This window comes from Mesocricetus auratus, unplaced genomic scaffold (assembly GCF_017639785.1).
Source record: "Mesocricetus auratus isolate SY011 unplaced genomic scaffold, BCM_Maur_2.0 Super-Scaffold_15014, whole genome shotgun sequence".
NCBI lineage: Eukaryota > Metazoa > Chordata > Mammalia > Rodentia > Cricetidae > Mesocricetus > Mesocricetus auratus.
This window is the reverse complement of record NW_024429186.1, coordinates 78,291,029-78,363,117: the sequence shown is the minus strand read 5'-3', so window position 1 is coordinate 78,363,117 and position 72,089 is coordinate 78,291,029.

The following is a 72,089-nucleotide window of genomic DNA, read 5'->3' as shown; positions in this document are numbered from 1 at the left end:
GAAGAATTGCATAATGGAAAGTTTAATGTATTTTAGTTTAAACATAATCTTGAAGGTTTCAGACAAAAATAATAGCATGGCCTTGGCACTACGTTTTGTGTCTTAGTGGAGAAATGACTAGTGCATCAATCAGTAAGAGATACTTTTGTTCTACTTAATAGGAGAAAGGCTAGATCTTCTTATTTACTATTTACATGGCATTTCCTAGGTGATGCCTATTTCTAGGCAGCGAAACAATATGAATGAATAAATCCAGATCATAATCTCCAGATATTAATCTTCTCAACACACAAGGAAAGTAATTTGTTTAAAACATACCTCAACATTTTGGCAACACATCACAATCCCTTTTCCATTGTTACTGACCATAAATATTTTATGCATGTTACCTCCTGTGGTCTGGAGTTGAAGAATGGAAGACTCAGAAAGTAAAAAGAAATGCATATTTTGAGTTTGTGTATTAAAAGAAAATTATCACAGTGTGCTATTTCTATTCATAATTTATTTAGAAATACTCTCTAGGATACTGGATTATAATCACGAAGAACTCTCAAGTAAGATCTATCTATCTATTTTATTATTTGTCTACCTATGTATCTATCCCCCCTCTCTTGGTCATCAGTTATCTGCCGACCTATCATATATCAATATTTAGAACAAGTTCATCTTAATGTTACAACTAACCCACAAAATATCCTTCCCACTCTCACATAACAGAGGAGTGCTCTTGAGTTGAGGCCTGCCATCAGTACAAGGCATGATTGTATTGACCTATTTCTCCATGTGCCATTTGTTTAAACAGTTCTATAGGGTTCAACTAAATAGTAATTTGAGGCAATTTTGACATTTAAATAGCAGCAATGCAAATGTTCAATGTTTCTACGCATAGGTACTTATTTTTTTAGTGTAATCAAAGAACAATGTGATAGCTAGTTCTTGAGACTAATTGTCGCGTTTATTTGTGATCATGTTTCCACCGTTTAGTGTAATGCCCAAAGCCACACTCATCAAATCTCAGTTCAGTCCCAATGAGCTATGTGACTTCAGGCAAGCCTTTCACTTATCAGAGTTTCAGATGGGATACATAATCTGACAGCCATTGTTTGGTTGGAATAATTCAATAATTTAAGTATCTATTTTAACAAGCCATGAAAGTTAGATACTTAATATTGATTTCTCTCCTTCTTTCTCTTTGTATGTTTGAAATGCTTATGTCACCTCTGCAAAATGAGTTCTACTATTCAGAAGACAGTGTGTGGGCTAGGACATTAGTAGATTAGTTCCCGCTTAGCATGTGTCAGGCCACAAATTCGATTCTCATCAGAAAACACACACCACACACAAAGGCATTATATTGTAAGAGAACAGAATGGGAAGTCTAATCTTAAAGACTTGGGTATTTGGGGTAAATTAATTTTATTAATTCAACTATCTCACAAATTGCATGATGTGCCCATACCGAGTAGTTTATAGCTGCTAAACAATCACTGATGCATTGTACATGGAGTAAGAATGCTAGAGATTATACATTTAATGAAGTATCCACTTTCATGTGACTATATTTACAGCAATAAATTGCATATTGTGAAGTATTAAAGTGATTATATAATTTAATATCATGGCCAGCAGTGTCACAAAAGGCTTAATATTGTGATTTCACTATAGTTGCTGACATATATAACTTACAATTCAATCACGAATACTTTTCAAATTTTTATGGTTATCCTGAGGATATCAATACATGTGAGATGGCGCATTAGCCAAGGATAAACTGGAGACAGAAAGAAGACAATAAAACACATACTAATTTACTAATTGCATGTTTGTAATTTCTTTAGAATATAATTCAGTGAAACTCATTTTCTGACTTCATAAAGTCAAGAGCTTCTCCTAAGGGACAGAGTGGTTTTCTTCAACACTTGCTTTGACCACTCAATAGTCCACACACATTGCTGACTCAGAGACAAGTGCTTAATGTGTGTGCAACAGACTTTTGTTGTAATGAGTTCTCTGGCCTCTTTACTACACTGACAGCTCCCATTCCCTCCAAGGAAGCTTTACTCCTCAGAGGCAGCCCTTGATGTGAATCCTGAGGAGAAAGGACTTCCCACTCCCTTGCTTCTTACCCTGTTTTATTCCCATCCCCCCTCTTCACTAGAGGAAGCAGAGCAGAAGGAAAGAAGTAAACAATGGATGGGTCAATGATATATGAAGTGCCACAAGAAGAAAAATATTCTGTGCAGCTGTGGATACAATCAGGGAAGCCCTCAGTAGAGGGATCTCGGACCGGGGAACGAGGACAGGAGGAAGGGAAATGGAGGGATGGAGATAGAAAATGAGGTAAGAATTAAATCATAATGTCCCTCTCAGTATAAGACCATATCCAAATGCTTCCGAGTTTTTCCTTCAATGAATGTGCAACAGCAGCCAACCATCTCTCTCCAAAATAACACACCATGCAAGATCAGCCCCATCCTGGCTCTCCCTTCTTTCCATGTCATTTTAGTCTCTTCATTGTGACACTGGGACACTGGCTTTGAGTCCCTATGTCTGCTATGCTTGGTTCCACCTTGAAAATTCAGCCCTTGCTATAGCCCCTGGAATATACATGGTGGAATGTTTTAGTATGTTTTCTGTGGTGAAAACTTGGAGTGTTTTGTTTGGATTAATTGACACATGGAAAGATGTTGAAGAAAAGACATCAAAACTGCACTTAAACTCAACACACTTTACTTAAAGTGTACCTCAATAAAGGTGACCAGTGAAAAGAAATATCTTTACCTCATTAACTGAGCTCAAAACTAAGATACAGTCACTTTATTGTATATATTTTTAAAAATTTATTAGTAAATTTTCCTTTCCCTGGTGCTTGTTTTTATAATATTTTAAACATAGATGAATAGATAAATTTAGTCTAGAGAAGGAGAATACGGTGAAAAATAAATGACATGAATTGAGAATGGGTGATGTACTAAGAATTCAGTAGGGGCATATCATAGACTTCATCTGTGATTCCTTCTAGGAACACATCCAGGCAGCTGGAGTCTATGTAGGGGGCCTTTAAAATACAGTTGCAAAGCCCTATCATATTATTTTATTTTTCGTACTTACTTGAAGCTAAAATTTTATGTCACATGCCAATTCATCGCAGCTCATAAAGCCTGTAGTCTCCTGCCCTTCTGATTGGGAAGGGACCCTGGAGGCTGACTCAAGAACACTAGTGAAGTAAACCTCTTTGCAACTCATTTTATATGCAAGTGAAGAATGCCCTAAAAGAAACAAGCCAAGACATCCAAAGAAACCATTTGCTACTGAAAAGAAATTAAAGTATATGAAAATGAAATTACTAATACTTACTGCTGTTTTCATATCCCTTGGTCCTTGTTTGCTATGGCCTTGATTAAAAGGAACAGGAAGGATTCCTGAAGTTGTGTCACCCCTCCCATCAGGGTTTTAGCATTATGTAAGGATAATAGCATCTCCCCACCCTTTCCCAGAGGAGCTTTTAAGACCAGCATCTGTGAGGTGCATTTCCTAGATAAATGCAAAGTGCCCTTTGACTCTCTTCAAGATAAGAAAACACTGCCCCTTCCCACCAAGTTATTTATGACACTCACGTAATGTGAAACAGAGCTTGGACCTGATGGAACACTCAGGACACACACTGAAGGCCCTAGAGGTCTCTCTCTGCTACTATTTAGGAGAGGCCCCCACACAAGTCGACAATGCCAAGGCACTCATTAAAGAGTCTGATGAATTTATACAATTCAAATTAAACAGGGTCTTAGGAGAATATATTTAGGCAGAAAAACTAGATAGGTGTCCAATGTGAGGCACACAGGGAGCAGGAGTGGGAAGCCCAATAATCCAAGGGGATTTTGGAAACATGAGAAAATGCAAGCTAATCTCCTTGGCAAATTAACATGCAAAATGGGTTGTGGCATAATATTGAGTTTCAAATTTTATAATGCATTTTTAGAGTTTGAAAAAAAAAGGAATACTGGATATTGGAAAGAGTCACTTCCTGTTACTATGATACTTGCCAAAGTCAGGAGGAACACTAGAGGGGGAAAATTATATTCACTACACCAATGTTCTTTATCAAGAGAAACTGTCAAATTCAAATACCACCAAGAACAGTGGCAATGCACAGACACAGGGGACAGCTCAGCCAGTGCCAATCTTTGTCGCTATCTGAGTGACATCTTAGCTAACACCATCCTCTGTTGTCTCTTGGGGACAGCTCATCCAGTGCTATCTTTGGTTGTCTTCTGGGTTACAGCCCAGCCAGTGCCATCCACTATCATCACTGGGTGACATCTCAGCCAATGCCATCCTCTGGTGACAGCTCAGTCAGTGTGAAAATCATATTTCTGTGTGGTGCCTTGTTCATGGACTGTAGACTAGAGGAGGTAGGGAGTGTAGTAAAAGGGAAAAAAGAGTCCATTTGTTATTTTAGATATAGATGCAACTTAGAAACGAACACGTGAGCTAGGAAGTCGGAACAATTTACTGAGTAAAGCAGTCACAATGGTCAAAGTCTCTGGCCTTATTCACTTGATTTATTCACTGTTTATGAAAAACTTCCTGGCTAACTCTCAGGTAGAGAAGAGGCCAAATATAGGTTTGTCAAACCAGGGCTGCCAACACAGAGAAAATGGTGGAAGGTTTTTTGTTTCTTATGTTTCCTTTTACAATATTTCATGAAAATATCCTTGAAATACTGTTTGTGGTTTATGATTAACATCTCGTTCTGAATGTTTTTGCAAAGTTCAAAAATAACACAAGTATTCTCAAAAAAAAAGAAGGAGTATTCTGAATTTCTAATATTCTTTGATAGAAATCACAACACAACATAGAAGGCCATTGAAATGTGTAAATAGTCATACAAAATAAACAAGTTGCAAAATAAATTAACAATCATATGTAATTGCATAATTAATTTTTCTTTATGTCATGTAATATAGAGATTTTCATATCACAATAGAATGACAGGGTTTTTTTTTAAGTTTAAATTTAGATTAGAAACAAGGTTGCTTCACAAGTCAGATCCAGGTCCCTCTCCCTTTCCCTCCCCTCCTCCCGTACCCTCCCCCCAACCTCCCCTTTATTCCCTCATTTCCCCAGGGAGGGTAAGGCCCTCCATGGGGGTGTCCATAATCTGTCATTTCATCCAGGGCAGGGCCTAGACCCTCCCCCAAGAGTTCAGGGTGGGAGTGCATCTTACATTGTTGGATGGGAGTCCAAAATCCATGTGTATACTCGGGACGAGTACTGATCTACTGCCCAAGGCTCAATAGATTACCTAGCCCTCCTCACTGGCACCCACATTCAGGGGATCTTGATCATTTTTTTTTTTGGTTTCTCTGTATTGTTTTGGAGGCTGTCGGTCCAGCCTGGCCTCGAACTCACAAAGATCTGCCTGCCTCTGCCTCCCGAGTGCTGGGATTAAAGGCGTGCGCCACCACTGCCCGGCCTTGATGACAGGGTATTTTTAATGGCTGTCTAATGCCTTATCTATTTATGTAATGATTGAGTCAACAAGGATCTTAAGACACTGACATTTTATTTGTTTTCAATACTTAAGAGTATTCTGGGATAAAGATAGAGAATCAAGGAACAAGTGCTATGTCAATGTACCCTAACTCTATTCTGATATTTTAAGAAATCCAAAATGAATGCAATAAAGGTGGATTTCACAGTTTTGATTTTATGATATCACATTGTGTCATGGTTTGGAATTCCATTTTCTCTCATAACCCATTATCCTTACATATGGTCATTAACTGTTAAAGGAAACAGGGACCATTTAGAGGATAATTAGAGCACAGGAAGCCTGCAGTCTCTGACAATAACATTATCAGAAGCCGAAGGGAAAATGTGTGCCATGTTAAGCAAAGAAAAAGAAAAGACAAACTCCACTGGAACCCATGCTGGAAAATGGGCATGGCCAACAAGAGTTAGCCATAGACTGTTAAGGGGCACAATGCCATTACTCTTAGCAGGAAGCAAAGGGTGCACAGAATGCTGGCTTTGTACCCTAACACTAAGAGGGATTGGGCAAATAAAGAGTATGTTCCACATTGAATTGGAAACTAGATATGAATATATCGTGAGAGATCCTAGTAAAACCTTTGGCTTGAATGTGTGTGCTGTCATGCTGAGCCCACTTGTGGTAGCAAAGATGGATGTTTTCCAGTACACAATGTCCACTGGGAGGAAACTGGAGGCAAACCTGGGAACATCAGAGTGTGGCTGGTATTCCCATACCTGTCAGGGTGGCAGTGGCTGGAAAGAATGATGGGATAGTGGATTCCTAAAAAAATAAAACTCGGGGAGAAATATGTAACATGAGTTCCACAAGGGGAAGCCAGTGCCCGACTCACTCAATCAGAATTTTGAGAGCCATTGATTAAACCTGGTGGACAATTTGTCTTGTCCTTTTCACACCTATTGTTGCTGCTCTAATAGCTCGGAAGCCTGACCTAAAGTTTTGTGTGATTAGCAAACACGTTTGCCTTCCCGAGGCATCACTGTCCATGGTGTCAGTGGAATCATTAACACACGTTTCGATTTTTCGGCTTCCTTACACGCAATTACTTGCTTATCCATCCTCCAGGATAAATAGGAAATCTCCATGACAGCTTAGAAGACCTCTGCCCGGGTGCCTTTTGTACATTTCTCAGTGATGCCACACCTGAAGTCCCTGAGATGTTTCTGCACACTTACGTGCTGGTATGTACCTGCCAGCCTCAGCATCAGCTGCTCCTGTTTTTCTCCACACCGACTGACTGCCTGTTGCTTTATCACAGAGTGGGTGTCTTCAGACATCTCATTCAATGGTTCCCTCTAGGTACAGCTCCACGAAGACCACGGCTAAGCACTCTGCTGTTTTCTTGCTTTTCTATGAAGTCTTTCATGACACAATTGCTTTGCACACAGGCAGTCCTCAGAAAAGACTACTTGAGTAAATAATTCTGGATTCCTTAATGGCGATATGGGCAAATGGAGGAGGGCATTTTACTTCTCCTTTCAAAGTGCTTTGAAAGTGTGCAGTTGAACAACAACTTGAAAATTAAACTTGGCTTCCTTGTTTTTCCGGAAACTGTTTTATTTCAAGTACGGAAATACCTTAATGACAGGAAGCAATGTGGAGGAATAAATGGTGATTTCTCTGTGTAGAACAGTGTTGGTGGCACTGTTCCTCCCTAACTAGTGTTAGAACACACTCAAATAGCCTATGAGATATACTTTTGATAGAAAAGGTAGACAGGGTTTGGAGCTTTATTTCTTCTCTTTAATCCCAAGGTAGTCTACCAACATTAAATAAAAACCGTGTCCTCCAAAGAGTTGTTGGTGTGTGGATGTGATTTTTATGAATCATAATTTCTTTGTTGATTCTTTGGGAATTTCTTATCATGTACCCTAATTCCACTCACCTCCCAGTTCCTCCATATCTCTCCATACCCCTATATCAACCCCCCAGAAAATTAGAAAACAAACAGAACAAGCAAACAATAATAACAACAACAGCAACAACAACAGCAGCAACAATAATAATAATAATAATAATAATAATAAAACCTCTTTAACCCTCCTTCCCATCCTCTTCAAAACTTCTTCATCCTCCGGGTGACTTTGGGAACCTTGCTGTACCACACAGTATACCCTTTTGCCCAATCAGCTTCACTAGCAAATGTTCATTGCAGTGAGTCACTGGTCAGATTTCTGACACACCATCATAACCAGATCCTTGCTAGAACTCCTCTGGGATATCTGGGAGCCAGTTATGGAGGTCCTGCAGGTGTTGTTACAGAGGACTTCTCCCTTCATGAGCTCTAGCAGGTCCCAGATGGGGCAGATGTTTGAGTGGCTCAGCTCAAGGCCCTGCTGTGGGCCTGTGTGGTAGCTGAGCTGGTCAGTCCTGGCTACTGGAGCCACTGGTTTCAGGCAAGGGGGCAGACCCAGCTCCCCTGGCCCTTGCCATCAGAGTCTGTTCTCCCTTGCCTGTGGTAAGGCATGGGACCACTTTTCCTGAATGCAGGGGTAAGCACTCCTAAGAGGGTTGTGGCCAGCTTCTTGCTGTAGTATCCAATAAGAGGCAGGGCTAGCTTTCCCTGGGCCAGGGAAGAGCAGGGCTGACTCAGCATGGCATGCTGAATCATCAGGCATACTTTCTATAGTCCCCTGAGGTGACAAGGGCCACAGGCAGCAATAAGGACTCCATCTGCCACTGGACCGCAGACCCAGAAATGGATCTCAGCAGCAGCAGCAACCAGGTGACATCTTGACCCTAGGTGGAAGCATAGTCCACTCAGATCAGGATGGCTCTGGTGGTGGCATGACCCTTGGCCACCACCATTTGATAACAATACAGGACTCAGACTTCAGCACAGACTCCAGACATAGTTGGATCATGAGCCCAGACAAGGCCCTCAACTCAGATCAGGATGGTTCTGTTGGTGGCATGACCCTTGGCCACAACCATTTGATAACAATACAGCACTCAGACTTCAGCACAGACTCCAGACATAGTTGGATCATGAGCCCAGACAAGGCCCTCAGCAGCAGCTGGGTCTGGTTGTCGCCATTGCCCCAGGTGACAGTAAAGGCCACTCAGATTGGCACAATCCCCATGGTAGTGCATCCCTCAGACACCAAGACAGGCCTAAACCTTGGGTGTCTGCATAACCTTCAATGATAACAAGAACCTCAGCCATCAACACAGAGCTTGACTGCAGTAGGGCCATAGACCCAGACGTGAGCCCCAAGCAGTCTGGCTTGGACATCATCCTGGCATTGGGTAGCAGTGCAGGCCACTCAGACATGCATGGCCTCAGTTACAGCTTGGCCCCCAGATATCCAGCATGGACTCAGGTAGCCTACCTGACTGTGAACCGTGGAGGTGATTTTTAAAGGTAGCGTCAAGCCAGATGGTAATTTGACATTGATAATAAACAAAGAGAAAGTATCAAATATGTCAAGTCTATTAATTTCTGTCAGCAGCTGGATGGTGGATCCTAACCTGGGAAAAAGTGTGTTATGTTTTTAAAGCACTCAGAAAATTGCTGCATGGCAGCGGTATACTTACCCTCATGCATGTTCAGTGATACTGGGAAGAAGGATTTTTCATGGCCATGACCCATTTTCTTAGAAAGAGAGCGTTCAATGGGGCCCGATTGTTGCAGAAAGGCATGCTGCTGCTACAGCAGAAGCAATTTATTATCTTCAATTTCTTTCCTGCATATCATCTAACAGGCGATATAAACAGAGACTGTCATGTTCATCATGAGAAGTGTTGAGAGTCAGATAGTTTATATACTTTTCTTCAAGCTTGCATGAATAACTGGAAGTAGATAATTCACAAGAAGAATCTGTGTTTTCTACATAAAATCTAGTGGGGTTTTTTCCCTTGTAAGATTACTGTGAACTCAAGAAACGTATTGGCAGGAAGCACTCTTAGATGTCCTAGAAAGCGCCATTAAAATAATTAAGAAAATAAGAGGAACACTGGATGGAACATATATGTGCATATGTTAGAAATACAATTTGGAAAGAATGGATATTCTTTATAACTTTCTAAGGATTGTAAATAAATTAAAGTAGGCTTAAATTGTGTAATTTCAGCATTTGAAACTGGAAGCTAGACTAGGAGTTTAGAAGGCCTGTCAGTCACATTTTCCCTCTGGCTGTGTCTTCTGGGTCTTTGGAGTGTATTCTAAGACAACAGTTTCAGGCCACTGTCACAATTTTCAAATTGGGGATTTTATAGAAAGATCCATATTTTTGCCTGTATTTAGATATGAGGTCTGGAACATATGCACCTTGTCTTAACAGATTTCTCACCCATACTGAGTAGAAGTTGTGAACTTTTTAAGTTTTTAAATGGAAAATAGATTCTGCTCTCATGAATACATCTCAACCATAGTTTCCCCTCCCTCTACTTCTCCCAGCTCTGCTCTCCAACCTCTCCTCTCCCCCAGAGCCTATCCCCCTCCATTTCCCTTCAAAAGAAAAAGAGCAGTTCTCTAAGAGACAACAGCCAAACACAACAAAACAAGAAACAATAAGAAAGGACAAAAGTCCTCATATCCAGGCTGGACAAGGTAACCCGATAGGAGGAAAAAAGTTACTAGAGCAGGCAAAAGATCCTGAGCCTCTCGTACCCACTGCTAGGAGCCACACACACACACACACACACACACACACACACACACACACACACAAAAGCTAGCAACTATAGATACATGCAGAGTACCTGGTGCAGACGTGTGTTTGCCTCTTCAGAACTAACACATCAGGCAGATAAGTGAATAAATAAAATCAATGAAAAAATTCCTGATGATATTCTGCTATATGTATAGATCAGTGTATGGTCCAGTCATTATCAAATGGGTTCCTCTGGCAGCAGACAGGAGTGGGGGCAGAGACTCACAGCCAGACATTATGCAGAGAGAGTTTAAATTGGAGGTCTCTGTCTGGTCTCTCCCTTTGGAGCTCCTGGAACCCTGTGGAGGGAAGGGTTATAAGAGTCACGGGGGACAGAAAACACCAGGGTCAGAAGAGCATGGCCCACTGGATCAAGTAAGCAGGCCACACATGGGCTCACGGAGACTACAGCAGGAGCTATGCACTTTAAAGGGGACTTGCAGGACATGATCCCTTATTGTACTCATTGGGGCTCCTTACTTCCCAGGGGATTTCTTCTGGCTCACTCCAAACTCAGAGCACATTGTAAGTGGCCATTGATGTAGTAGTCACCACTAAAGGCCTGAGCAGGGACGCATGAGCTTTGGGTGCTGATGACCTGGTCACTTTTCTCCCATAAGCTAAGATTTGAGTTTTCACCATCCACGAATGGTAACTGAGGCCTTAGAAAAATTAAATTGTATGTTAATGGTAGATGAACTACAGACAAAACTTAACACTCCTGCTTCAGAAGATCCTGATTCCTGGCTCACTGTGAATCCAAGCTCAAGATTTATTCCTCTGAAATCATGTCCATTCACTTATGACTGAAACACTTAAAACACATGTTTTAATGCTTCTCGTGGGCCTTATGTTTTGCTGGTAGCCGCAGCCCAGGCAACTGGTCTAAATCTAAACTAAAATTGTCTAAAGGCTCGATCCTCATGGATGCTGCATTTGATGAGAGAAATAAGTAGTGTAAGTAAGTAGCTATAAAACAAGTGGGAGAATTGGCAGTGGGCAGACATTGAAAAGGATGGTTGCAGGAGGTCTCAGTGAAAAAGGAGTCACAATAATGACTTCCAAAGGAGAATGAGGAATTTAAAGGAGGCAAATTCCAAGTAAAGATGCTCTCAAACCAAACTTTTTAATTACCTTGCGTTTGTTACTTAGGACTGCTTATTGACAAATGGTGGCAAAGAAGAGAAATAAGTGTTCACCTCCCAAGTGCGGCATGAAAGATGGTTCCAGGGATCTCTAAATTCATTGTTCTAATTTATGAATGGACAGTGCATTAGAATGTTGAAGGATTTACTAAGTTCAGTATCTATAGCTACTTTAATTGGCTTTTCCAATTCTACATTGATTTGATAGTTCTCTTGTCTCTTCTTTAAAAAAAAATTCACGAAACTATATACTCGAAAGTAAACCATTATGACCAGATGTATATACATACATATATATATACATATACATGTGAATATATTTATAAAATCTATATAAAATTTGGGTAGTTTCTAAAAGTCAGACAGGGTACATAAAATGATTATGGAATTCTTCTAAGGTTCCTAGATTAATTATCATTTTTAAAGTAAGAAAAGAAACTATTAATCATTGCCAAGTATTTTAACATTTATTTTGCCTTATTAAAATCATTGCATAAACGAGTAAGTTGGTAATCAACTACATAACTTACACAAGTTTATACAGCTAAAAAGGAAAAAGCTAGGGTCCTACTTCATCTAATTTTGAAGTGAGATTAGAATATAAAGTCAGCAGTTTCCTGTGACCTTCGTGTGACCATTACAATGGGAGGACTCCCCAAGAACGACGATGCCCTTAGGGGAGCACTCTGAAAAAGCTGTTAGCCTGCCAGCAGGGGAAGCACTCTGTGCGGCTAAGGGGAATCAAAACAGGGAGATTTATGAATAAATTATTAGAGATATTAGAGAAAAGGGAGTCTTTTGCTAGCTGATGATTTTTCTGAAGATCTATGTGTCACCATAAACACCGCCCTCTTCTTTTGGGAGACTTCAGGGGGAAGGCCACGGAGCAGGAGCTGCTGTGAGGAAATCTTTAGCAATTAAGAAAAATAATACAAGGAAAAGCAATAGGAAACAAGGAAAGCACGATAGAAATGAGAGGAAGGACACACATATGCAGAGAGAGAGAGAGAGATGGGGCGGGAGAGACAGAGGGATAGAGAGAGAGAGACAGAGTACTGAGAGACAGAGGATGCCTGTGTGCTGGGTTCCAAGAGAGGTCTCCCTTGTACTCGGTACCAAACCCTGCTCTTTGGGAAGGAACCACGAAGCCCGCGGCGCTGGGAGGACCATGCAGCACTCTGCATGCTTGCTCACGTAATGGTTCTGATGAGGTGTCACCTATTTCCATCCAAAAGCTGTTGTAACATGATAACACCTTTGGGAAAGGCGCTTTTCTGTCTATGAAATTATTGAATGCAGGCCTTATATTCCTTGCTCTAGGCTGGGCTGGACGGTCACGATCTGACTTCAGGGCCTGGAGAACGAAAGGAGACATCCAGCATCTGAAAAGTTTCCATATGGAAAACACTTTAATGGGAAGTAGATGAACTGGATGATCCAATGAGGGCTTCCGCAGCTTTAATTTCCATGATTCTGCGGGGGAAGTATTTGAGAACTTTCCTAACCCCAGGCAGATTCTGCTGCGTTTTAGGGGGTGGAGGGATAGTCACTGAAACGCGGAAAAGAACTGTCCTTGATTCCTAGAGAAAACTGGCAGGCCCGGAAAGGGCAGAGTGGGCAGAAGAGATCTCACACCACCTTATCTTGGTGTGAGACCAGGGAGCAGAATGGAAGCCAGAGCCCCGCTGGGTCTGCTGGCCGCGTCTTCATTGCCCCTGCGAATCTGCTGCCACAGCCTCACTGTCTTCCCTAGAGCCCGAGGATTCTTCTTTTTAACTGGAAGTAGACGTTTAAGAAAACTGCAAATGAATCTCCTTACTAGTTGAAGTTCTTCTTCTATAGTTGTTAAGTATTGTTACATGTCTTAGATTGATATCAACTGGCCACAGGTTTTCCCAGGGGAGAAACTTGGAAAACAGTTAAGCTGAGGCTGAATAGTGTATCTTTGTGGACACCAAGAGACACAGGTGGCTCTGTGCCATTGCTGAAAAGTGACTTAGCATCACAAATGAAGGGTTTCTGATTAAAATACACTTGGGTCTCAGAGTAAATACCAGCCTCTGCTATTCCATCTGCAAGGCTGCCAAAGTTGCAGTGTGCTAATGAAACACCATGACAGAGCCAGTATTCCCAATTAGGTCTCTTTTCACCAGAATCAAGTTTTTTAATCAACGCACATCCCACCTGGAATCAAAATGGAAGCCTGTACTTTTTTCTAAAAAGTTCATTTTATCATAAATAGACCAGTTTTATATTTGAAATTTAATGTTTTCTACTAAATTTTAGATTACTCTATTTCATCATTATTGTGTGTGTGTGTGTGTGTGTGTGTGTGTATGTTTATTGATAGCACTTGCGTGTCAGAGGACAACTTATAGGACTTGATTCTCTTCTGTCTGAGGTATGGTGATGAGTACCATTCCTAGCTGATTCTTCGAATTGACCATATTTTATTGTTCTAAAGAGACCAAGCCTTGCTGTGTTGTCCAGGCTGGCTTCAAACTCTTTGGCTCATGTGATCCACTTCTCAAGTGGTGAGACTACAGGTATGTGCACCACACATAGTTTCTTATGAATCTTTGTCCTAGAATTTTGGTTCCTTCTGACTTGAGGTTTGGTTGCAGACTGGATGCTTATTTCAACTGCAGTCATGATTATGTGTACAGGATCTCCAAAAATGTGTCAATGATAAAAAACATGTCCTATGGAAGCATGAAGGGAAGTGTTTTGTGGACTAGTATCCTTAATTCGAAAGGAAGAGCATTGGCATTAATCGAGATTAATAGTCTTACAGAAATAAAAGGAATTTTTAGCTCCTGGAAACTGCCTACTTGAGGGGAAAGCCTTCCAATAATTTGATTTCTATTCCAAAATTTCAAAGAATTTTGGGAGTGGGGTTGGGTGAGATATACCAGTGAGTAATGTACCTTGCCACCAAGAATGTTACTTGAATTTGATCCCTTTAACCCACATGATAGAAAGAGAGTCGGCTTCCTCAAGGTGTCCTCTGACCTTTGAATGTGCACACATACACATCCATATACACTCAAGAGTGCGAGCTCACACAAACAGGCACACTAAGTAAATAAGTAATCAAGGATAAGACCATTTTTGAAGTTATGTTTTTCTAGTGTGAAATTTTGAGAAAACTTTAATTCAAGAGCTAGTGGGTTGTGCAAATATGGGCCCTAGTGTAGCACTGTTCTTGCGATTTCCAGAGTGTTTTTCATGATTATATGATTGACCCTCAGAAAGTGGCAGTTATGGAGACTTTGACAGTATTAGCAAAGGCCGTGTTTCCCCCACTGTAAGCAACAACAGCTATCCTGATGGTGCAGGGCTCACATATTCAGAAACTTGTTTGCTCATTCAGGGAGAACTGGTCTGCGTGCTGCCTAATGCAAACAACATGGTTCATTCCTGCTGAGAATCCAGCTCCCTTCATCCCAGTCTGAGATCTTTCTGCAGAGCTCTTTGGATCCCCAGCTTTCTGCCCTGCATATGTGAAGCCTTAGTAATTTTTTGTTGTTGTAGATAAACTTTGTCTGAATGTATTGAACAAATACGTATTCTCATTAAGTTTGTGTGGAAACAGCATCATACTTACTCCCCACCCCACCCCACCCCACTGCCGGACCACTAGCTGTTTGGAAAGCAGTGAAGGTGGAACCCTGTTAATATAAACAAGCAAGCTCTCCCACTAGTTATACGTGTGACCTCTTGACAGAGACTTCCTTCTTTACAGGCCGATTTCCTCACCTATAAAGTGAAGGAATTAGACCAGATAATGTTCAAAGGCTTTTCCTGTTTGTTCACAGTGACTCTTAAGTGATGACATGGGACATGTATTATTTACAGTGTTGGGGGCCATGGCCTTGTATGCCACTCACTCCTCCTCAGAAAGGAAATGAGATGATTTTAATAGGCAGGGGTTCAGAATGCACAAGGATCCTCTCCTCTTCACAGCCTGGTGTGTTTACTCACACCAGAAGCACAGGGGCAATAGGTAGAACTTGGGAAGCCAAGAAGCCGTTAATCCAGGGAAATACTTTATTTACACCAATTAAGCAGATAATGGTTACTTTTATCCAAAAGAAGGAAGGCATTTTTCATATTCATAAAGTATGAATGACTACAGGCTTATTTAATTCTACACATCTGTTAGACAGGAATAAAAGAAAGCTAATGAGCTAACAGAAAAGCACACTTAAAAATAACATTTGGTTTGCAGATATACCATTCGGTTGCCAAAATGAAGTTACTGGAGCTTTCCCAGTAATTGCTGTGAGTGAGCAGGACACAGAGACTCTTGTACATTCATGTTGGCATGTATACACATGTATTTGTGCTTCGGAACCCGTATTAGAACCTGCTATTCATTTCCGGAACGGAGCCTAAATTAGATGGGGAGATGAACTGAAGCTGCCGAGATTGAATTTGCAGTGTGTGTGTGTGCTTAAAAGGGAGCAGAGGAGAGGAACACAGGAGCTTTCAGTTACTACACCTCAATTTATTTTCCAGTTCAATTCTTGCTGAAAGGACCATAAAGAGACATCATCTGTAGACTCCATTGCTGTGTATGTTTACTGAGAGCTTGCTGGAGCTGTGTGCAGTCTCTTGACTTTACAGGCCCAGCCAGCTTTGGTTTTCTTTAAAGCCGTCCAGCCAGAGCATCTCATTTTCTTCATTAGAAAAAATAAAAATAATATAGAAAGTGGAGACCAGTGAGATAATGTTAGCGAGTAAAGAAACAGAAAGGACGTGAAGAAGTCACTATTAAATCCACATCTAGAACTCTACACCATTTCAACAGATTTTGCAATACCCAAGGCTTTCATAAATAAGCCTGAGAGTCATCCTCACCCTCTCAGAGTAGTTTACAACATTCCTCTCCACATCACATCACAACTTTAATCATAAATTTTGCCACAACCACCTGGGGCACCTGCCACCACCTTTTATCTCCAAATAACAAAGCTATAGCCATATGTAGATGAGAGAAAAAGTTGTGTGTTCTAAAATTACATGCCATGAAATTCAGGTTTTATATATATATATATTACACATATAATACATATATAATATCAAAATGTGAATTGTAGGTGGGAGTGAACATTTATACAGTCATTTTGGAAATCAGTTTCTCAGTATATTAGGAATCAATCAATCAACCTCAAGACCCAGCAATACCGCTTTTGGACATGTACCCAAAACATGCATACTCACACCACAAGGACATTTGCCCAGCTATGGCCATGGTAGCATTATTTGTAATAGCTAGAAACTGGAATCAATGTAGATCCTCAACTAAAGAATGGATAAGGAACATGTGGTACATTTACACAATGGAGTACTACTCAGTGTTAAAAAAAACAATGGCATCTTGAAATTTGCAGGCAAATTAATAGAGTGAACAGGCCATTCTGAGTGAGGTAACCCAGACCAAGAAAGACACATATAATATGTACTTGCTATAAGTGGATATTATACATAAAGCAAAGGACAATCAGCCTACAGGTGCAACCCCAGAGACCCTAGACAACAAAGAGGACCCTAAGAGAGACATACATGGATCCATCTAGGAAGCCGAGGAAAAGATAAATTCTCTTGAGGATATTGGGAGCATGGTGGGCAGGGGGGAGGGTAGAATGGGAGAAAGGAAGAGGGACCAGGAGTGGAGAAAAATGTCTAGCTCAGTATAAAAATAAAATACAAATTATAACATGTCTGTGTAACCAACTTGTTTTGCAGAGTCTAATCATAATAAATGTTGTCAGCACAACAATAAAAGCAATGTGTGAATGACATATTTTAGGGAAATATACAACTTCTACAACAGATTAGTATAATTTTTTGTTTTCCCAATTTTGTCTCCTCTGCTTGTAATACATGAAACCCTTTCCCCACCCCTTAGATACATGTTATGTATCATGGGAGAAGTTGTCATCTGTTCCCAGTGATGTCTATTTGGTCTCACAATGTCCCAGCTGAGCAAGGCGACACTGCGCAGGGTGTGGTATGATCTGGACTGACAGAAGGAGAACTCACTGTGTCCTAGAAGATATTCCTTCCCTCCTTATTCATTACACAATATGCAATCGTCAAAAGATCCTCCACACAAATGAAGATTAGATAGCACTTTTGGATGCAATACTCCTGCAGAAGGCAAGGAGCCGAAGACGTGGATCTTGGAGCAAAAGCAGGATCAAAGACTTTTTTTTTAATTTTAGTTATTCATAGTTAAAATTGTAATAAGTATCGATGGATTTTTATTGTTTTGATCTTCTGTAAATTGATTTATAATTCACTTTCCTGACATCTAACTAACATACAAGCAATTAGTTAATATAAGAGCAAGTAACAAGTAAATGGAAACTTTTGTTCTCTGCATTTTGCAAACTTAACCAACTGCTTTCACTAATAACCAATCACAATAGATGACAGACACTATTGCCAGATATTTGTTTAAACTATGATGTGCCTGTTTTGCCTCATCTGCCTAAAGAACCTGATTGGTTTAATAAAGATCTGAATGACCAGGAATTCGGCTCAGTGTTTAGCTGTGGGTGTCTGCTTCTGCTTCCAAAAGCTACTGGATGAAGGCTCTAGGATGGCATATAAGGTAGTCATCAGTCTCAGTATCGGAGAAGGGCATTTATAGTAGCTACTCAACTATTGCTTAGATTCTTAGTTGGGGCCATCCTTATAGATCTTTGGACATCTCCCCAGTTGCAGAGAGGGAGGAGTGATGAACAAAGGGGTCAAGATCAGGCTGAAGAAACCCACATAAACAGCTGACCTGAACAAGGGGGAGCTCATGAATCCCAGACTGATAGCTGGGAGACCAACATAGGACTGATCCAGACCCCTTGAATGTGGGTGTCAGTTAGGAAGCCTGGGATATTTATGGGGCCTTGGGTAATGGATCAGTATTTATCCGTAGTATACGAATGGACTTTAGGAGCCCATTACATACAGAGGGATACTCTCTCAGCCTAGACACATGTGGGAGGACCTAGACCCTGCTCCAAATGATATGACAGATTTTGAAGATCCCTCATGGAAGGCCTAACCCTCCCCGGGGAGCCAAAAGGGGATGGGATAGGAGGTCAATGGGGGTCAGGGGAGAAGGGGAAAGAAAGGGAAAAAAGATCTAAAGATCTGAATGGCAAATAGCTAGGCAGGAGTGGTTTGGTGGGTCTCCTGGGTAGACAGAGGAACTCGGGATTAATTTAGGCACAAGAAGAGAAACCATAGGGACAGGGGAAGTTGGCAGTCCAATGTACAGAAAGGAGGAAATGTAAAAAGCCACATGGCAGAATGTAGATTAAGAGAAACAGGTTAATTTAAGTTATAAGGGCTAGTTGGGAGCAAGGCTAAAGGCTAAACTGTCATAATTAATAGTAAGTCTTTGTGTCACTATTAGGGAGCATGCAGCCTCAACAAGAAAGTCTGACAAGAAAGACTCACTACAACCTCCCAGTACAGATATTTCCATCTTCCATTAAGGACTGTCTGTTGTTCACTAACTAAGTAGTGGTCCAGTACGCTCTTGTCCTGACTGAACTCTACTGGCTGACTTTATGTTACACTGGGATCACTAGTGACTCCCTCTGACTTATCTGGTGAACTTCCAGAGAGAAAAACCTCTCCTCAAAGAGGTAAGTTCATGCACCTAGTGCTTTTAAAGTCATAAATCCTGGAGCCATATAAAAAAGGCTGCAAGTAGGACATGGTGCCTCCTGGGTACAGTCATTGCAACACCTGGACCTTCTTTTGATTGTTCATTTAATAGCATGTAACTGTATGTTCCTGGCTAAAAGACTATTTGTTGGTTTGATTCTATGCCAAGTTACTTTCTACATATCTCTACTTATATAATTGATTTTTTTATAATTAGCCATAAAAGGTATAATAAGTAACAGAAGAAATAGCTTATCAAGTACAACATGCTCGACCTCATAAAGAAAGTTAGGAACAAAAGTCATGCCGTTTATTTAGACCGTGCTACCCTCGGCAAACTAACAGAAATATAAAACATGCAAAACTTCACCATAAATTGTAGTAGTAAGCTTAACCATTCCAGTTTAATAATAGAAAATAAGATTATGTATCATTTTGAAAGAAAATTCATGTACAATATGCAGTAATTAGTTTTAAGAGCATTGGATTATACAATACACATTCAATATACATTTCAGCATATTCCTTTCATATTTATTGTGTTTTTACTCTTCACCTAGGTCAAACATACCACATGATCAATTAATCTTTAAAAACCTCATACTTTATTATTAAATAATCTAACGGCTATGTCTTTGATCAAATTTTAGAATTTATAAAATTCAATTTATAAATCTATCTAGCACTGAGTAAGAAATCAAGTTAATTACAGCTATATCTTTATGACTTCATCTTAGTTGATAAGCAAAACAAATTTGCTAATAAATAATCTGTATTTTGGTGGTTTGGTATTTATCTTAAAACTGATTTTTAATACTTCTGAATTTCTTTCTGTTCATTTTAAATGCCTATTTATTTTGTGTACCTTTGTGTGTGTGTGTGAGTGTGTGTGTGTGTGTGTATGTGTGTGTGTGTGTGTGTGTGTGTAGAGTATAGATGCTTTTCACAGTGTATGTATTGAAGAGAAGGAAAATTTCTGGGTGTGGGTGCTCTCCTTTTACAATGTAGGTTGTAAGTATTGAACTCTGGTCTTCAGACTTGGCAGCAAGCACCTTTAAATACCAAGTCTTCCAGTCAACCCCCATCTTAGGTTGCTCAAGCCTTTCACAGAAATGTTTTCCTTGAATATCTTGGAGTTGCTGCTTCAGAACCTTTGAATCGGAGAAGTTATCTTATTTCTAAAAAATGTCAGAGTCACTTAACTAGTTAGTCAAAATCCATAGGTTTCATCTCTTCTCTCATAACAAACCCAAAAAACTAGATTATTCCAATATAGTCACATGAAAGACATGAAGCAAATATAAACATTTTTGGATAGGACCCAAAGGGATCATATTTGTGTACATGACTTTTTTTAAATATAATTTTTACTTGTGGAATTGTAAACTTCATTCAGCTCAGTAAATTACAATTCTAGGGTATAAAATTTAAATACAATGTATAGATATTTTAAACAATTATATAAATTAGAAACAGTTTTATGGAAAACAGTGACTGGGTCATCTATAACTTTCTGAGTTAACAGATGGACACTTTTATTGAGTTTGTCCTTCCTTCCTTTGTTATGTTCTGGAAATACTGTCTTTTGTGTTCTTTACTAGCTTCTAAAAATACAAAGAAGAGCTGAGCCTCATGTTTCTAGTCTCTACACTCAAGCTCTTTAGACAATTATTATGATTTTAATATTACTAGCTATTTTAGTCAATTGAAGATACAGAGAAAAGCCAATATTTCATTATTATTATTATTATTATTATTATTATTTTCTATTTCTGTCAAGTAAAACTCCATATAGAGAATGGCCATGTATCATCTTTTAAAGTTAAAGAGAGATGGTTTAAAAACTCCTTTTTTTTCACAAGTAGTGTAACTGGAAGATGTGTGTAAAGTTTCTGTGTGTGAAAAGCATCTTTCTTCCCCCGTACTTGGTGTATTAGCCACCCAAGCTATGAAATGCAGTTCTCCAGGTATCACTTTCCACTTGGCACAATCTGATAATCTTGTGCTAGTTCAGAAATTTATTAATTTTAGACACTGTCCTAATAACATTGTCTTAAGGAATCATTTTTAAAAACTCAGTGGAAGAACTTTGCTCTTGTTTAGAACACATGTTATCTTTCAAGATCATCTATGGGGGTTTAGAAATGAGATAAGATATTTTGTTGAAACTTGGATTTAGGAAAGGTTCATCCTGTAACATCCATAGATTATTTATGAAAAGGACAAAAAATCCCAACCTCTCCTATTTAGCATATTGATTCAGGTTAGATATCTTCTTAAAATAATTTTCCTGATGGGAAATGGTGTCAGTCATAAGGAGTTGGTCTATCTTCATCCTAAGTGACTCAAATTGCAAATTGTTACCAGCCAGAGCAGCATTTGGTTTCCTCTGTGATTTGTCTGCAGGTGAGGAACATGTAACTCTGTCAGAGGCACTTGCTTTATCGGGTAACCATTTGTTGTAAATTGCTGACTGGTTTTCTGGTCTTACAAGACAATCTGTGCATTTGGTGATGATAGTTATTACATTTGTTTTTACAGTATTGTAAACAAATCAAATTGGTGTAATATAAACCTCAAAATTTGACCCTGGATATGACAATGACATGATCAGGCCAGAGAAGAGAGTTAACGTTATTAAAGATTGTCCTCTCTTCTTCCCATAATGCCTTTGCTCTCTAGAGCACCAGCCACAGCCACTAAGAAACTGTCTTCTTTTTCAAATCTTTTTAAAAAATGTTCTATCTTCCTACTTTGCAACTTTAAGTATGCTTATTAAAACATTTTCTTAATGGTTTAATTTTATGTCTACACATTAACTTGGGATTTCTTTTATCTTATCTGAACATTGGGTAAATAGGGAGAAATGATATTTGATTTTTTGTGTTTTTAACTTCTACTATCTTATAGCTTATGCTGATTGCTTGACATTGATTCAGGGCCAAAGAAACATCTCATGCAAACCAGATGGGGATATTTATTAATGTTTCCTTTCAGATATCAAAATGTGCTCAGATTGAACTAGCAAAGTTATGCTGAAGTATTGCCACTGTTGAGTTAATTTTGTGGTAGATACTTATTATACTATATTTTTTCCTAAGGATATGTTTTGTCTTTATTTTAATTCACAAGAGTGGAACCATTTCCCATTTGTATTTTTAATTGTTAAACATGTCAATGCTGTATTGTTCATTTTCATATTTGCCTGTGTCCTGAGTGTTTCTTGAGTTTCTCTCTTCTTTTTTGTTTCATATTCTACATTAGAATTTATTTGTTCCTCTTGGCTGCTGCCAGAAGTTAAATGCAACAGAAAAACTTATGGAAAAGTATAGAGAAGGAAAATTTGAAAATTGGAATCCTATGATGTCTTTCTTTTCTGAGAAAAAAAATGTTTCTGTACCTATGTGCTTTGGGGATTTGACATTACTCATTTAGTTGACTCCCTGGAAAGGAAGTGAACACAGCCTTCATAAAGAAGATTATTTTTGGTGTTAAACTGTGTTGCATTCTTTGTGTAAAAACTGATTTTTAACAATCTCATGTATCCTGGCTATTTTTTCTGCCTATAAGGAAGTATGTATGTCTTTTAACGTTATCAATCCCTGTACCTATTTGTTAACATTTCCTTAAGTGTATTTTCTCCAGATGTTGGAAGTAAAAAGGCCCTTGTTATTTTTTCCATTGTCACTCTTCACTACTTTCCATAGGCTCTGGCTTGTGTGTGCCAAGGACTGGAGGAAATAACGGACATGGGAGCCCCAAATTATACGTACAAAAATAACTTTTATAAAATATATTTTAAGTGACACTGCTTTCGAAAAAGCTAACTCTAATTGACTCAAGCCTAGAACACAGTAACTGAGGAGCACATCAGCACATGTCTTTGTCCACAGGTCCCTGAATGTGCTCCACAGTATGACATTAGCAGGCATGATGACATTCCCAGCTTGCTACCAGCACATTCCAAAAGGCAGGCTGGGTATTTTGGTGCTGGTCAGGCCAGTTAACTTCAGTACTGTCCTCTGACAATCAGAGACTGATTGGTTAATTACTTCAGCTGTGGAGAACTCTACTGCTCACCTGCCAGCAGATAAAAGAACAGTAAGGGAGAACTTCAGGAGACGGTAACTTCGTGGAGGGGGTTTCTTTACATACACACAGCCCTTACCCAGGTTTGGGCCTGGGCAGCAGTCCTGAGATCCTGCTGTTCATAGAATGTTACAGATGGCTGCGTGGGCAGGAAACCCTCCCCTTGCTTAACAGTGCTCTGGGGACTACAGAGGCCTGGAAGGAGTCCTCTCCTTTCCTTCCAAGTTGCTTCTCCAAACCCCCACTGAGAAGTAAAAAGCAAGAGAAACAAAGGGAGAGAGAAAATATTTTAAAATATTTCAAAGCACATCCCTAGAAACATTTCTGCCAGTCTGATTATTTAGTGGAATTTTAGATTAACCTCTTGGCTCTTGATTGGAGTAGTAGTTGCAGGCATCCTTGAAAAGTTCTGAGCCAACCACACCAGTTCACTGAAGTACCAGACCACTTGTGATGAATTATAATAGCACCTTTGAGTTTGTAACATTTTCACATAAGCAAAAGGAGACAGGTTCTAAAATAATTGAAAGTATCTTGGCTGATTAAATATGGCACCGAGAGTGTTATCCTCTTCCTTTTTCTAAAGTCACATTTTAACGTTTAATTTTCTTCATGATTTTTCTTTGGTGCCGTGTGTGTGCATGAGTGTGTGTGTGTGCCCATGCATGCAGAAGCCAGAGTTGATGGCTTCTTGCTTAACATGCCTCCATCTTAGTTTTTAGAGATGGGGTTCTCTCACTGACAAGTAGCTCGTTGTTTCAGTTAATTCCAGGGATCTTCCTGGTCTGACCCTCCCCCCAACACTAAAACCACAGGTCTCTCTAATTAATGTTCTCATACATTTTACATGGAATCTAGAGAATAGAATTCAGGTTCTCACACTCAAATGACAAGCACTTTACCGGATGAGTCATCTTCCCTTCCAGATGGTGTTCTTTTTTAATAAGCATAAATGCTTAGCTGTTCTGAGCCTATTAAAAAAGGGTTAATTTCATTATTATAGGACCAAACCATACAGGATATATTTAGTCTACATAAGTTGCTGAAATTTTGAGACAATGTCATCATCAGTCTTCCATTTATACAACTTAAAGATACATTCTACTTGTACTGAAACAAAATATTCAGAAAAAAATCACCTTTAAATGTTTAATATCAGGAGAGAGCTGTTATGCATTTGTACTAGAGGAAAACTGTGAAGGGTCAATTTTATTTCTCTTATATGTATTTCATTTCAAAAATTAAAACAAACATCCATAAGGCAGAAAACACACACACACACACACACACACACACACACACAAACACACTGGAACTTCTATGGAGGAATTTTTGACAAAGGTTTTCCTTTTTTAAAAAGTAGACAATTGTTAGGGTAAAGCCTCAACTATCTTGTCTTGGATGTTCTGGCGAAGGAAGCGATATAGCCATACTCTTGGGAAGGAAGCCAGATGGTAACAGAGCTGCCCCAGAGCTCTGCAAACTTGGAATTGGACTAGATTTCTTTTTCATCTCTTCTCTCTGGAACTGGACTAGCTTTCCTTTTCATCTCTTCTCTCTGGAACTGGTTTTCTTACATGATTTATCTTGATGGCTTTCTTTGTTGAATCTACTTTAGATTTGGAAATTGGTTCATTGGAGTCAAAAGCAGCTGAAATGAAAGAACATATTTAGAGGAAGTGGGAACTTCCTACAAATAAAACTGGAATGTCTTTATTATATGGCAACTCAGAGAGTAGTGTGTGTGCAGTTCATATCAGTTTCCAGATCATAAACCTTAGGAGGCGTTGTGAACTTCAAAAAAAATCTAGGTTCTAGAATTTTTACTTCTTCAATACAAAGAGCCTTCTTAATGATTCCTTGATCTTCTTCATCTGGCTTCAGGTGACTGTCAGCTTGTTTGCTGCAGAGTCAGCAGTACAGCCCATGCTCATATCTTACAATTTGACTGACCACATAATAAAACCCTCAATAGAAATATTGGCCAACCTATACGCAGAAAAGCCCAGGCTAAATGCCAGAATTTTCATCTCTGTATTTAAACATCATTGGTCATTGACTCTAAACACACATTTGAGGAAAAAGAAAGACTACCATTCAAAACAGAATCCCTTGTCATTAGCCAAGTAACTTTATTAAGGTTATATTCTTAGCATGTTTATTGAGCCATCCAAACAGAAGAATCTAGAATCAAGAAACATTCTCTGTTCATGGAATATTTTTTGTATCCAATATCGTTGATTTCCTGTTCTATAATATGATTTGTTTCCATTACTGTGAAGACAATAATAATTGATATATATGTTTATGTATAGAAATGTGAGGAATCTGGACAGTTGTTATGTAATTAATTGTTAAGCTATTGGAGCTTAGGAGTTTTGAAAGGATTCATTGATTTCCCAAGCTCGCAATAAAATTCTGTAAACATAATTAATATGAAACAAGACCCAAAAGGAACTATGTCTATGTGTAAATAGATATTTGTATGTAAACACATGCATGTACATGCAATGTGTCTGTATCTGAAAGAACTCGTTAATTATAATTTTACTAAACAAATGAATAGAATGAATCATCATAAAGATATACACAAGTGGAAAAAGAGCCTATGCTTCTTAGGCCTAATAGGTAAAATATGAAGTGTGCTTCAAGGGGAAGAAAATCAAATCATACTGGAAATACCCTAAATGTCTACATGTGTAATGGTTCAGCAAGGCCCCGTGCACTAATGACAGCCATTGCCTCATGCTACAGAGCTGCAATGCAGAGCCGTTCCTGTGCATTACTCCTATCCAAGTCCTTTAAGAAATAATGGTTCTAAGATGAAAGTCTTGTTAGGGTTTCAATGAAAATGTTTGGCACACCATGATGAAAAGCCAACAATCTGCTTTTAACAAGAGACACTGGAAAAACGTCGGTTAACATACCGCTGAAAATATTAATTCTCCTTAATGGCAGGATGCAACATAGCTTTTTATAGTTTTTGATCCATGTCATAAATTTGGCCACGACAAAAGGGATAGCCCAACTTTAATGCACTGGCAAAAGCATTAGCTATTTTCCAGTCTTAATAGGTTTGGCTAGATTTCTCTCCTCAGAGGGAAGCTAGATATGTATGTGTGGGGTGTTAGCACACATATGCATGCATTTATGTGCATGTGTAAGTGTGTAGTCAGTGTGGGTGTGGACTAAGTGAGAGGCTTTCTAAACGCTTGAGTTCTAGGTCCTGTCCTGACTGTCAGAATCCCAGCTGAAAGCCTGAGTCAATGTGGAGGATAGATAGCTGTCTTACAAATCTCTAAGCCTGCTCATTACTTACCAGTTACATGCTGCATGTCTCAAGCTGGCTGGCTTTCCTACACCTTACTCCCTTTTCACAGGTGGAAACTTTGGGATACTAAGAATTGAGGAGAGTAACAATGGGGGTGGGGAAGATGGCATTTTAATATTTCTGAACAATGGCTTTTGTTTGGGTGCAAATATGTTTTAAGACAGCATTGCCCTTGGTCAAAATTTTCATGTACACTATTCTCTTAATGAAACATAGACATAAGGATATGTGTGTTATGTAACTTCAGGGGCAGACTTCAACACTTTACCCCTAACATATATTTTTATATCCTGTTGCTGAATGAGGATTTGTTTTGTTTTTCCTTCAACAGTAGAATGGAAAAAGAGTTTTTGAATTCAGTAACCACAAGAAAATTCACTCAATGAGTAACTCTTCGTTGCTGCTAGGAAGACATACAATTGTATTCATAATGTTTTAAGTTCATTCCTAATGGTGTTCTTATGCTTTACCATCAGTGACAAAACACCATAACTTAAAATACACTAATAGATTTGCTTTTCTTATATTTTCAATTCCAGGATGAGTCCAATATGCTAAAGCAAAAATTGCATAGAAGATGAAGTATGAACTTCTTATACGGGAAAAATAGCTTTTTACCAGAATAACTCAAATGTTTTTGAGTGAGTCACAAAAAGACAAGTATGGTATGTACTCACTCATATATGGATTTCAGATATGGAGCAGGGCATTTCCAGCCCACAACCCCACCGCCAGAGAGTCTGGGGTGCAGGGAGGACCCAAAGAGAGATATGCATGGTAACCCGGAAAAGGGTTAGGGGATGTGATATCCTAATTCGATTTGGGGGGAAGGGGAGAGTAGAAGGAGATGGGAGAAAGAGACAGAGAAAAGAGGAGGGGAGAGGAGGACATGGGAGAGCAGAAAGGCTGAGCCAGGGTAAGAACAGAGGAGAAAAGGATGGGAGATACCATAAAAGTGCCAGTATAAGTTGGAGGAGAGATCTGGCACTAGTGAGATCTTCACAGATCTACAAGAATGACACCAACTAGCATTAGGCTACCTTAAATGCCCTCCCATGATAATGAGAATGATGACTACCTTATATGCCATCCTAGATCTCTCATCCAATGGCTGATGGAGTCAGAGGCAGACACCCACAGCTCTGAACTGAATTGAACTCCTGGAACCCAGTTGCAAAGAAGAATGATGACCAAAGGAATTAAGATCTGGCTGGCAAAACCCACAGATGCAGCTGACATAAACAAGGGGGGAACACATGGATCCCTGAATGATGATTGAGGGGCCAGCATGGGACTGATCCAGACACACTCTTACCGAATCTGGGTGACAGAGAGGAGGCCTTGACGATCTGTGGGACCTGGGAGAGTGGAGCAGTATTTATTCCAGGCATACAGAAGGACTTTGGGAACCCATGCCACATGGAGGGATGCTCTCTCAGCCTGGACACATGGGGAAGAACCATGCCCTCCCTGGGAATTGGAGGGGGGGGGTGGAGTGGGGGTGATAGGTTGGGAGGATTGGGGGGTGGGGGAAGAAAGGAGGGAGAGAGAACTGAAAGTGACATGCATAAAAAGTTAAATAAAAATATATGAAAAAAAGAATTCAGAGCAAATTACAGTACAGTTCTACCTCCTTAGAGCAAAGAATTTTCATCATCCCCCAAATTATTTCAAAGGGGGTGACAAAATTCAAATTTCTGGACAATTGTCTACAAGAAGTATATCTGAGGAACAGTTGAAGAATATGTTGTTAAATCAAATTTCTTTTTTTTTTTTTTGGCCTGTGGTTTTATTTTATTTTTTTTATTTATTTATTTTTCAGTTTAAATTTAGATAAGAAACAAGGTTGCTTCGCAAGTCAGTTCCAGGTCACTCTCCCTTTCCCTCCCCTCCTCCTGTGCCCTCCCCCCCAACCCCCCATTATCCCCTCATTTCCCCAGGAAGGGTGAGGCCTTCCATGGGGGTGTCCATAGTCTGTCATTTCATATAGGGCAGGGCCTAGACCAAGAGTTCAGGGTGAGAGTGCACCTCACATTGTTGGATGGGAGTCCAAAGTCCGTGTGTATACTCGGGATGGGTAATGATCTGCTGCCCAAGGCTCAATAGATTACCTAGGCCTCCTAACTGACATCCACATTCAGGGGGTCTTGATCAGTCCCATGCTGGATTCCCAGACTGATGCCTGGGATTCAAGAGTTAACCTTTGTCAGTTCAGCTGTTTCCTTCTGCTACATACAAGAAACACACCTCACCCTCAAAGACAGACATTACCTGAGAGTTAAAGGTTGGGAAAAATTTTTCAATCAAATGGACCCAAGAAACAAGCAGGAGTAGCAATCCTAATATCTAACAAACTAGACTTTAAAATAAAATCAATCAAAAAAGATGAAGGAGGTCATTACATACTCACCACAGGTGAAACCCACCAAGATGAAGTGTCTATCCTGAACATCTATGCCCCAAATACAAAGGCATCCACATTCGTAAAAGAAACATTATTAGAACTTAAAATCACATCTAAAGCCCCACACAGTTATAGTGGGAGATTTCAACACACCACTCTCACCACTAGACAGGAATACCAGCAGAAACTCAACAAAGAAGCAAAGGGTCTAATAGAAGTAATGACCCAACTGGGATTAACAGACATCTATAGAACATTTTATCCACATAAAAAGAATATACCTTCTTCTCACCACCACATGGAACCTTCTCAAATATCAACCACATACTTGGCAATATATCAGACCTCAACAGGTACAAAAAAAATTGGAATAACTCCATGCATCTTATCAGACCACCATGCTTTAAAATTAGAATTCAACAACAACACAAATTGCAGAAAACCCACAAACTCATGGATTTGAATAATGCTCAACTACACCATCCCTGGATCAAAGAAGAAATAAAAAAAGGAAATTAAACACTTCCTTGAATTCAATGAGAATGAAGACACAACATACCCAAACCTATGGAACACTTTGAAAGCAGTGCTACGGGGGAAGTTCATAGCACTAAGTGCCCACATGAAGAAACTGGAGAATAGTTGTACTAGAGAATTAACAGCACAGCTAAAAGCTCTAGAACACAAAGAGGCAAACTCCCCCAGGAGGAGTAGACACCAGGAAATAATCAAATTGAGGGCTAAAATCAATAAAGTAGAAACGAGGAAAACAATAAAAAGAATCAATGCAACGAAGAGTTGGTTCCTTGAGAAAATCAACAGGATAGACAAGCCTTTGTCCAAACTTACCAAACAGCAGAGAGTGAACATGCAAATTAACAAAATCAGAAATGAAAAGGGGGACATAACAACGGACTCTGAGGGAATCCAGAGAATCATCAGGTCATACTTTGAAAACCTGTACTCCACAAAATTTGAAAATTTAAAGGAAATGGACGACTTCCTGGATAGCTATCACTTGCCAAAACTAAATCAAGAACAGATAAGCAATTTAAATAGACCTATAACCCCTATGGAAATAGAAGCAGTCATCAAAAGTCTCCCAACCAAAAAGAGCCCAGGTCCAGATGGCCTCAGTGCAGAATTCTACCAGACATACAAAGAACAGCTTATACCAAGTATTCCACGCAATAGAGGCAGAAGGGTCTTTGCCAAACTCTATGAGGCTTCAATAACCTTGATACCCAAACCACAAAAAGACACAACTAAGAAAGAGAACTTCAGACCAATATCCCTCATGAACATTGATGCAAAAATACTCAATAAAATCCTGGCAAATCAGATCCAAGAACACATCAAAACAATCATTCACCACGATCAAGTAGGTTTCATCCCAGGGATGCAGGGATGGTTCAACATACAAAAATCCATCAACGTAATCCACCATATAAACAAGCTGAAAAACAAAAATCACATGATCATCTCACTAGATGCTGAAGAAGCCTTTGACAAAATCCAACACCCCTTCATGATAAAGGTCTTGGAGAGATCTGGGATAACAGGGACATACTTAAACATAATAAAAGCTATATACAGTAAACTAACAGCCAACATCAAACTAAATGGACAGAAACTCAACGCAATTCCTCTAAAATCAGGAACAAAACAGGGCTGTCCACTCTCTCCATACCTTTTCAACATGGTACTTGAAGTTCTAGCTATTGCCATATGACAACAAAGGGGGATTCAAGGGGATACAAATTGGGAAGGAAGAGGTCAAATTTTCACTGTTTGCAGATGATATGATAGTTTACATCAATGACCCAAAGAACTCTACCAGCTGATTAACACCTTCAGCAAAGTGGCAGGCTACAAGATCAACTCAAGAAAATCAGTAGCCCTACTATACACAGATGATAAAAGGGCTGAAAAAGAAATCAGAGAAACATTACCCTTTACAATCGCCACAAACAACATAAAATACCTTGGGGTAACGCTAAGCAAATCAAGTTTCTTTTATGGAAAATAATTCTTTTCTCGTATAACATATCCTGATTATAGTTTCTCTTCACTAGACTCTTCCCAGTTCCTCCACACCACCACTCCCCTTCACATTCACTCCCTTTCTGTCTCTCATTAGAAAAGATCAGGATTCTAAGAGATAACTAAGGAAGTCAAAATGAAATACAGTAAGACAAAGCAAAAACTATCTTATCAAAGTTGGACATGGCAACATAAAAGTGGGAAAAGAGTCCCAAGAGCAGGCACAAGAGTCAGAGATACACTTGTCACAACCAGGAGTGCCATAAAAATACCAAGTTTCTGTGAGCTAAATGTACTTTGTCCTCTGGCTCTTACATTCTTTCTGCCTCCTCTTCCTCAGAATTCCCTGAAATCTGACGGAAAGGATTTGATGGAGAATTCATATTTAGACTCTCTAAATGTCCGGTTGTGGGTCTCTGCCTCTGTTCCCATTTGGTGGCAGTTGAAGCCTTTCTGATAGTGGCTGAAGACACTAGTCTATGAGTATAGCAAAAATATCATTAGGAATTATTTTATTGATACTTTTTTCTAGGACTAGTAGTGTTGGTTTTATCCTTGGTCTCTGGGATATCTAATCTCTGGTTCTTGATTTTCCAAGAAGTATTGCATGTGGTTGGCTACTCTCACAAGTTTTGTGCTACCATTGCCCTTGAACATATAGCAGGCAGGACAGGTTGTAGGTCAATGGTTTTGTCCCTAGGTTGGAGTTCTGATTTGGTAGCCTACAAAGTATCTTTCTTCCCCAAAGACTGGCAAATGTAGGGCTGAACGTTCCATGTAGGCACCAGCACAACTTCTCCATGTTCACTGTGGGTATTTGTCTTCAGGGATGGAACCTCACCATCAGTTTGCAGAGACCCCCTTGGTTTTAGCATCAGTGTGTGTCATTTAGGAATTTCTTTTTTCTTTTCTTTTTCTTTTTTTGATTGAGAGTTGTTTTATTTATTTTTATTTAAGTTAGAAACAAACTTGTTTTACATGTCAATCCCAGCTCCCTCTCCCTCCCCTCCTCCCCATCCTTCCCCACCAGGTCCCCCAGTCCCCCACACAATCTCCACTTTGATCCCCAGGGAAGGTGAGGCCCTCCATGGTGGATCTCCAGTGACTGTCATTTCATCCAGGGCAGAGCCTAGGCCCTCTCCCAAGAGTTTCGGCTGAGAGAGCATCCCTCATTGTGGCATGGCACTCAAAGGCTATTTGTATGCCACGGATAAATACTACCCAAGGCCCATAGATTACCTAGGCCTCCTCACTGACACCCACATTCAGGGGTGTGGGTCAGTCCCATGCTTTCCACACAGCCATTAATCTGGGGTCCAAGAGCTACCCCTTGTTCAGGTCAACTGTTTCTGTGGGTTAAACCAGCCCAGTCTTAAGTCCTATGGGAACCGCTTAGCCATCAACTCAATTGAATGCAGCCCAGTCCCAACACCAGAAGCATCACCTGGCTGCACCAGGATTCCACACCATCCCAGTTTCACCTGTCTCTCCCACACCTTCTACCACATCTCTATCATTATCTAATCCATTGTCCCTACTCAACCACAGTCTGCCCATGAAATTTATTCTGTCTCCTTCTCCCAATGAGATGCATATGCCCTCTATAGACCCTTCCTCTTTAATGAACCTCTCTGGGCTGTGGATTGTAACATGATTATCTTTTGTTTAGCAACTAATATCCACTTATAAGTGAGAACATGCCATGTTTGTTTTTCCATGTCTGGGTTACCCTACTCAGGATTTTTTTCTAGTTTCCTCCATTTCTCTGCAAATTTAATGATATCTTTTTTTTAACATTTAAGCAATACTCCATTGTGTAAATGTACCACACTTCCTTTGTTCTTCAGTTGAGGGACATCTAGATGGTTTCCAGTTTCTGAATATTATGAATAAAGCTGCAATGAACATGGGTGAGCAAATGTTCTTGGGATAGGATGGAGGAACTTTGGGTATATGCCCAAGAGTGGAATAAATGGTTCTTGAAGTAGACAGATTCCCAACTTTCCGAGGAAGCTACAAATTGATTTCTGTGGTGGCTGTACAAATTTATACTCCCAACAGCAGTGGAGAAATGGCCTCCTTGCTCCACATCCTCACCAGCATGATATGCTACTTGTATCATTGATGTTAGACAATGTGAGTGGTGTAAGACTGAATATCAAAGGAGTTTTATGTAAGCTCATGCACTTATTAACCAGGCCAAGGTCACCTGATATGGCTTTCACTAGGACAGTTGGAGGGTCCACAGCAAAATGGAGGCTGTGTGTAATCAGAAACAGAATATAACGGCAAATTCCAAGAATATTATAGCTACAGTTACCAGGATACATTGAAGTTTGTTAGTAATCCATATAGGGCAGACAAGGTTAATGTGTAAGACCAGTTGTTCTGTCAAGCTTCCATGATTCCTTGACTAAGAAGGGAACATACAGAAGAACACAAAGTAGCCTGAGTGCCTCACAGCCTGAGGGAGTGTGTCAGTCTCTCAGGAACTGGAAGGCACATTGTGCTCCAGGAGTCATGGACTCTAACCTGATAAACCTGTGACGTGTCTTTCAAGGCAGATAGGTCAGGCCAACTCTGGGGTTCCCTGGAGTGTTGATTTGCATGGCTGAGAAACACAGCTCTAGCTAAAACTTCAAGTATTATATTTAATAGAATACAGAGAATCATCATGTTTGTCTTGTTCTTGATTTTGGTGGAATTGCTTTGAGTTTCTCTCCATTAATTTGCTGTTAGCTATAGACTTGCTGCAAATTGCCTTTATCTTGTTTACCTATGTCCCTTGCATCCCTAATGTCTCCAGAACTCTTACCAGGATGGAGTGTTTGATTTTGCCAAAGGTGTTTTTATGCATCAATGAGACGATCATGGGTTTTTTCTCTCAGTGTGTATGGTGGATTATATTTACTGATTTTCATATATTGAGCCATCTTTTCATCTCTGGAATGATGCCTTCTTTATCATAGTGAATGATTTTGTTGTTGTTGTGTTTTTGGATTTAGTTGGCAAGTATTTCATTGAGTATTTTTGCATCTTATATTCATAAGGATATGGTCTGTAATTTTCCTTCTTTTTGAATCTTTATATACTTTTAGTATCAGGGGTAACTGTGGCCTCAAAAAAGAATTAAGCAATCCTAATTTTGCTTCTATTTTGTGGGAAAAAATAAGTTGAGGAGTATTGGTCTTAATGTTTCCTTGAAAGTCTGGTAAAATTCTTTGCTAAAACTTTCTGGCCTTGGACTTTTTTGGTTGTAGACTTTTAATGACTGCTTCTTTTTCACTAGGGATTATAGGTCTATTTAATTGTTTATCTGATATTGATTTAATTTTGGTAAGTATTATCTATTGAGAAAATTCTTCTTTTTCTAAAGTATGTTCTTATGATTTTGTGGGTTTCCTAGAAGTCTTTTGTTTTTTCCTCCTTTTTTTCTCTGATTTTGTTAATTTTTATATTATTGTCTCTCCATGTTTTAGTTAGCTTGGACAATTGTCTGTCTTGTTGATTTTCTCAAAGATCTATTTTTTATTTCATTGATACTTTTTATTGCTCTATTTGTTTCTGATTTATTGATTTCAGTCCTCACTTTGATTATTTGCTACCTCTACTCCTCTTGAGGGTTCTGTTTTAGTTCTAGAGATTTCAAGTGTGCTGTTTAGTTACTAATTTGAGATCATCCCATTATGTTCTTTTTACATAGGCACTTTGTGCTATGAAGTATCCTACTAGCACTGCTTTCATTGTGTCCCATAAGTATGGGTATGCTGCGCATTCATTTTCATTGAATCCTAGAAAGTCATTCTTTATTTTTATCTTTTTTAATGTCTGGACCCAGTTTTCATTCAGTTGAGAGTTGCTTAATTTCAATGAGTTTATAAGCTTTCTGTTGTTTCTCTTGTAGTTGAGATCCAGCTTTAATCCATGGTGATCTGATAGGATGCAGGGGGTTATTTTAATTGTATTGTATCTGTTGAGACTTGCTTTTTGACCAAGTATGTGATCCATTTTTTGAGAAAATTCCAAGAGGTGCTGATAAATAGTATATTTTTTGTATGTGTTTTGGTGAGAAGGTCTATAACTATGTGTTATGTCCATTTGATTTATATTGTCTGTTAGCTCCAGTATTTTTGTGCTTAGGTTTTGTCTGGATGAATTGTCTATTGGTGAGAGTGTGGTGTTGCAGTCTCCCAATCACAGTATATCAAGGTTAATGTGTGATTAAATTGTAGTAGTTAAATATCATCTTGGTCGATTTGTCTTTTGAGAAGTATATAGTGTCCTTTCCTATCACTTTGGATTAGTTTTGGTTTGAAGATTATTTTGATAGATACTAAAATGGCTACACCAGCTTGCTTCATATGTTCATTTGCTCGGAACGTCCTTTGCCATCCCTTTGCCCTGAATTAATGTGTGTCCTTGATTTTGAGGTGTGTTTCTTGGATGCAGCAGAAGGGATGGACCCTGTTTTCACTCCCCCATTCTGTTAGTCTTTTTAAAAAATAACCTTTATTGATTTTTTGAGTGTTTCATATCATGTACCCCAATTCTGTTCACCTCTTGGTCCCCCCATCCTCCATTCATCCCTGCCTCATCCACACGAGGAAACAAATAAAAGTAAGCACACACGTGAACCAAAGCAAAACACAATAAAACCAAAACCACAACAACAAAATTTGTTTCTCCTTTCGCTCTTCTCTAACATGTCTTCATTCATCCTGGTGACAATGGAAGCTTCAGTGTGCCGTATAGTAGACCTCCTTGGCCCATCAGTTTTACTGTGTCTGCTTTAAGGTTTAATTGGGGTGAGACCATCGATATTGAGAAATATCAATGACTGATGATTTTTGATTACTGTTATTTTGTTGTTGTTTGTTGTGTGTGTGTGTGTGTGTGTGTGTGTGTGTGAATGCGTGTGTCTCCTTTCTTTTGACTTTACTGGGTTTGAAATTATGTACTTCCTCTCTTTTCATTGATGTACTTATTTAACCTACTGAAGTTGAAAGTTTTCTTCTAGCACCTTCTGTTGGGCTGCTTTTGTTGATAGATATTTTTTAAGTTGGACTTTACCACCGAACATCTTATTTTCTCCATTTTTGGTGACTGAAAATTTTGCTGAGTATAGTAGTCTGGCCTGGCATTTGTGTGTGTGTGTGTGTGTGTGTGTGTGTGTGTGTGTGTGTGTGTGTGTGTATGTGTGTGTGTTTTAATAATCTGTAGCACACCTGTCCAGGACTTTCTGACTTTTAGTTTTTAGTTTCTCCATTGAGTAGTTAAATAATCAGGTATAATTTTAATAAGTCTGCCTTTTTACCTTGTTAATGTTAATATTCTTTCTTCTCTTTGTTTAGTGTTTTAATTATTATGTGACATGGGGAATTTTTTATGGTCCAATCTATTTGGTGGTCTTTATCCTTCTTGTATATTGATAGGCATATTCTCGTTTAAGTTAGGAAATTTTTCTTCTATGATTTTGTTGAAAATGTGTTTTGGGACTTTGAGTTGGAAATCATCTTCCTCATTTTCTGTTAATCATATGTTTGATAATTTCCTATTGTTTTAGATTCCTTGGAAGTTTCATGACAGGAATATTTTATATTAACTTTTTCATTAACCTATGTATCCATTTCTCTTACTGTATCTCGAAAACCTGGTATTTTTCTCTTCCATCTCTTGTATTCTGTTGGAGAAGCTTGCCTCTGTTGTTCCTGTTTGAATTCCTATATTTTTCATTTCCAGACTTTCATCAGTTTGGGTTTTCTTTATTGATTTTATTTCCATTTTCAGGTCTTGAACAATTTTATTTATTTCCTTTCATTGCTTCTTTGTGTTTTTCTTAGTTTCTTTAAGTGATTTATTCATTTCTCCTTTAAGGGCCTCTATAATATTCATAAATTCTGTTTAATGTCTTTTTCTTATATTTCAGCTATATTGGAATATTCAAGGTCAAGTGTGGTAGGTTAGCTGGACTTTAGTGGAGACATATTTCTCTGGTTGTTATTGTGTTTTTATGCTTTGTTGTGTTGGTATCAGAATTTGGGATAAACTCTAATACTAGGTGGAAATTTCTACATTTGCCTTTGTTGGATCGGTGTTTTATACCTTGCTTTCTGTTTCCTCTTTGGATTTTCATAGAGTGTGGTGGCTGTGTGTTGCCTGTTTTTATGGCCTGTTCATCTGGTGTGTTTACAAGGAATGCCTGCTGGTTGTGGATGCTGGTTAACAGGGATGAGTTATGGGGACGAATTCTGGAGAATATCTTTATGATTTATAGATGATGAAATTAGCAAGGAAAAGGAAATCACACTTTGCTTCCTTCTACAAAGCTAAGGGTTGGACCAGAGAATTGGATCTTAGGAACAGTAAGGGAAGTGAGGGTCTGCCTTTAGTCCACTTATTGCCCTGGGAGGAGCAGCCCTTTTGTTATCAGGAGTTACCTACTGAAGTTGGGGTCTGGGATAAAACAAAACATTAGGGAAAGAAGGTGAGAAGGAGAAGATCTGTGGCATCCACAGGAGATGCAGACAGCGACTAGGGAGGGCTACCATGGATGTTTTTCTGCAGTTGGACTGGTTGAGATATTTTGTTCTTCAGTAAGCACATATAGTTTTCACTTACATGTTGCCTAGAGAGCAATGCTGCCCTTTAGGGTACTTGTGTCTTTATTATACACACATGGGATTGTGTTGCACATCTTTACTGTCTTCTGTGTTTCCACTGCCTGTTATATCTTCACATTGCATTACATTTCTATCCATCACTGAATTTGTGGGCTCTGATTCTCCTCGGTTCCCCCAATTCTTCAGTGTGTCCTCTACGCAATATTTTCTTTCAGAGAGTAAGTCTTATGTCCCCTATCTCCTCTAATATATCCCCACCAAAAACAAAACAAAAAACCAAAACAAACAAAAAAACAAAAAACAATGTTGTCACCTACACATGCTTATGTGTGACCAGATGGATCTTCACAATTCCAGCAATGATATGACCAATTCATGTTTTAAAACCCATTTTAGCAAAGGGAAATCATTTGGTCTTTCAGATTTTCAGCTATGTACCTGGTATCTTTAGGAACACTGGAAAAGGAAACCAGGAGGACCATAGAGGAGACATACACAGTTTCCTGGAGAAGGGGAAAGGGACAAAAGCTCCTGAGCAAATTAGGAGCACAGGGAGAAGGGTGAAGGAGGTAGGAAACAAAAAGGGGAAAGAGGAGTGAGGAGTAGAACACAAGGGATCAGGAAGACTGAGTTGGGGCAGAAGAGAGGGCAGCAAGAAAAGAGATACCTTAATAGAGGGAGCCATGATAGCGTTAAAGAGAAATCTGGCAATACGGAAATGTTCAGAGATCTACAAGGATGACCCTCAATTAAGAATCTAGGCAATAGTGAAGATGTTACCTTAAATGCCCTTCCTCTATAATGAGATTGATGACTATAAATGCCATCCTAGAGCCTTCATCCAGTAGCTGATGGAATCAGAAGGAGACACCCACAGCTAAGCACTGAGCTGAACTCATGAAATACAGTTGTAGAGAGGGAAGAGAGATGAGCGAAGGGGTCAAGGCCCATGCTGGAGAAACCCACAGAAACAGGTGACCTGACCAAATGAGATCACACAGATCCCGGTTGTAAAGTTGGGGAAAAAGCATTGGACCGAACCAAGCCCTCTGAATGTGTGCCAGTTAGGAGCCCTGGGCAGTCTATGGGACCTCTGACAATGAAACAAGTATTTTTTCCTAGTGCACAAGTGGACTTTGGAAGCCCATTCCCCATGGAGGGTTGCTTTCTTTCATCCCAGATACAAGGGGGAGGGCCTAGGCTTTGATGATCCCCTATGAAAGGCCCTACACTCCCTGGAGAATGGATGGGGACTGGAATGGGGAGGTTGGTGGGAGGCATGGGAGCATGGGAGAGAGAGGGAATTGGGCTTGATATTTAAAATAAGATTGTTTCTAAATTAAATTAATTAATTAAAAAAGGAACATTGAAAAAATATGTTTATTACCAAGAAATAATTAGCTTAGTTCACTTATTCTACCTGCATAGTCTGATGTAAATAAAATCAAATAAAAGAGGGAGAATAATAGCGTCTCTTCATTTCTCCTAGAAATTTCTCACTCCCTTCAAATGCTTATAGATTGCAGAACTAAAACAATATCGTTCTTTTTTTTCTATCATGGATTATATGAAAAATCAGTCCAAATACATAGTGGCCTGAAAATCTAATCTGATTAGCAATTTCATGCTACTTTTTGTAGCATTAATATATCTAAAAAATAGAAATTCAGGTTTCTGTATCTTTTAATAGGTCATAAACTTAATTAGTTGTCTTTTGTGTGCAAGGGCTCTTTCACATCCTTGCATTTAATGAAGTGTTACTACAATTTGATTTGTTTATCTGGTGTCTGTCTTTATATGTGTAGTTATGCTGCCAGCAAACACACTAAAGCTCTTGTGCAGAGATCAGCAAATAGTTTTGAAAACATAACAGCACTTTAAAGGAGCCTTCTAAGCATGTGGTACAGATCTTTGCACAGCCACTGGAAACAATTCCATATGGCCATTCTTGTTGTCGACTGAACTTCTGCACATGTGAAGCAGTTAAATGACCAATATGATGGCTTCAGTAACATGGCTCAAGAAGAAAAAAATCATGTATATATCGTTTTTAACCAAATGGACAAAACACATTTTAATAGAGACTTTTCATGTGACAGCAGAAATCTGTCTGAGCTTTTCTAATGGAAGCAAAGATCTGAAATCCAATTGGAAGTCAACGTGGAGATGAAATTTGGCATGCAAATTGCCACTTCAAAGAAATAGCCAGAGACATAGAAAGAAAGAAAAGAGGGTTATTTGCTCATTGGTAAATTTTTGTTGTAGTGATTGTCAGAGAACTGATGCTGATACAGGGTTAGCATGGGAGAAGGTTTATTTTATGGTTCTTTAAAGTTTTAGTTCTTGTAGCTACAAAAAATATTTCTTAGAAAAGCAAGATGTTTAAGTGATTAGAAATAAAACTGCTTTTGTGGGAAGTTGAGTCAGAGTTTGCTATGTGAGCCTGTGCATGCAAGCCCTAACCTCTGAGGAAGTGTACAGGTTCCATGAAGCCTGGTTTGGAAACCAACCTTACAGACAGTAAGAGAACTGCAAATACTTTGGGTCTGTGTACCCCAAATCAAACACACTGAGTTGCATTACATGTGAGAGTAGAAGCTGATGGATATGCGTGTCTTGAATTTCATGCACATGCACAGAATTCTCTACGTGAGTGGCATTCTTCTTCCCCAGTAGACTACAGTTCTCACCATGCTGCCATATATGACTGAGAACATGACAACTTAATTCCAACTGATTGTGCATTACACAGATGGCCAGGATAGAGAAAACCTTAACATTGTTAAATTCGGAAAAAAATTTTTTCTCAATCCTAACTATGCTCGAGGAGGTGTGTTTCAGGTACTTAGACAGCTGTAAAAACTAGTTTGAAGAGGGGGAAATTCTTGCATTGATGTGCATAAGTTTTCAACAAGGAAGTATACCTTTCCTTGCTTCTGACACTAGATCAGTGTTTCTCAACCTGTAGGTCTCCACCCATTTGGGGGGGTGGGGTCAACTGAATCCTTGTCACAGAGGTCTCTTAAGTACTGAGCTGAACTCAAGAAAGCCAGTAACAGAATGGGAGGACTGATGACCAAAGGGATTAAGACTGGGCTGGTTTAACCCCCAGAAACAGCTGACCTGACAAAGGTTAACTCTTGAATCCCAGGCATCAGCCTGGGAATCCAGCATGGGACTGATCAAGACCCCCCTGAATGTGGGTGTCAGTGAGGAGGCCTAGGTAATCTATTGAGCCTTGGGCAGCAGATCATTACCCATCCCGAGTATACACACGGACTTTGGACTCCCATCCAACAATGTGAGGTGCACTCTCACCCTGAACTCTTGGGGAAGGGTCTAGGCCCTGCCCTATATGAAATGACAGACTATGGACATCCCCATAGAAGGCCTCACCCTCCCTGGGGAAATGAGGGGATAATGGGGGGTTGGGGGGAGGGCACAGGAGGAGGGGAGGGAAAGGGAGAGGGACCTGGAACTGACTTGCGAAGCAACCTTGTTTCTTACCTAAATTTAAACTGAAAAATAAATAAAAAATAAGTGATAATAGAAAAAAGACCATCAGAAAACACTTGTTTGCATTATGACTCACCACTGTAGTCAAACTACAATTATAAAGTGGCAATGAGAATAATTTTCTGGTTGGGGTCATTACAACATGAGAAATGTAGTAAGGGGTCACAGTATTAGGAAGGTTGAGAACCACAGCTCTAGTTTCAAATCTGAGGATTTTTTTTTTTAAAAAGTAGGCTCTCAAAGAAGAATTTAAATGAAAAAAAATAGGAACCCATAATAAAAACATCATTTTATTGGCTTATTCAAAAAACACAATAGTTATTTTCAAAGGGAAATAACAGATAAACCTTGTTTACATAAGAGTAATTCAGCATTACTTGGCCACACTCATGTTTGTTGATAAAGCTGACATGAACTTTCACTGCCATGTACTTTGAAGCCTGGATCTGGCCAGATTCCAAGGGTGGAGTGGAGGAGAACTGGGCTAGCAGCTGGTCCTGATTGTACTCAGGGTCCTGTGCTCAGCACAGAGGCATGTTTCCTTCCTGCAAAGATCTCTCAGGGAAGGCCAGGCCTCATTCCTACTGTTTGTCCCGTCTTCTGGAGTTTTGTCCTTTTTTCTGATGGTCAGTCAGGAGGAAAAAAGGCTCCATTAAATGCCTTGCAGGCACTTTCTTTCTAGAATATATTTATATGTAAATGATTTAATATCTCCATCCTTAACTAGGCAGAGTCTCCGTCATCTATAGTCTCCTTACAACTGCCTTTGTAGACCAGTGGACTTTGTAGAATTGATTCTGAACACAACAATGCGGTTTGATGCTTAAATAGATATCTGAGTAAAGTCCATTTTCCATCATCTTAATGATAGAGCTTGGACTGCTAACACATTCATACTTTACATAAATTCTCCTAATCTTCACATATGTACTATGGATCTCTAATAAAGAAAAGTATATACTAAATATATGTAATCTTAGAGTCCCACAAGCCAGTGGCCCCTTATTAATTGTTCTAAGTCAATGGAGAGACATTGGAGGATTTCAGGAAAACCGTCAATGGATAAGTGAGAACAGAAAGTATTAATTAACTTGACCTCAGTTTCACAGTAGTGTTTAACCTTGGTCATGTCAAGGTTTAAATAAACTGACTTTTAGGCCTCCATCAAGATGGCATCACCAAAATCTGCAGAGTAGACCTTAGAGTTTTAAAATAGCTCTCCTGGTGTGTTTCCTTTTCTGCTGAAAAGAGTAAAGACATTTCATAATTTTAATTAATTTATTATTTATATGCATGTGTGTTTTACCTGCATGTATTTCTATGTACCACATGCATGCCTAGGGCCTAGTGTCCAAGCCATGGACATCCTGGGACTAGAGTCCCAAACAGTTGTAAGTTTCCATGTGGGTGCTGGGAAATGAACACTGGTCCTCTGGAAGAGCAGTCAGTACTCTTAACCATTCTGTCATCTCTCCAACATCAATTTTAGAATTTTAAAACATTGGAGACCATTTGTCTAATTAAGGGACTGCTTGTTCACAGGAATCAACCCCAATAAATGACATTAAATTATTTCAAGTGAAGCCATTATATTCTTACTCAACAAGGTGACTCAAAAGTCTCTGAGTAAGTTAGAAACTCAGAACTTGAGGCAATCTTCAGAACCATTAAACTTATAATGCGCCTTAGATAAGATTCTTCTGGTAAATTTACATGGTTATTTAAGTTTAGAAAAAATCAATATGCAATCAATAGGTTAACAATGATTTATTGTTTTGTGATCCAATATTGCATTAGGGAATAAAATGGACATCCTGATAAGAGAGAGACGAGGGACATTTTGTCTGGATGTTTAGGTGGTCATCTGATTGGGAACTTGACCAAGTTGATTCACACATCATCATTTCAGTCACCAATTCTTTCCATCAACAGCTAGTTTCACTTCCTAATATATGAATCTTTTCACATATGCTGTTTTTATTTCGTCACTACACTGACTTTTATCCTATGCAAGACACTTAGCAGAAAGCAATAGAGTCACATATCAAGAAATAGGGGCTTTTGTGATTGGCAGCTGGTGACCAAGTTTCAGGTAGCAGAACCTTGAGTTTTCAGTACTTTTTCTAGTTCACACAAGCAGGATCATACTAAATTAAAGAAGAATACCCTTAGATGGTCTTTTTAAGGGCTTGATTTATTATCTTTCTTTGAGTATCTCCATTGCAATCTCAACTGTCTCTTCTTTGTAATTGGTTTCAGGTTGGAGAGAGAGGCAGATAAACTCTCTTACTGAACCTAGTTTACTACACAGTTTTTTAATTTGTAAGGAAGCAAGAGTCCTGGAACTGGTCCTTTGTACAACTTGATTAGGTGCTTGGCAAATGAGATTTTTTTTTTTGTCTCTCAAAACCTCTTCCTTTCCAAGTGTCGTCTCATGTATCGAATAGGGTTTCTAACAGCTAACAATTAGCACATCTTCACAGTTACTGAGAACTAAAAATTGTTTACATATTAATTCATAAATGATTGAAAGAAAACTATGATGACACTGGAGCAGAGGTTCATTTTTATTGTAACATATTTCATTTGTATATAGTGGTTTAACTTGCAAAAATCTATAGAGACAGTTCTATGAATTCACAAACATCCCACACATCGGGGTGCTGATGACATTAACAATACCCTACATCCAAACAGATACAATTAACCTAAATGAACACATCAGGTTTTAAGAGATTATACTTTAGTTTCATTTTTTAGTTCTTTAATTTATATTTGTTGTTTAAGCAATAACATAACATTAGGTATATTAACAAGTTACCACATGATACTTTGATACATTTATAGTTTATGAAATGCTTATATCAGGTTAGACATATCTATTCAAGTATTTACTATTTCTTTATGAGAAAATATTCAAAGTCAGTTTTCTAAGTTTCTAAGTTGTTCTGTACTATTACTAGCATGAAGTTTTCAAAGTTGCTTCTAAGATTATACAGTAGTAGCTGAAAGATTTTTAACTCCAGAGGCCCGCATCCTTAAGCTCTACTTTATATGCCATTGGAGAGAGACTTACATACATTAAGACATGTATCTTTATAAAAATCAGTCTAAACAGGAGAGCTGGATCTGTCCTTTAGTTCTCAGAAACACTAAAGTCAGAGGAATCAGGATTTATGCAGAGCTCACTTGATTTATGCAGAGCTCACTGTGACCTCTATGCTCAAGCAAAGGTAGCCCTTCTCCATCTGATGATTGTTTTCTGAAAGACAGGCATACTAACAATTTTGTAAAGAGGAAGACACTGTCATTTATTGTTTACTATCTATATATTCCTAACGTGGGACAGGTCAATGTTTATCTACATCCTTCCTCATTTCTACATTCCATACACGTACTCATTTCTGTATGGCATTTGCAAAGACACATTCCATTTCAGTAAGGTAAGATTTAGGAAGAGTCTCACAAAAGAAGGCTGTGCACTTCCCTTTGAATTAAGGAAGCAAACAACACATCCTGTGTGATTTTGCAGTTGGCTTTATGACAACATGAAAGACTTAACCCAGATGAGTACTCAAGGCTATGTGGCTTACACTGTGTATTTCTGAACTTCAGGTTCAGAATATTCAAACGACTTGATATAAAACCCCAGAGGGATGATTTTTACACATAGGATTAACTCCAAATCCTGAAGTTTTCTTCCAAGAGTTGGTCTGGGTTTCCAAGCATTGGCTCCCAACAGTTTCTACTGCTTCCTGGTGCCTCTCACAGTCCCAGGAACAGGGAGTTCATTTTTCATACACACAGTGTGGCTTTGGCAAGAAGAGTAGAAACATCTACCCAGGCAGGAAAAAGAAAAGTTGACATACTCATTCTCATGTTCACACCACCCACTTCCAAACTTCTCAACCTGGAATCTGTCTTTATAATTGTCATCAGGCTCTGATATGGGCCTGGGGCTGAGATCCGGACATGTACCTCGGGTCTCAACCCTACTCATTTGCCCACAGCTATCTAGCCTAATTCTTTTCCTTTCTTGTCAGTACTTGCTTGATACCTCTCAATGTGCATATGCATATTAAACGGTGATAATTTCATATATTAACTGAAATGTGCATATTATATCAAAATCCAGATTTTGAAAATTAGACAATTTGCATAAGCTCATCATAACCTACAAATCACATAGAACAATTTTAAGTTGTGCTTTTAAAATGTTAACAGAAACATCACAAAATTTGGAGGGTTTTTGTTGTTTGTTTATTTGTTTGTTTGTTTTTTCCACTTAAGACAGCAGACGTTTGGCTGCTATTTAGATCTGATGGAGGGCAGTAGGGTGTGGGGAGGAATAGAGAAGATGTGGGCACAGTGGAAGGAGCTTGCTCCTGTTTCTCCTACAGGCACTTGTAGAGCCAGGTCAAGAGTAACTGAATGGAAGGAAGGGAAGCAGAGGGCTAGTGATGCAGCGGAGAAAGAGGCATTGCCTGGGACCGTGAGGATGGCAATGGACACTCAGCACCGGGCAGACACAAACACTGACAAGACTGATGTTACAACAGGGAGAGCTGACATTGGCAACGAGTAGTCCAGACTGTGAGCAGAAACTTCTCCTGTTACATACAGGGCCTGAAAACTTGTAGTACTCTCTTTGCTGAATGTGTACCATGATATTATCTGGAACAAAGGCTGGGGACCGCGCAGCAGAGACAATGTGTGAAAAACAAGTAGTGAAGGATCTTCCCTTATGCCCACTGAGGCAGTGTTTTGGGGGCTGGTAGCTGACCATAGCCTCTAGTTCCATCTAGATGGGTACCAAATACGCATGTTGCAATGGGCCTAGCACAAAAAAGTTCCCTATAGCTGAGATGTGAAACATATAGGCCGTGTCATTGCAGTAAACAGCCCATGGAGAAGTTCGTTAAAAGAAAAAAGACAGCAAGCATTTAACTTCTGCTTGATTGGAAACTTATCTGTATCACATAGCACTGGTTTTTCAAAAGTCAGATTGTATAGCAAAGGTCTCACAGGGGATCATTAGATTTTTAAAAATCATGAAAAATACCTAAGATACTCTAAATAATATTGCTAGAAGAGTATAGCAAACAGAATTTTGTAACTCTCTGTAGTAAACATATTTCTTTTCCTAATATTTCCTATTTCCCACATCTCAACAAAAATAAGGGACTCTCACTTCTGATCAGCTTCACTGAAGTCTGGAAATTTCTCTCCAGTCATGAGATCTGAATTCTCTGAACAGACACGAGTAGGAATAGAGACCAATGCCTGGAGACCAATCTCCAGCTGGAGACCAGCCTGGTCTACATAAAGAAGCTCTATTCATCAAACCCACTTCATAAGTTGCAAGGTATGAATTTCCACATTTAAACTTTAGAAGCAATGACAGTAAGTTGGGTTATTTTGTGCTCAACTAGAAATTTAGTCTAGGCACATGGGACTCCTAATACTGGGGGCAGGGTCTGCCAAGGACACTTTCACTGGGTTTTGGAACCCTAGTCCTTATATTGGGTGACATTGCCCAGCCTTAAATGATGGGGAGGTTCTTATTCTTACTGCAGCTTGATATGCCTTCAGAAACCTGCCCTTTCTTGAACAGAAACGGAGAAGTGGTTTTGGGCGTGAGAACAAAGTGGGGTCTGGGAGGAGGGGGGACTGCAGCCTGGATGTAAAATAAGTAAATAAATTTTAAAATAGAAAAAGTTATTGTACAAACAATCCCCTGAAGAATCATTAGTGGACACTATTATTTCTATCGTGTTAAGTGTAAACATGGCCTAAATTTGGGATAGAACCCTGACCGGTGGGGGAACACAGTCATGCATTGCCTGAGCCACAGAACTCTGCTCACCTCCTCAATGAGACATTCAGCCTCCATGAGAAAGCAATTATTTTCTCTGCCTACAAACAAGACATTGAAGGACACTCAAGAATAATTTTCTTTTGAAATTCTTTTTAACATCTTAATTTTAAAAATCATTCATTAAGCTTAATTTCAATTAGCAGCTTAGATAACATTTTTAAGAATCTTAAAAGGAAAACCAATTTCTAGATCCTTAGTTATGTTGTTTCTGTTTATTTATTCACTAAAAACTGCTTGAGTGTCACTGATAATACAGTATAGGGTCTAAAATATAGCAAAAAGGTTGTAAGTGTTAACTTCCAGTCTATACAGTCCTCTTTAAGTCAAGGGCGGGATGGAAATATCCCACTTAATGAGTCCCACAAAATAGTCAATGTCATATAAGCAACTGCATACTTGAATGATACAATAAAATGTGTTATCTAAAAAAAAGAAAATAAAAAGAAATGTGTTATGTAAGCAAGATGGCTTTAGATAGCTCAACAGAAAACAAGTATACAATGTTGCCCTGAGAATAAAATAATGAACATAAAAAGGTCCTGTTTCCAGCATTCCACGCCAATTACATGCTGTGATGGACATGCACACGAATAATGAAGGATGGATTCTTAGGAAAAAAGAAGAACAAACTCAATGAAAAGTGTATAGAGATTTTCAGACTGGAACTGAAAAGTCCACTTCAAATTCACACTGTAGCTAATTTTGTGTTATATATTGCAGCGTTTTTATTGTATCCCTCAGGCATTTTAACTGCTGGAAATGTTTCAGATGAGTGACAAAACTGTGTGACCAGATCAAATCTATTTATGAGAGAGATGGAGAGGCTGATATCAGATACACAGTCCTTAGGGAGGATGCCCCATAACACATTTCTAGTAAAGATGACTCAACTAGAACTGTAGATTGGAGAATATCAGAACACAATTATATACTTATTTATTTGCTTTTTTCAGAGATTCGAGTTCTGATCATTTATTTGCTACCCATGTTTGTTCATTTTTCAAAGAATTGATAAAAACATTTTATTTTAATTTTAAATAGCTTGTTTTACATGTTAATCCCAGTTCCCTCTCCCTCCTCTCCTAAATCAGTTTGAAGGACAAATATGATGAAAGAATGGTCAGGGTAGGACTGTTGCTATTATTGGAATTAGTGGAGTTTCCACAAAAAGGACAAAAGCTCATGAGAGTTTGGAAATGCTAATAGGTCTCTGCCACAAAATCATAGGACCAGGAAATTAGTCTGTAATGAACTAAGCATACACAGAGGGATTCCAGAGCCATAGCAGCCCCCACTTGGTTGATTGTCTAAGATGGGTCTAAGTTGTGCCTTCTACGTAAAGCAAGAACTAAGAGTGCAATCACTTGTTTTTAAGTAGAGATGACCAACATGTTAGGTTTTACTGTTCACCTAGTCAAACTGGCACTCTGACAAACACTGCTGGTCTAGAATGGACTATAAAAGTTATTCTGGAGTCAAGCTGCTCTGGATCCTGCAATCACCCGTCTCTTCTGTTTTTCCCATCCTAGAAAGATCACTTCAGCCAAGCTTGGGCTTGTTTCTATTCTTAATATAGGAGTGTTCAGGGAGATGATATATTTAGTTGTTAAAGAGCATCTGACTACTCTTCCATATCTAAATAAACACTTGTCCACCACCAATGCAAGACATAAAACATATGCCTGCATTTGAAATTGTTGTCACTGCTATTCAAAAATCCCCAACAAATGATTTAACATGCCAATATTTGTCCTTTTGTGAATGACACATGCTATCACAAGATGCTATGGCAGTGGCGTGCTCCGTAAGGCGCTGTTATTCAGAACTATGCTGGGCTATTTAAATCCAATGGAGCAGAGTACTGCTGCTGATTTTCTTCAACATCCTCTGTGATGTTTAGGAAATGTACTGAAAAAGATTAAGAATGGATTGCTCGTAAGAGGTGAGTGAAAAGAAAATGTCAATGATGATTCTAAAACCTTGTCTTGAGTGAGTAGAGTTTGATTTCAAGAAATTAATTAGTCAGAGAAATTGTGTAAAGTGTTGGACAGGTGGTAATCAGTTCAGCAAATAATTGTTGATGTGAAGAGATAGATTAATAAATCTAGCAATCAGATATAGTATCATTGAAATAAAAAGATGATGTTCATTTAAAATGGAGCCCATTCAGCCAACTATTTCAAGGTTATCTTGCATATCTTTTGGTAGGTGGGTAATGAATGAGTGGAACAAATGTAAAATGTAGGCATATAGCTAATGTTACACTAAGATATGGAGATGGTGCATCTGTAAAACATATACAAGAATTTGTTGAATAACATTTTGTATTATTGTGATTTGGTCAATCAAAATGTAATCATTTTTGTTTGAATGTACTTCATGATGCTTTGTTAGGAAAACATCTCTCCTGCTCCATCACCTTGGTCTTTGGTCACATGTATTCAAGGTTTGCTTTACTCTTTGTCTACTATGAATTCTTATCTGAAATGATTGCAAAAGTCTTTTACCTTTCGTTACATTTTTACTATGTTCCCAGAACAAATAGATCCCTAGTTTAGATGGTAACTTTTGAAGAAACTTTTAAAATATCACTAGATTTTGATTTCCCTAGTTATCTTCCCTGATCAATGGTAACATTTTTGCTGACATCCTCATATAGCCTTTTTCTACTCCAAAGGTTATGAAGAGATTTGATGGATAGAAACTGATAATCAGCCATGCCAACTTGCTGCTAGTGTGGACAGAGCAGAGGCACACTAAAGTTTCCTATTCAGAGTGTCTGGAGCCCCTTGTCATTCACCAATGACTGAAGGCCATGTCAATATCACTACAGTGTAATCAAGTGTGGAGTGAGCCAAGCTATCAAGGGTTCTGGAGATGGCCACCCGGGCAGGACACCACTCTGCTACATATATGCGCCTCATTTTGTATCCATTTTTCATGTCTGTTGCTGGTCTTCTATCTGTTGAAATAATGTCAATGTAATGTCAGAGATAAAACTGAAGACTCTATGGCTTCAAAATACATTTTCTCCTGGTTGCCTGATGCCTGTGTGGGGACATAAAATTGGGAAAACAATCCTTTCTGACTGACTTTCATTTTTTAGACAATAGACATTTACTTCCTCACAGTTATGGGGTCTGGAAGGTATAAGAGAGGTGTCAGCAGGTTCGTTTTAGTGTGACAACAGTCCTGTGCATCAAGATGTCATCTTCCTTCTGTGTCCTCTAAAGGACATGATCAAAAGCAAAGAGGAAAAAAGGGCCTGGATACTGTGTGGTGCCTCCTTTACAAGGACTTTAATCACATTGCCATATGAGAATCCCTCAGTAACTCCACAGACCCCATGGGCTCCAATTCTTTTTTATTTTTTATTTATTTATTTATTTTTGGTTTTTACGAGACAGGGTTTCTCTGTATTGTTTTGGAGGCTATCGGTCCAGCCTGGACTCGAACTCACAGAGATCCACCTGCCTCTGCCTCCCGAGTGCTGGGATTAAAGGCGTGTGCCACCACCGCCAGGCTCCCAATTCTTAATACTATTGCAATGGTGAAACTTGGAGAGAATACACATGTTCAAAGTGTAGAAACCATTTATACAGAAACATGTAAAATGAACTTTTTATAACTAACAATAGTAATTTCTGATTTCCTTAGCGAAATGAACAATGAAATAATTTGAAATACTGTCAGCCTATGTTAGAATACTTTTTCTTTTCTTTTTTGTGAACTTTTTCTTATTGAAAATAGATTCTATGCTTGTCTTGAAAGGGCCCCTGTAGTTGTCATGCAGGGAAATGAACCACACAAAGAGAGGAGAATGAAAACTCTGTGCAAATTGAATTTGTTAACTTGGATATGACTTGAGGGAGTCTAATAACAGGAGGTTCATTCATAATGTATTTAATCTCAGTACAATTTTGAAACAAAACAGTTTACTGGAGTAAAACAATCTGTGATACACAAAGAAGCATAATTATGTTGAAACTCAACTCAGGCTACATGTCATCCCCTCCACGAAGATGGGTTCTACAGATACACTACCTATACTAGCTTAAGGGCTGAAGGGTCTATCCTGGTCTCAGTCATACACATAGCATAGAGGTCATTTGGGCTATTTGCCACCTCGTGTCCTGGTTGTGGGAGCTTGATATGGCCTGGCCCAACAGACAATACAGATCACCAGCCTGTTAGTCACTTCTAATTCTCAGCTCTCTGGATAGAAGAACAGGTTCTTTTATCTTCCTCATTGGAAAGACTCCCACTTTTCTGCAAGATTGGCTCCTGCTCCCTTTCCTCTTCAGAAATGAGCCAGCCGATCTCCAAGGGAAACAGCCTAACAGGACAAAGCAAGACACAATAAGACAGGGTGAAAGCTCTCACATTGAGGCTGGACAAAGCAACCCAATATTATAAAAAGAGTCCCAACATTATCCAAAAGAGTAAAAGACACATCAATTTCCACTGTGAGGAGTTTCACGCCAATACCAAGCTAACAGCCATGACATATACTCAGAGTACCTGGTGCAGGACAATTCAGGCCCCATGCTTGATATTGCAATCTCTGAGCACATGCAAGTGCTGCTGCTCAGCTGATTCAGTGGGCCTGGCTCCTCTGGTGTCCTCCATCCCCTCTGATTCTTAGAGCCTTTCCTTCCATTTTGTCTTGGGGTTCTCCAATTTTTAAGACGAAGGTCCCAATGGAGGTCAAGGTTTCTCTTTCTGTAGCCTGAAGAATACCTTATAGCACCAAAGAGACTCGAATATATGAGTGAAGGATGCAAAACCTCATAAGTTTGAATTCTCTACTTTCAGTGAACCTGTGGACAGTAGACCAGACCGTCTAGCACCAAAGAGACTTGAATGTAGGTGTGAAGGATGCAAGACCTTACAAGCTTGAAATCTCTACTTTCAAAGAACCTAGTGGGCCGGGCGGTGGTGGCGCACGACTTTAATATCAGCACTCGGGAGGCAGAGGCAGGCGGATCTCTGTGAGTTCGAGGCCGGGCTGGACAGACAGCCTCCAAAACAATACAGAGAAACCCTGTCTCGCAAAATCAAAAAAAAAAAAAAAAAAAAAAAAAAAAGAACCTAGTGGAAGCTATCCTGAGCAATGTGATCCCAGTCTCAGGTTTCAGAGGGTAACCTTCAGTCCTAGCATCAATTTTGGTTGTTCAGAGATCTCTGTGGGACCTCTTTGAACAAAAACTCAACTGAATGTAACCCAGTCCCAACACTGGAAGCCTTGCCTGGCCAGTTCAGACTCCATATCTTCCATTATTAAAAAAATCTCACTAGGATCACCCTCAGAGAATCCAGGAAGTTTCCATTGTACTAGTTTTCCATACCTCTACTCAAATATCCCCCAATTCCAGCTGTTACTCTCTTCCTCTCCCCACCTGATCCCTTCCACTCTTGTCTGCACTCATCCCCAGTCTGCCCATAAAAGCTATTCTATTTCCTCTTATCAGGAAGATCCAAGCTTCCCCCTGTATCACCCCTTTTTACCTAACCTCACTGGGTCCGTGGAATAGAGTTGATTACCACTTATTTAGCAGCTAATATCCACTTATTAAGTGATTAAATAACATGTTTGTCATTCAGGGTGATATTTTTCTAGTTGCATCCTTTTACTGAAAATTTCATGATGTCACTTTTTTAAAACCACTGAGTGAATTAATACTCCAATGTAAATGTACCACAGTTTCTTTATCCATTCTTCAGTTGAGGGACTAGGTTTTTCCAGTTTCTGGCTATAATGCCTCTGTGAACATAATTGAGCAAGTGTCTTTTTGATATGATTGAGTGTCCTTTGAGTATATGCCTAAGAATGGAATAGATGGGTCCTAACCTACATTGATTCCCAGTTTTCTGAATAACTACTGTATTGTTTTCCAAGTCTGTTGCCCAAGTTTGCCCCTTGCTCCACATCCTCTCAACATGAGCTGTCATTTGTGTTATTGATCTTAGTCATTTTGACAATGGAATTCCACAGTATTTTTTTTTTTTTTGGTTTTTACGAGACAGGGTTTCTCTGTATTGTTTTGGAGGCTGTCGGTCCAGCGTGGCCTCGAACTCACAGAGATCTGCCTGCCTCTGCCTCCCGAGTGCTGGGATTAAAGGCGTGCGCCACCACCGCCAGGCTGGAATTCCACAGTATTTTTGATTTGCATTTCCCTGATGGTTAAGGATGCTAAAAATTTCTTTAAGTGTTTCATAGCTGCTCTAATGATAATTCTCTGTTTAGATCTTTATTCCCATTTTATAATTGCATTACTTGGTTTTTAATATCTAGGTTCTTGAGTTCTTCATGTTTTCAACTTTAGACTTATATTGGATGTGGAGATGGAAAAATCTTTTTCCATTCTGTAGTTTGCCTCTTTGATTGAAATCGTCCTTTGCCTTAATGAATATTTTCCAGTTTAATGAGATTCTATTTAATTGTTGATTATAGTGCCTGTGCTTGATGTTCTGTTCAGAAAGTTGTCTCCTGTGCCAATGTGTTCAAGGTTGTTTCCCACTTTCTTTTCTATGAGATTCATTGTATCTGGTTTTAAGCAGTTGTTTTGATCCACTTCAACTTGAATTCTGAGCAGGGTGATAAGTATGGGTCTATTTACATCCAGTTTGGCCAACACCATATATTGAAGATGCTAATTTTCTAGTGTAAATTTCTATCTTCTTCATAAAAAAATCAAGTGTTCATATGTATGTGGAATTATGTTTAGGTCTTCAGTTTGATTCTATTGATCAACTTGTCTGGCTTTATGCCAATACTCTCTGGTTTTTATTACTATGACTCTGTAGTACAACTTGAAACCAGGGATGGTGATAACTCCAGCTATTCATTCAGGCATCTTTTAGCCACCTTGGGTTTCTTGTTTTTCCATATGAAGTTGGATATTTTTATTTCACCATCTGAAGCTTCTGGTAGTATGACCATTTTTACAATGTTAATCCTATAGCTTCAATGTCACGGGAGATCTTTCCATCTTCTGGTATGTTATTCATTTTCTTTCTTCAGAGACCTTAAGTCTTTATAATGCAAGTATTTCACTTTCCTGGTTAGAATTACCTAACAATATTTTTTAGTATTTCAGATTATTGCGAAGGGTGTTCTTTTCCTGATTTATTCCACAGATCATTTATTGTTTGCATATAGGTGAGTTATATATTTTTTAAGCTAATCTTGTATACAACCACTTTGCTCAATGTGTTTATTAGCTCTATGAGCGCTTGGTGAAATTTATTTTATTAAGTATTTTTTATTTAAATTACAAACATGCATGCTTCAAATGTCAATCCCAGCTCCCCCCTTCTCCCTCCACCAGCCCCACCCCCACCCCCACCCCCAGTCCAATCCCCACATCATTCCCTAGGGAGGGTGAGGCCCTCCTTGTGGGGATCTCCAGAGTCTGTCCTTTCATCCAGGGCAGGACCTAGGCCCTTTCCCTTGTGTCCAGACTGAGAGAGCATGCCTCTATGTGGAATAGTCTCCCAAAGTTCCTTTGTATAAAATGGTGAACACTACTCTACTACCCAAGGCCCCAGAGATTTCTGAGGCCTCCTCACTGACACTATATTCATGGAGTCTGGATCAGCCCCCTGTTGGCCATTTAGTCATCAGTCTGGGGTTCAAAAGCTCCCCCTTGTCCAGTTAGCTGTCTTTGTGGGTTTCACCAGCATGGTCTTGACCGCCTTGCTCATCACTCCTCCATCTCTGTCATTGGTTTCCAGGGGGTCAGTTCAGTGTTTAGCTGTGGGTATATGTCTCTGCTTCTGCTTCCATCAGTCACTGGATGAAGGTTCTAGGATGTCACACAAGGTAGTCATCAACCTTATCATAAGATAGGGGCTATTAATGTAGTCTTTCCGGTATTACTTAGTTTTCCAGTTGGTGTTATCCTTGTACATCTCTGGAAATCGCACTAGTGTCAGATCTCTCCTCGAAGCTATAATGACTCCAACTATTATGGAATCTCTCATCCTGGTCTCCTCTATTCTTACCCTGACTCAACCTTCCTGTTCCCCCATGTCTTCTTCTACCCTCCTCTTATCCCCCTCTGTTTTTCCTGGTTCCCTCTCTACTCCCCCATGTTCCCAATCTGCTCGGGATATCTTGCCTCTTTCCACTTCTCTGGGGGTATTATGCATATCTCTTGGGAAACTCCCTGTTTTCCAGACTCACTGGGAATGGGACTGTAGACTGACACTCCCCTGATCCATGTCTAAAATCCATATATGGGTGAGTACATACCATGTTAGTCTTTTTGTGACTGGGTTACCTCACTCAGGATAATTTCTTCTAATGCTATCCATTTGCCTGAAAATTTCAACATTCCGTGTTTTTTTTTTCTTCTGAGTAGTACTCCATTGTGTAAATGTACCACATTTTTCTCTATCTACTTGTCAGCTGTGGGGCATCTATGTTGCTTCCAGGATCTAGCTATTACAAATAATGTTGCTATGAACATAGTGGAACAGACATCCTTGTTGTATGAATGGGCATCTTTTGGGTATATGCCTAAGACTGGAATTGCTGGGTCATGTGGTAGACTGATTCCCATTTTCCTGAGGAATCTCCATACTGATTTCCAAAGTGGCGGTACAAGTTGGCACTCCCACCAGCAATGGACGAGTGTTCCTCTTTCTCCACATCCTCTCGAGCATAAACTGTCATTGGTGTTTTGTTTTGTTTTGTTTTTTGGTTTTTCGAGACAGGGTTTCTCTGTATTGTTTTCGAGGCTGTCGGTCCAGCCTGGCCTCGAACTCACAGAGATCCGCCTGCCTCTGCCTCCCCAGTGCTGGGACTAAAGGCGTGCGCCACCACCGCCGGGCATCATTGGTGTTTTTTATTTTAGCCATTCTGACAGTAGTAAGATGATATCTCAGGGTTGTTTGGTTTGCATTTCCCTAATGGCTTAGGATGTTGAACACTTTCTCAAGTGTCTCTCAGCCATTTTAGACTCCTCTATTGAGAAATTTCTATTTAGTTCAGTCCCCCCAGTTTTTTTTTATTTTTACGAGACAGGGTTTCTCTGTATTTTTTTCAAGGCTGTCGGTTCAGCCCAGCCTCGAACTCACAGAGATCCGCCTGCCTCTGCCTCCTGAGTGCTGGGATTAAAGGCGTGCGCCACCACCGCCAGGCCGTGCCCCCACTTTTTAATTGGGTCTTTTGGTGTTTTGGAGAATAACTTCTTGAGTTACTTGTAAATTTTGGAGATCAGCCCTCTGTCAGATGTGGGGTTAGTGAATATCTTTTCCCAATCTGTGGGTTGCCTGTTTGTCTTGCTGACTGTGTCCTTTGCCTTATAGAAGCTTCTCAATTTCAGGAGGTCCCATTTATTAATTGTCGATCTCAGTGTTAGTGCTACTGGTGTTATGTTCAGGAAGCATTCTCCTGTACCAATTCATACAAGGGGAACTCCCACTATTTCTGGATTTATGTTGAGGTCTTTGATCCATTTAGACTTAAGTTTTGTGCATGGCAATAGACATGGATCTATCTGCAGTCTTCTACATGCCAATAACCAGTTTTGCCAGCACCATTTGTTGAAGATGCTATCATTTTCCCATTGCATAATTTTAGCTTCTTTGTCGAAAATCAGCTGTTCATAGGTTTCTGTATTAATCTCAACGTGTTCAGTTCGTTTCCACTGGTCTACCTGTCTATTTTTGTGCCAATACCAAGCTATTTTCAGTACTATAGCTGTATAATAGAGCTTGAAATCAGGAATGGCAATGCCTCCAGATGTTGCTTTGTTGAGCAGGGTTGTTTTGGATATCCTGGGTCTTTAGTTTTGCCATATAAAATTGAGAATTGTTCTTTCAAGGTCTGTGAAGAATTGTGCTGGGATTTTGATGGGTATTGCATTGAGTCTGTAGATTGCTTTTGGCAGGATTGCCATTTTTACTACATTGATCCTACCTATTCAAGAGCATGGGAGATCTTTCCATTTTCTGGTGTCTTCTTTAATTTCTTTCTTTAAAGACTCAAATTTCTTGTGACACAGGTCTTTCACTTGTTTGGTTTGCGTTATCCCAAGGTATTTTATGTTGTGTGGCTGATACACCAGGGAAACCTTTCTCTTAGGCAAGGCTGTAAGCAGATAAGCTTACTGCAATCTGTGATGGTCCTTGGCTCCTGAGCTCCAGGATACCTTTCCACCTGAGCTGTGTAACACTCAGTATTCTGTGACTCCCAAGTGCCAGAATACCTGATTCACTTCTGTTCTATCCTGTCCTGACCCATCCCGAAATGCTTACAATAGGTCTTTCACTTGTTTGGTTAGCGTTACCCCAAGGTATTTTATGTTGTGTGTGGAAATTGTAAAGGGTGATGTTTCTCTGATTTCTTTCTCAGCCCTCTTATCTTCTGTATGTAGTAGGGCTACTGATTTTCTTGAGTTGATCTTGTATCCTGCCACTTTGCTGAACATGTGAATCAGCTGTAAGAGTTCTCTGGTAGAGTTCTTTGGGTCACTTATGTAAACTATCATATCATCTGCAAATAGTGAAAGTTTTACCTCTTCCTTTTCAATTTGTATCCCCCTTGATCTCCTTTTGTTGTTTTATTGCTCTCGCTAGAAATTCAGGTACAATATTGAAGAGCTATGGGGAGAGGGGACAGCCTTTTCTTGTTCCTGATTTTAGCAGAATCACCTTGAGTTTCTGTCCATTCAGTTTGATGTTGGCTGTTGGTTTGCTGTATGTAGCTTTTATCATGTTTAGGTATGTTCCTGTCATCCCAGTTCTCTCCAAGACCTTTACCATGAAAGGGTGTTGGATTTTTTTCAAAGGCTTTTTCAGCATCCAGTGAGATGATCTTGTGATTTTTGTTCCTTAGCTTGTTTATATGGTGGATTACATTGATATATTTTCGTATGTTGAACCATCTCTGCATCCCTGGAATGAAGCCTACTTGATCACGATGGATGAGTTTTCTGATGTGTTCTTGGATCCGATTCGCCAGTATTTTATTGAGTATTTTTGCATCAAAGTTCATGAGGGAAATTGGTCTGAAGTTCTCTTTCTTAGTTGTGTCTTTGTGGCTTGGGTATCAAGGTTATTGAAGCCTCATAGAGTTTGGCAAAGACCCTTCTGCCTCTATTGCGTGGAATACTTGGTATAAGCTGTTCTTTGTATGTCTGGTAGAATTCTGCACTGAGGCCATCTGGACCTGGGCTCTTTTTGGTTGGGAGACTTTTGATGACTGCTTCTATTTCCATAGGGGTTATAGGTCTATTTAAATTGCTTATCTGTTCTTGATTTAATTTTGGCAGGTGATACCTATCCAGGAAGTCGTCCATTTCCTTTAAATTTTCGAATTTTGTGGAATACAGGTTTTCAAAGTATGACTTGATGATTCTCTGGATTTCTTCAGTGTCTGTTGGTATTTCCCCCTTTTGATTTCTGATTTTGTTAATTTGAATATTCACATTCTGCCGTTTGGTGAGTTTGGGTAAAGGTTTGTCTATGTTGTTGATTTTCTCAAAAAACCAACTCTTTGTTACATTGATTCTTTGTACTGTTTTCCTAGTTTCTGCTTTATTGATTTCAGTCCTCAATTTGATTATTTCCTGGTGTCTGCTCCTCCTGGGGGAGTTTGCTTCTTTGTGTTCTAGAGCTTTCAGCTGTGCTGTTAGTTCTCTAGTGTAACTATCCTCTAGTTTCTTCATGTGGGCACTTAGTGCTATGAAATTTCCTCGTAGCACTGCTTTCAAAGTGTCCCATAAGTTTGGATAAGTTATGTCTTCATTACCATTGAATTCAAGAAGTCTTTAATTTCTTTTTTATTTCGTCTTTGACCCAGGTGTGGTGCAATAGCGCATTATTCAATTTCCATGAGTTTGTAGGGTTCCTGAAGTTTGTGTTGTTGTTTAACTCTAACTTTAAAGTATGGTGGTCTGATAAGATACATGGAGTTATTCCAACTTTTTTATACCTGTTGATGTTTGCTATGTTGCCAAGTATGTGGTCAATTTTTGAGAAGGTTCCATGTAGCGCTGAGAAGAAGGTATATTCTTTTGTGTTTGGATGGAATGTTCTATAGATGTCTGTCAAACCCAATTGGGTCATAACCTTTATTAGTTCCTTTGTTTCTTTGTTAAGTTTCTGTCTTGTAGTCCTGTCTAGTGGTGACAGTGGGTTGCTGAGTTTCCCACTACTAGTGTGTGAGTTTTTATGTGTGGTTTGAGTTTTATTAGTATTTCTTTTACGAATGTGGATGCCTTTGTATTTGGGGCATAGGTGTTCAGAATCGAGTCTTCATCTTGGTGTATTTTTCCTGTGATGAATATGAAATGACCTCCATCATCTATTTTGATTGATTTCAGTTTAAAGTCTAGTTTGTTAGATATTAGGATTGCTATCCCTGCTTTTTTCTTGGGGCTTTTGATTGGAAAATCTTTTCCCAACCCTTAACTCTGAGGTAATGCCTGTCTTTGAGGCTGAGGTGTGTTTCTTGCATGTAGCAGAAGGATGGATTCTGTCTTTGAATCCATTCTGTTAGCCTGTGCCTTTTTATGGGTGAGTTAAGGCCACTAATATTGAGGGATATTAATGACCTTTGATTACTTGTTCTGTTTTTTTTTATTTTTTGGAATGGTTGTTCTTGTTGGAATTGTATGTAGATTTCCACCCCTTTTTTCTTTTGGGTATTGGTAAAATGTGATTATCTATTTCTTATATTTTTCTGGTTGTAGTTAACTTCTTTGGACTGGAGTTTCCTTCCAGAACTTTCTGTAGGGCTGGGCTAGTGGATACATATTGTTTAAATCTAGTTTTGTCATGAAATATCTTGTTTTCTCCATCTATCGAGATTGAAAGTGTTGCTGGGTATCGTAGTCTGGGCTGGCATCTGTGGTCTCTTAGTGTTGATAGAATATCTATCCAGGACCTTCTGGCTTTCAGAGTTTCCATGGAGAAGTCAGGTGTAATTCTTAAAAGTTTGCCTTTGTATGATATTTGACCTTTTTCCTTAGCTCCTCTAAGTATTCTTTCTTTATTTTGTGTGTTCAGGGTCTTTATTATTATGTGGTGAGGGAAATTTTTTGTGATCCACTCTATTTGGTGTTCTGTAAGCTTCTTGTACCTTCCTTGGCATGTCTTTAGGTTGGGAAAATTTTCTTTTATGATTTTGTTGAATATGTTTTCTGTCCCTTTGAGTTGGGTGTCTTCATCTTCTTCTATACCTATTATTTTTAGTTTGGTCTTTTCACAGTGTCTCATATTTCCTGGATATTTTGTGTTAGGGATTTGTTGGACTTCAGATTTTCTTTGATTGATGAATCTATTTCTCCTAGTGTGTCTTCAACACCTGAGATTCTCTCTTCCATCTCTTGTATTCTGTTGGTTATTCTTGCATCTATAGTACCTGACTGTTTCCCCAGTTTTTCTATATCCAGAATTCCTTCAGACTGCTTCATCTGTATTGGGGTATTCAGGTCTTACTGGTGCAGAATCTCTAGACTTTGGTGGTGTCATATTTGTTTTTCTGTTGCTGAGCACTTTTTCCAGTGGGTGTAGAAAGAGTCTCTTCCTCTCCTGGTGGGTAGGAGATCAGGGTTCCCTTTCGGTGGGTGCAGACAAATCCAATATTCTCTTGATTCTGCTCTCTGTCCTCTGCCCTGAATGTGGACAGAAGTGGATGAGCTCTCTCTCTCAGGCTCCTGGTTACTTGGTCATCCGTCTGGCAGGGGAGTCGACCTGGCTGCAATCCCCAAGCCAGGGGATCCAAGAGAGGGAAAGCAAAAGGAAATCAGGTCTAAGATGGGGACCTGGTGCTCACCTCTGTCCTCTGGCCCAAGTGTGGTCAAAAGTGTACCAGCTCTCTCTGCAGACTCCTGGTCTCTTGGTCGTCCATTGGGGGGAGTCGACCTGGCTGCCGTGCCCAAGCCAAGGGATCCAAGAAAGGGCAGGTATGCTCACTTCTGTCCTTTGCCCTGGGTTTGGGCAGAAATCTTAGTGGAAATTTTAAGGTCACTTTCATATACTATCATATTATCTGTAATTATGCTCCTTTAGTTCATCTTTTGTCTCCCCTTGATCTCCTTCAGTTGTCTTGTCACTTCATCTAAAACCTCAAGTAGTATATTTAACAGAATGGAAAAATAATGGTCAGTCTTTTCTTGTTCCTGATTATAGTGGAATTACCTTGAGTTTTTCTCCATTTATTTGATGCTGGCTATACTGAATATGTGCTCGCTGTAAATTGGCTCTATTATGTTTAGGCATGTCCTTGTCCTTTGTTCTTGTATCCCTAATCTCTCCAGGAAGGTGTATTGGATTTTTTTCAAAGGCTTTTCTGGCATCTAATGAGATGAAAATTTTTTGCTGCATACTTAAATGGTAGATTACATTACTGATTTTTATACACTGATCCATGCCTGCATGTCTGGGATTAAGCCTACTTAATTATGGTCAATGCACTTTTTAATGTGTTCTTGGCTTTGTTTTGTAAGAATTTTACGTTTTTTACATGTATAGTCATAAGTTTGTAATCCTCTTTCTTTTTTAGTATTTATGTAGCTTCAGTATTATGGGCAACTGTAGTTTAGTCTCATAAAGTGAATTGGGAAATGTTACTTCTGTTTCTATCTTGTGAAATAATTTCAGGAAGATTGGTATTAACTTTTCTTTGAAAATCTGGTGGAATTTTGCATTAAAACCATATGGCCCTGGGCTTTTTTTTTTTTTGATTGAAGACTTTAAATGCCTGTTTCTAGTTCAGTAAGGGTTATAGGTAGTTAAATTGTTTATCTGGTCTTGATTTACCTTTGTTAAGTGTCACCTATTGGAAACTTATTCTTTTTTTATTTTCCAATTGGCTAGAGTACAGGTTCTTATGATTTCCTATTATTGTTTGGGTTGTCTCCTAGTTGTCTTTGTTATGCCCCCCGTTTTGTCTCTGATTTTGTTAATTTGGATGTTGTCTCTTTATCTTCTAGTTAGTTTGCATGAGGGTTTATCTATCTTGTTCATTTTCTGAAAGAGCAATTCTTCCACTCATTGATTCACTGTATCCTACTTGTTGCTATTTTATTGATTTCAGACCTCAGTTTGATTATTTCTTGCCATCTACTCCTTTTAGATGTGTCTACTCCATTTTGTTCTAGAGCTTTTATTAATGCTGATGTGAGATTTCTCCAGTATTTATATGCAGCCTCTTAGAACAATGACTATGAACTGTCATCTTAGGAGTGTTTAACTATATCCCATAAGTGTGGGTATGTTGTGCATTTATTTTCATATAATTCTAGAGAGTCTTTCATTTCATTTTTTTCTTTCCTTATGTCTTGACCCAGCTTTCACTCAGGAAAGAATTGTTCTGTTTGTAGGCTTTGTGTTATTTATGCTGCTGAAATATAACTTTAATCCATAGTGGTCTGATACAATGCATTATGGTATTTCAGTCTCATATCTGCTGAGACTTTGTTTTGTGTTTGGACATATGGTCCATTTCTGAGAAAGTTCAGTGAGGTCCTGACAAAACAGTGTTTGGGTGGAAAGTTCTGTAAACATCTGTTAGGTTCATTTGGTTCATAATGTTGCTTAGCTACAGCAAGCATCTCTCTTTTTAGTTTTTGTCTGGATGACCTGTCCATTGATAAGAGTTGTGTGCTGAAGTCTCCACTCTCAGTGTTTGAATTTGAGGGTCAATGTGTGATTAAGCTATAGTAGTATTTCTTTTACAAAAGTTTGTCTCTTTGTACTTGGAAGCATAAGATGTTAAGAATTGAAATGCTATGTTGGTTGATTTTTATTTTGATGAGTGTATCACGTCATTGATATCCATTTGAATTAGTTTTGGTTCGAAGTCTATTTTGATAGATATTAAAGTGGCTACACCAGCTTGTTATTTAGGCCCATTTTCTTGGAATATCTTTTTCCAGCCCTTTACTCTGAATTAATATCTATCTTTGATTTTGAAACGTATTTCTTGGATACAGGAGAAGGGTGAACCCTATTTTTATATCTAGTCTCTTAATCTGTATCCTCTTAGTAGGGAATTGAGAACATTGATATTGAGAGATATTAATGAGTGATGTTTGTTGATTCCTGTTATTTTGTTGTTGTTTTGTGTGTTAACGTGTGTGTTCAAGTTTCCTTTCTTTTGATTTTGCAGATTTGAGATTATTTATTTCCTGTATTTTCATGGATGTGCTTAAATCTATGGAATGTTTCTTCTAACAACTTCTTTGGGCTGCTGTTGTTAGTAAATATAGCTTGACTTTATTATGAAGCATCTTAATTTAATGTTTTCTTTGAGTTACATATATATCTATTTCTTTTTTCATATATTCTCTTTCCCGTCTTTTGTATGCTATTGGTGAAGCTTGCTTCTGTAGTCCTTGTTTGCATTCATAAATTTTTCCAGGATTCATTCAGATTGTGTGCTTTCTTTATTGCTTCTACTTCCATTTTTAAGTCTTGAACAGTTTTATTTGTTTCCTTCAAATGGTTTATTTTTGTCCCCTTGGCTTTCTTTAAGAATTTATTTATTTCCTTCTATTGTTCATTTGTGTTTTCCTGCATTTCTTAGGGGATTTATGCATGTCCTATTTAAGGACATCTATCCTCTTCATATAGTTAACTTTAAGGATTTTTCTTGTTCTTCTGCTATTTTGGATATTCATGGTCTGCTGTGGTAGGATAGCTGAACTCATATTTCCCTAGCTATTTTAATCATGCTCTTATACTGGTGCCAAGACAACTGGTTTTGGAATGAGTATAGGACTAGGTGCTGATTGCTTTCTTTGTCTTTGTTGGGTGTCACTTTGGTTCTTTGGTTTCTGTTTCTTCTCTGGATTTTCCAAGAGCATATTTGCTGATATTTGCCTGTTTTACTGGCATGTTTAGTTGTTGTGTTCAGGATGGAATGCCTGCTGGTGCTGGATACTATGTAAATGGGAGATGAGGGACAGATGGTCATCGGGATCCACTGGAGGCATGGGTGGAAGGGAGAAGAAACTGCACATTGTGTTTGTTACAATGATAGGGACAACCCTGAGGATTGGGTCTGGGACAACAGAGAGAATGGGGAAGGTTCATGGGTAGCTTACATGGTCTTCTGGAAGGCATGGACTGTGGTTGAGCAGGGAGTGTCTGGGACACCTATTTGTTACTCTCAAAGACTAATTCTTTAACAGAACTTGCACTTAAAATAGAAGCTCTCAGTGAAGGCAACTAATGTTTCCTGGTGACTTTTGGCTTTCTTTATTCTCTAGGCCACAGGTTAGCATCTTTGGCAGTCTCCTCCTCATTTTTCTTAGACCGTTGTTCCTTCAGTCAAGATATGTCAAATAATAAGAAGCTGGATTTTGGGTGTCTTGGTTCCAGGTTTCTTACCTTCTATATTTAAGGGCTTTCTGATAACATATTGGTGGATATCATCTTCTTTTAGATTTTGATAGCTCTTTTGAGCCACAACTGAATGGGCACAGTAGTATGTATCCATTCAGGAATGTCTCCCTACCTATTTTTGTAATAACCAAGTTAAGAACCCTCATAATGAGACCTACAATGCATCTGTAAGCAGATTTGCATTACTATTTCCAGTTCTCCTTACGTGTTTTTTTCTGCAATTTCTTCTCAGCAGTTGGCAACTTTGCTTCCTTTTTAATGAATGTTGGAATTACTTTTTAATTACTAAATTCATTAGCAGAAAAATATTTTCTTAGTGTTTCTTAATAAAGGTAACCATACTTACATTTCTCCATTGTATTAATGCCAATAAGTTATGAGTGCCATGGCAAATCTCTCTGGGTGAAGTTCTTGAAATCAATGTTGGGTAATTTAAGCAGCATATTTTTAAGACATATTTGAGACAGATCCCAAAGAAGTCCTCATAGACATACCATCCGTATCCAGCGAGGATTTGCCACAACTGAGTCATCTGTCCTTTTTTATTGAAATTATTTTAGTCAAAGCTACTAAATATCAGTACCAATATTGAACAAAATAATTTATATTATTGCACATGTAAAGTAAAATTATTAAGAAAATGCACTTCTTACAATGAAGCAAAGTGGGGTGAATATACAGAGTTATTAGTTTTTAAAAGGTATTACCTAGATTTTGTTCAGTGTTCCATATAGACTGTAGAGGACACCCTCTGCACTCGCTGTCAATGGTTTCATGTATTTCCTAAGAAAATGGTATTTTTCTTTCTTCAAGGCTGAATACGAGACTATTATTCCTTCAACAATAACTTCAAATGATACCACGAAATGTTATTTCATTTGAAATCATTATTGATAGGCAAACTTTCATCCACCCGACTTAAATAAAAAGAGGATGAGGACTGACAGGATGGACAGGACAAGTGTATGTTAAACTTTTGTAGACTATTGGATTTATGAGGAAATTTGGTCATGATTACTGACCCACAATTAAACTGTTGAAATTTGAATAATAGGACATAATATTGGTAGGGATTTTACACATTCAATCTTTCATTTTATTATAGATTTGTTTGGTATTACAATAGATATTTTCTTATTTTTTACATGTATAAAAATGATACCTTCTACTGTTTAACCTAATATTCAATCCAACTAGTGATAAGAAGAATAAGTAAAAAAGGAATCACCCTAAGTCTGAAAGGCAACCCTTGAAGTAGTCTTCCAGACATCAGTAGTTTTAGGGAGCTAAAATGAAGGTCTGAGTTTGAGTTTCAGTCTATAGACTGTACTGGAAGGTGCTGTCTACAAGTCCTATCTGATTCCAATGGTCTACTCCAGTGATTATGCATCATTGATGCTGCTTTATCAAGATGAATGGAGATTTAAAAAATTGTCAAAGTGCACAAATTTTTTCCACTTAAAACATTTCTAACTTAATCTAAACTAACCTTACCAATTGCTAAATGATTTTTTGTGATTGTTGGATCAGACAGAACTTTTATCTAAACTATTTATCCTAATCAGCAGTTGGAGAAGAATGTTAAATAAACAGTCTTATTTTGCTTCTTTTTCTGGATGTTTACTAAGCTGTTGACAAAACCCAGAATGTTTAATGATTTGATGGACAAACTTAAAACAGAAGGGGGAACTACTCTTGAGGAGACTTATTTGCTATTGTTTTAAAAGTACAACAAAAGGAAAATTGTGACAGGCCACTTCTTGGTACCCAGTTCGAGTTAGAAAGCTCATTATGGTCCTTGTCTAGAATTCAACTCTGTCATATTGAATAAAACAAACATTTCCAATGAAAGCCAGAAAAGCATAGATAAAATTCAGATGTCATTAAAAAATATACATATATATAAAATAGAAAACTTTAGTGTCATGCAGGGAGACTCTCCAAGTTCTCACATGCAAGGTTACTTGTGATGTGCCAGGAAATAAGACATGTAGCCTTGGGACTGTGTTTTGTCTGAAACCCTGTGGGCACAAACTTAAGAGAGTTATATCTTAGGAATGTGACAGTAAACAATGGTCATAAAATCCACCAAGGAGACAATTTGGATGCATATCCATTAAAGGAATTAGTGGGGCTGTTCATTTCTAAATCCTTATTAATCTTTTTATGTCTTGGGTAATATCAATTCCCTCAAGCATGCTATTTAAAGCTTAGGGAAAATGTATCCACAAGGACTCCTTGCCAGCAAAGAAGCTGTTTTCAACATCTGGGAATAAAAAAAATCACAACCAAATATAGATTATTGGATCAACTTGCTTTGGGAAATGCTGAAGAAACAGAACATTTACTTGAGTTGGTTATTTCTGGGTAGCTCTTTAGAATCTTCCTGGATCTATATGCTAATGGAGAAAGGATAGATGCGATTGGTCTATCATTTATCTAACTGCCAGCAAAAGGCATGAGGCATACTATCAGATCAATTCTTTACCTCACTGTCTTTTCAATGCATTTATTTTCTATTATTATAAAAGACCAACAGTTTAATTTTTGGATAATATTGTGTCAAGAGAATTTCACTTGGCTACTGGCCTTTGAGAAGCCCATATGTATACTTGGGTATGTCTAATTCTCCCCCCCCCAGTGTCATTCTTTCTACTAAAGCACTTCAGCGCATACAATCTACTTGTCCTCATAACCTCCAGTTCTGCTTCAAAATCAATCCACCTCATGAGTATAACAACCAGATGTTTGTATTTACTTGCTGCATTTCTCAATGCAAAATTTAAAATTGAGACGAAATATTTCCAGACTTATGATACGGTAAATTATTCTCATAGAGATATAACTCAGCATGTTTTAGTCACATAGTGATGAAGGTCTTTTAAAAGTGCCCATGATTTGACTTATTTATATATTGTATAGTGCCTGCTGATATTTTTCTGTATATTCTTATTGTTTACTGTTCATTTAAATAGTTCAAAATAATAACCAACCTTCCTCACTTACCATTAGCGTCTAATTGTTGACTTTCCTAAACCAAACAACTCAGCATAAATCATTCACATGAATGGCAGTGGTGTGTTCTTTACTATCCCACTGGCAATTTTTCACTCGTTTTTGAATGGACAGTTCTGAAATGACTCTTGTCTTTGGTCCTTCGAATCCTATTCCTATCCATTTCATTTATGAATACTTTAGTTCTTCTACTGAACTCTAAGCTTTTAAATCCCCTGGCTTTTTTTAAATCTGTGCATGTTTTCTCCTGATCTCTGTTCTTTGTTCGGTGGATTATTTTCATGAGGGGTGTGTGTGTGTGTGTGTGTGTGTGTGTGTGTGTGTGTGTGTGTCTGAATGTGTGTTTGTGTGTGAGAGAGGAAGAGAGATAGTAAGCCTAACTATTCTCATAAGAAGTGGTACAATTTCTTAACAGCTGTGTCCTGCAAACCCCACTTGGCCTTCTCATTGATAACTAATTAAACCAATGCCAAGTCTATTTTTCCGCTGACTTCTCTGCATGTCCACAACCTTTGTTGGTTGCACCACTGTTTTAGAAACTTAACAACCTCTAGGACGTATTAATTTCCCTCCTCCTCACCCCCCAATCATCTAACACTCCTAAAAGTTTAGAACTGAAGTATTTGCTAATTCTGAGCTCCCAATTCCATTCTAGGAATAACTTTGCTAAACTGTGCTTTCATCAACCATTTCTTGGATGGATATAGTATCATTTTGTTCTGTCCTTCAAGAATTGTGATTAAAAACGTATCAGGATACTGTAGTAATATCTTAGAACATTCTACCCTGACTAATATCTGTTCATGTCTCCTAAAAGCTTATAGTATAATGCATGAATCTAAATAAGGAATGTCTAATTGAGTGCATTTAGGAACTTTGGGTTTATTTGGATTTAATAGTAAACTTTGAATGACCATAAAATTTGGGAGCCCATTCCACATGGACGGATGCTCTCTCAGCCTGGACACCTGGGGTAGGGCCTAGGCCCTGCCATGGATGAAATGACAGACTCTGGATATCCCCCATGGAGGGGCTCACCCTCCCTGGGGAAAGGCGTCCGGATTGGTTGGGGGGTTGGAGGGACTGGTGGAGGAACAAGGGAGCAGGAGTGGGAAAGGGATCTGGGATTGACATGTGAAGCAAGCTTGTTAATTTAAATAAGAAAATTATATAAAAAAGAAAAAATTGCTCATATAAGAGACAATTGGACTTTGATCTCTTATAGTAAGTTTAATGGTATAGGCCAAGGAGGACATGAGTATGAATGAGCATAAAAGATATCAGGCATTAATTAAAACAATTCTTACATTTCCATCTTCAGTGAACATTTTCTCATTCTGTTTGGACACCTTTTTTCAGACAAGACTTGCTTTATGAATTCATTGTGAAAAAATCACGGTAGAAAACAATGGCAAGGACAAGAACTTGTACATAAAATGACCATATCAGTACATGTAAGTGTTACACAGTGAAGAACTTAGTCCATATAGCTAGCTATAAATCTGCTCTCTTGGTGAATTTTGTTTCATTAGTACCTTTTATTTTTTCATTGTTTTTTATGATACATGCTAGGTAATATCCTTAGTTGCCCTGGATTTTGTCAGGGCTTTCAAAATATGAAAACAAATATATGTTTCTTTTACATTCTGGAATAACTAAATGCCTTAGTAAACGCATTATATGGATAGAAAGCCAAGCTCTCTGGAGTGTTAGATGATGACTGACAAACATTGCTGGATGACAGAAAAAACATTGCTGGATCAGTAGTGGGATTATAATGTAAAAGACAACCAATTGGTGAGCCTAAACCAGCATCCTTACTTTGAACATTATAAAATAATCTTTGATGGGGCCAGGCATTGGTGGCACACGCCCTTAATCCCAGCACTTGGGAGGCAGAGGCAGGTAGGCAGGTGGATCTCCATGAGTTCGAGGCCAGCCTGGTCTACAGCCTAAGTTCCAGGACAATACAGAGAAACCCTGCTTGGAAAACCAAAAAAAAAAACTTTGATGGTTTTTGAATATACCCTTATTGATCTTACTAGAACATAAAGCATTGAAAGTGTTTAGGGATCAGGCCAGTGAGGGGCTCACCAGGTAAAAGTGCTTGCTGTGTACACCTTGCAATGTGAGCCCAGTCTTCAGAACCCGGGAGAGAAGTCACTTGGGAAAGTTGCCCTCTGACCTGCACACGCAGGCTGTGAATGGTTCTACACACACACACACACACACACACACACACACACACACACACACACACACACACACAAATATTAAGATAAAAAGGAAAGGTAAGGGCTCAATCCCTTTGTAAATTATTAAGAATATACTAAATAAGCCTTAAAACATAGTTTCATCATAGTTCCTGCAAGCATACTTTTAGTTACTGCCTCAGTCATCAGTTTCTATAAGTAAACAGGAGGAGGGAAGAAATAATGAAGTCCTTCATTGGATCAGTGAGGACTTTTGTAATTTTGTACTTTTTCTTGGGTTTAGCGGTTAATCAATGGACCCTTATGGACCACTAAGATAGGGGGGTAATGTAGAGGGTATCCTACTTCTTGTTCACATAGACAATAATAAAAAGATGAGCGGACTCAAGTTCTGTGTGTTTGTAGTCAAAGAAGAACACAGTGTAGAAGAGTGAGTCAGAGAGAGAGAGGAGAATAAGAAAACAGGGAAATGAGCAAATAAGCATGAGAGAACAAGAGCCAGAAAGAGGGTGAGCAAGTGAATGAGACAGAGAGAGACACAGAGAGAGAAAGAATGCAAGGAGAAAGAATAAGAGAGAGAGAGAGGGAGACACACACACATAAACAAACAGACACCACACACACAGAGAGAGAAAGAGACAGACAGACAGTGAGAAAGGAGAGAGAGAGAGAAACAGAGAGAGAGAGAGCAGCCTAATGTTTGCAATATGCCCTCCAAGTCAAATAGATGCTATAAAATGCACTTTATTCTGCATAATACTAATATCCACCACCAATCATCTTTTCTCAATGCTCTGCTCAGGCTCTGACCTTGGTGTGAGAGACCAACCTCTCTTCCGGTATGGATTTGATGATAATAGCCACTAGCAGGCACCAGCTCAATAAGTCTCCTATCTGGAGAGGGTGTCTGAATGCAAATGGTTTATAGGTTCTGTGTTCCAGGGAAGTCCGAACTCTTACTGAACATCAAATTATATACTCTCATTTTAAGACAAAACAGAGGAGACAAGCCAATCTTGCTGTGACCTAATATAACAAACCTCTTATGATATTGTTTGAAATGTGTTGTTCACAATTTATGGACTCAAAACTTTAGATCCCTGGGTTTTTATATTCATATTCTAATTTCAATGCTGCAGCAAGAGATAAAATACTTTTACTATTTCACTATTAATATTCTTCAAAATTTTATATTCTCAGGGTCATGATATTCTGTGAGCCAGATATTATGTACATGGCCCTGTTTGTGAGGCTCAGTGTAACCTGAGGTAGCTTTGCATTTCACCATTTCTCCCATGAAATATTTACCGTAGCCTGTGATTTCCTCCTTCAGACTGTCTCTGGCATTTGTCTTCTCCTTTATATTCCCACAGCTAACATTACAGGCTATTCCCTTATAACCTCACATCTGGATTATTACAACAACCTAGATAGGTAGTCTTGTCAAACCATTTTTGAACTACACTGCAGGCTACTACAAGGTAATTCTTCCTAAAAATGTGAATTTTACCCTGTCCCGTTTAAAACTTATCAGTGACTCCTAATCTGCAGGAATGGAACCATTGTTATAAGGTATTTTTTCATTCCCAGTTCCACATCAACTTTCCAACCTTCTCTACTTCCCAAATTAGCCCCTCATTAATTTTGTTTCCCGGTCTCCTGCCATGTACTTTAACAACCCTCAACTCCTTCTTGCTTATTGCAATTCTATCTGGCTCTTTGCTTTTACTGATAGAAATCCTCCCCATTCTTCAAGACTAAATTTTCCTCTCCTTTATACAGACTAATAGTTAATACAAATTCACCAAGTAGCTTCCTTTTACAAAGATATTTGAGATATACTGTTCATATTTTCAGTTAGAAGATACCATTAGCGAAAATCGTGATAGGAATATTCATATATTGGGCTTTGCTGAGCTTCAGGATTGTTTTGCTGCTTATATCTTCTTGGGGAGAAGCAAAATGACTCATCCATAAAAACAGTTTATATTTGCATGCAATTTAAGTGTATAATATTGTATTTCCAAATAAACTGTTAATTAACAGAAGTAGGATTTATTCTGTATTTTACAGTACAAGGATCATAGAACAGTTTAGATGGAGTGCATATGTTCACATCAGGATGTGCATAAATCAATGTAAAAATAGAGTACCTAGTGGTATATTCTTCCAATTGTTTGCATGGGAGCTATGACCCCAAAGGGTACATGAAGAGTTTACAAATCAAGCATGGATATGGATATCCTGAAAGACGGGGCAAACATACATCTAGACACCCAACTGCTCTGTGCAGGACTTTTCTAAGAGTCAGCTGCCTAATCTAATAATTGTAGTATGGAACTAATTGCTCATGTACATTTTAGAAATGAACCTTTATATTATTGCTGTTAATTACTTAGTATCATTATCATTATTATTATTTTAGATGAGGGTCTCACTCTCTATGTAGACCAGGCTGGCCTCATACTCACAGAGGTCTCCTGTTTCTCCCTTCTGAGTGCTGGAATTAAAGATATATACCACTATGTTCTGTCTTCAATGTAATCTCTCTAAGCTAAGTAACATTCCACTGTATATAT